We start from the raw sequence: 70,145 nt of genomic DNA on the forward strand, positions 1-70,145 counted from the left end.
TGATTCTGCAACTGGACCAGACGGCATCAGCCCACGATCCTAAAATCCTGCTCTGCCGCTCTATCTCACCCTCTCTCTGTTCTTTTCACCCTATCTTTTGCTCAAGGTCATCTGCCAGCATCCTGGAAATCAGCTAACATTACCGCTTTACACAAAAAAGGTGCAAAAACAGATCCTTGCAACTGCAGACCAATCAGCCTGCTCCCAATTATCAGCAAAGTCATGGAATCCATCATTGCTTCGGATATGAAATCTTTCCTCTTCTCCAATGGCTTGATCTCTGATCATCAATTTGGTTTCAGACCAGGTCACTCTACTCTGGACATGCTGCTTCTGCTGTCTCAACAATGGACGGAGGTCCTCAATGCCAAACAGGAAATCAGAGCTGTCTCCCTTGACATATCACGTGCCTTCGATACGGTCTGGCACCCAGCTCTGCTCACCAAACTCTCCTCCTATGGTATCCATGGAAATCTCCATGCATGGCTTGCGGACTTCCTCTCTGGTCGTAGTCAACGTGTGGCCCTGAATGGATTTCTCTCATCTCCCCTTCCTGTTCAGGCTGGAGTTCCCCAAGGCAGTGTGCTGGGCCCTGTGCTTTTTCTGGTCTTTATCAATGATCTCTCCGACTCTCTGGAAAATCCTCTCTATCTCTTTGCTGATGACTCCACTCTCTGCCGCTCCATTCCTCTTCCCTCAGATCGGCAGTCTGCAGCCTCCTCACTCTCTGAAGACCTGGACAAAATCACAGACTGGTCAAACAAGTGGAACATGTCTTTCAATCCTGACAAATCTCACTCTCTTACTATGTCTCTCCGAAAAGACCGACTGGACAACCCTCCCATCTACTTTCTCAACAATCCTCTCCAAGAAGTTCTGTCGCTCAAGCTTTTGGGTCTCACTATCTGCCATGATCTTTCTTGGGAAAACCACATTTCCAAGCTGGCCTCCAAAGCCAGTTGCCGACTGGGCATCCTCCGTCGTGCGAAGTCCTTCCTCGGCACACCTGAGCTCCTCACCACATACAAGGCTTTCATCCGCAGCTCAATGGAATACTGTTCTCCCCTATGGGCTGGTGCTCCTGCCTCACACCTGGCTCGGCTTCATGCTGTTGAATCCAAAGCTTTCAAAATCATTGGAATCTCCCGCGATGAAGCTATCTCTGAGCTATTTCACTCACTCACCGCAGGCAGGTAAGTGGTCTTTCTGTCTTCTACCGACTCCTCTCCGGCCTTGCTCCCCCAGCTCTCTCTGTGCTCTGTCCCCCAAATATTCCTACAGGTCGCACAAGATCTGCCAGCAACCCTCTGATGGTTAAACTGCCGAAATCTCGGCTCTCTGCTCACCTTCACTCTTTCATTCCTCTTTTCTCCCGCCTCTGGAACAAACTCCCACACTCCCTTCAATCCCACTCCTCCCTCCAGGTCTTTAAAACAGCTGTTCACCACCATCTCTTATCTTCCCCCATCCAAAACCTTGATCTTTTCTACCCCCACTAAATCACCCCAGATCCACCTTGTTTGAAATTCCAACTTCTTTCCTGGAAGTCCTGGCAGTGTCCATCTGTTTATACCTCTCCCACCCCCCCCCCTCCTTCACATGCCCCCCCCCCAAAGCCCTCTCCCTCCCACAGATCTCTCGATGTCTCCATGTCTCTCGGTCCCTGCTCTCAAATGTTGTGTTTGTGTCCTTCCCCCTCTCTCCCCATCTTGTCTACCGCTCCCGATGTTATTTGTTTTATGTGTCTGTTTGTCTTTCTGTGTGATTAATGTTCGCTCTTTCACGAGCCTCGATCTTGTATACAAAAAAAAAAAAAAAAAAAAAAAAGTGTGACGCTGGTTTGTGACTTCCTCCCTCCAACTCATCAAAGCTAAGTTTCCCAGATCCGTCATGTTTTATTGATAATACGAGTAAAAAGCCCGTAAAAAATGACGGGTTGGAACAGTTTATTTTATTTGACGGTGCAGCCTCGTGAACGTGCAATGTCTGAAGCCTCGGCCTAGCGTCAGGTGTGCTTCTATCTCCTTTAGTTATTAGACTTCATATGGATGTAAATGAACACTCGTTTTACTATGCGCGCTCATTGCACCTCACGTGCAACGAATTTCACCTCCCTGCGCCTTTTTTTTTTTTTTTTTTTTTTAAACGCTTTTCTCGACCGCATTTGAGGCTCGGTTTGCTCGTCACTGTCTACAATTCAAAAAGAAGAGACATAATTACTCTTTTATGGAAAATGTTTTTCGAGTTTGTTTTATCTTCAAAAATACATCGTGTAGTGAACACACATTCGTGTTTAAAGATTGGCCTTTAAACCCGACTCAAATTGTCGTCACGAAGGTGGATGGACATCTGTAGAAACACACAAACAGACAGTGTTTTATATGATTGTAGATGTAGATGTTTGTCTCTTTGTTACTGTTTGTGCTTTGGTCTAATATTCTGTACCAAACTGGACCCAGTTGTTAAATTGTCAAACTCGTGTCCCTGGTAAAATTGTCTTCGGTTCAGTTTGCTTCTTGTCTGTTTTAACTCTACGTTGTTCTTTTTCTCTACTTCTCTTCCACGTATTGTCATTTTTGATCCCTGATATTGATCCTTTCCCCTCCTCGCTCCAAAAAATACAAACTACAAAAAAACTCTTCACCTCACAAAAGGAATGTGATTTTTTTCCAGTGATTGTTTGCATGATCTGCAGACAAATACCTGTCTGCAAGGTACGAAACAGTTCTTACTATCGTTCTTTGAGGTATAGCACTGCACTTCCCCTCGTCGGCTTATCTGCAGTCATTTTAAGTAATGATCCCAATATAGTGGAGCAAGGGAGAATCTTGGAGCATGTCACACAACAGAGGGATCTGGCGATGGTAATTGATAAGGGGGTAAGCAAACATCTCCAGGTGTATTTTTTTTCCTTTCACCCAAACACATCCCTGAAAACACCAACAACAAAAAAACCGAACTCTATCTCCCATGTTACTGAACTCTTCCCCTTCATTCAAATTCTTTAAAAAAAACATTTATTTTCATTCATGCATTCATTCATTCATTATTAAATGTATTCATTATTAATTCATTATTTATTATTAATTATTAAATTATTAAATTCATTTCTTATTCATTAAACATTCTTCAAAAAACCGAACTCTTCCCCCTTCGTTCTCTATCCCTTCTCCTTTTGAGTAACCAGGAAATTGAATCTTAATTGAATAAAACGTTTCTTCCTTTAAAAGTTTTTAATAACAATGAAAAAGAAAATGCTTTAAAATGCATTTTAAAATGTCTTGTTCTCCTTCCGACTCATTCAAGGATAATCCATGCATTATTCTTCTTCTTCTTCGATTGTAATGCATGGGTCGTGGAAGTATGATGAAGGCGATTTGTTCCACAGTCTCAATAAGTATATATAATAATTCAATTCAAATAAAGGCTTAAAGAAGTTTGAAGGCATACAAATAAAAAAAATTCCGGGTTTTACAGTCATTTTCCCAGTCGCTATGACACCATCCTATGTCCCTCTCTAACACGGTACATTAGTTATTTGTACTGTCATATGTGTCTATTATGACGTCATTAAAAACAGGAAGTGTCCTGTTTGGAATGATTTTCAATTTGGTTTGAGTGACAGGAAGGCAGAGTAAATTATTTTTTTCTCGCTTCTCTGCGCATGCGCGATCGGGACGGATTCAAATCCCAAGTACGTTCAAACGAAAGACTGTGTGTGTATATAGAGGTAGAACACCTACCTTTAACCTGTCTAGCCAGGATTCGATTCCCGACCAGACTATAAACTGTCCGATTGGTTTTTCGCAGGGCGGGCGTTGCATCACAGATTATGACCCTCAGATGAATGTTAAGCTGGGTGTCCCATCTGGTAACATTATTTGTTTAGTTTGTGTCTTTATTGAAGAGTTGACGAAATAAGGTACAGGGTCAGGTACAGATACAGGAATTGGGTCAGGATCTTCTTCTTTCCTATGCAGTTGAAGGCCGGGGGCATTATCATTAGCTGGGGCTGCACCTGTGCCACCAATGCTGGGGCCGAATAAACATCCGAGGCTATTGAAGGAAATGATGAAGCAGACATGTATGATAGCTTCAGAGGGAGAGAGAGAGAGAGAGAAGGAAGGTTCCAGAACTAGAACGGCACTCAGTAGAGAACATACCTCCACCTGGTTGGCCATATCACTCAATGGTGAAGAATCACTTAAAAATTCGGCTCGGTTTTAGTGATGGAGGTTGATGTCATGTTACTCGTTAGTCCGGCCATGGACAATAATGTCATGAGCAATGCATGCTGCACCCTGGCAGTGCTCCAGTATCTCATCCATTTTATGTTGGAATGCGTCCTGGCTCATGTTGAGACCGAATGGCAGCCTGAGGAAGCGATAACGGCCGAAAGGGCTGTTGAAGCACGTGAGCATGCTGGATTCATCGTCCGACTCGATCGACCAGTATCCATGCCACATCCAACTTTGAGAATACAGATGAATTGTGGGAATTTGGTGTAATTCCCTCCAGCGTTGGGGTATTATAGTGGGGCCTTTTGGTGGCCTTGTTGAGGTCCTTCGGGTCTAAACATATTCGAAGCTGACCATTAGGTTTCCTTGTGTAGGTAGACTTGGCTAGATACCCAATTAGAAGGTTCAAACACTTTAGTGATGACGCCCAATGTTTTCCATCTCGTCAAGCTCGCGCTTCACTTCGTCCCGCATGTGTATGGGACAGCGGCTAGAGGAGGTACGGAATTATCAGTGGTGATGTGTTTTGTCTTTACCTAGCAATGTTTCTTGGACTTACTTGTGCCTGGTGCCGATGTATTAGCTGTTCAATTGGATTAGACAGTCTTCCAGCTCTTTCGTGGTGTCAAATCTGCACTTTTGAGCCTGTAGCCGTAATCTAGTCATGAATTCATCGATGGATTCAGCAGGTTCCTGTTTATACTTCTGTAGGTGGAAATTATTGAGTTGGAAATTGGTCCTCGGCTCCAGATGTGTTGTGAACTTCTCCCTTATTTTCTTGGGTTGTTGCGATCATCATCGGACAGGTCCCCCGAATTGTACATGTGGAGGCCTTGCTGTCCTACCCACAGTAGGATGTATGTTACTTGTTCTTCTGGGCTCATTCCAGCGAGAGATCCCCTGAGTACGAGTTCAGCATACTGCTTAAAAGCGGCGAATGCAGAGGGCAGGTCTGGGGCCCACCAGTCCATTCTAGGTGGTTCAATGGCGGCCGGACATGTTAGCCATGCTGGTCATGGGAGAATGTGCGTATGTCGGCAAAAAGAAATCGTTCGAAGAACGTGTCGGAAATGGCGTCTTCCCTGAAGCACGCGAGTCGCGAGGGTTAGGGCACCGTCAACGAAAATGTGCTCTTATCCTGTCGGGTTGGTTTAAAAGTTGAACACCACTGCCACCATGTGATAGATCGGGACCGAGCGAGGTGAAGTAATAACCACGGGAAGAGCACGTATACAAATAACCACGAGCCAGGTACAGTTGGTTGCAAGAGGAGCTGTATTGAACAGTGCACCGGAAGAGGAAGTACCCCAAAAATCATGCGTATAAGAAACTTAACAAAAGATCAGAATTATATGAGTAAATAATATACGAGTTATTGTTGCCCAGGATTATTGGTAATAGCAAACACCCATTAATAATTCAGTGCTTGCCAGACCACGTGAGCGATGGCATCACAAATTTATATTCTCCAATATAATTGTTGCATAGACCACGCTCAATAAATTTCAAACTGATCGATGAAGCATCATACATATCGATTGATGACGTCATAATGAAGGCACCCATGACATAATCATAAACATCTTATTCCCCATGCGGAGTACTTGACAATGCGCCATGTTTAAATTTTTTCCATGGAGTGGTTTCAGAGATATAGAGGTGCAAAGCTTTTCCAAAATGGCATCTGTACCACATGACATATGACGTCATAATTAACATTAGTATAATTATCCACAGGAGGAGGCACTCCTATGGTGAAAATTTAATGTCCATCAGACCAACAATTGCAGAGAAAAAGATTCGTACTGATCCGATAAAGCGTTATACTTGACGAATGATGACGTCATAATGAAGGCACTGATGACCATCATTAACATCTTATTGCACATGGGGCGTACTTCACAATGAGCCACGTTGCAATTTTTCCATTGAATTGTTTCGGAGATATGGAGGTGTAACGTTTTACCAAGATGGCGTCTGTACCACGTGACCTATGACGTCATAATTATGAATTAAAGAATTCTACAGAAGGAGGCGTTTCTATAGTAACATTTCGTGTGAATCGAACCAATAATTGCAGAGAAAATGAATTATATAAATGCAGACACGCCACACGTACGTGCGCAACCCAATGCCGAACCCAGGTTTCGCTTCGCGAGCGCTGGGTAAATTAATCGTGATTGTGATCATAATCACCAGCTTTATAAATCATAATTAAGGTAACAACGGACAGAACCGCACGGTTGGACGACGAAGAGGACGATCAAGAGGACGATCAAGGATGCCCAAAGCGGCTCGAACTTCAATGCCCTTGGGGATTTGGAACACGTGCGGTTGCCCACGTTTCCCTACACACGTCAACTTTCCGTCATCGCAATCCAACAACAGCGCAAACTGTTCGGAATCTTCCCACACACTCAGGTCTTCCTCTGTATTGCCGTCACGTGCGAAATATTTCCCTGTATTTCTTTTCTCGATACACCACGACTTGTCGTTTTCACCCAACCTTGGTTCATTTGTTTTGCTATCCCGTTTCATCGATTCTAAACAGATTCCGAATCTGCACGAAGCGTACGAACTCACATCGACCACCCAGTAGTGACTACCTGTGGAATACATTTCACGAGAGGCAACTTGAACCCAATCGGAAAACCGGCGGTCTTCCTGGGTCGCGTTTGGCGGATTCATTCGTGTCACCGTCAGCCCATCTCTGGAGATCTTCAGCAGTGGATGTGCGGTGTTGGGGTCCATTGTCGGGGGGGCTGCGCATGCGGACACGAACAGACGGCACCGTGGATTTTGTTAGACAAATGGACGGAAACGAACACAATCATCCCTTTGTAGAAACTTCATTAATCACATTTTACTACAAAACTATCGCTTAGATATCATATCTACACATCAAGTATTTATCAGGAAATTAAACGTGTAAATTATGTGAACATTTGCAAGTTTTAATAATCTTTACCCGAGCCACACCTTGATAACCGCGGCCTGGTTGGATCGTCTGGACTAGAGCAGGGGATAATTACCCACAACGGGTTAATTTTGGATATCAAGGGGTATTAATGGAAGCCCGACCAAAGTAAAATATAAGAACTAGAAAGCTTCTGAAAATGCAAAGCCCGTCCACGTCTGTCGGTATGGAGACGTCTTCTTCTTCTTCTCCAGTACGCTCAAAATAACGGAAACAGCTAAAAAAAAAATACAAAATGAAAATTGATTTATGTAGCATTGACCTTTGACCTTTTGATCTAAAAAAAAACAATCGTCTTGTAGCTTTTGATTAGTGAGCCAATTCAGTGACGTGCTATGCAAATTCTTTAAATTTCAGATCAATCATGTTGTAAAAACCAGAGTTACAACATTGTCTCAGATCGTGAGTTTAATTCTGAATCGATCTCTAGCAATACCTGTAAAGAAAACCAGCAAACATCATATCAATATTCAGCATTCATCGGAATCAGTAATGGGTTTGCAAACGAGCACAAGCAACCCTTGAACAAAGTGGTTATACGTACCATCTATTTATGCACCTACATAACATACAATAAATGTCACAGGAATGATCGTAGCGCTAAATGTCCGAGTTCTTATAACTGCCACGCAGTGGACAGAAGTCGCATGACACCTGGGTTCAGACTTAGACACAATTTCACGACAAATCAGATGAAAATTGGCAATTTCATGCAACCTTGACCTTTGACCAAATTATTAATTTGTCTTATCCATGTTCTCAAAATAAAGTTTTGTTAAAAAATCGATGACAAAAGCTCAAATGGTAAAAAGTTACAGCCCGGCTAAACACACACACGCACACACACACACACACACACACACACACACACACACACACACACACACACACACACACACACACACACACACACACACACACACACACACACACACACACACACACACACGATTGCAAAACCCCATCGGAGGCGCCACGGCAATGCCGCGCTGTAGGATATTTAATTATTTGGCAAGGGGCCGGTGTACTTTGAATGTATCTGTACTTGTTTGTTTGTTTTCTTGCTCTCTTGTTTTTTTGTTTGTCCGGGCGATATCTCAGCCATCCTTTGAGCAAGGAAGCTGAAATTTCGGCACAGTCGTGAGCAAGTCCTTTGTCAAAAACCCTATTTTTTGTTTTTTGAATAAGCAATTAATTAACGAGTTATTTAATAATTAGCGATTAATTAAGTACTTATTTAATTCATTAAATTTCATTTCTCTTCTGACCACAATTTTCATTTCAAACGTCGCCCGCATTTGAACATGACAGTGACCAAGTGATGTGGCTATCAAAGATATTTTTGATTTATTGATTAATCACTTCATCGATTCATTATTTATTGATTAATCGATGAATTATTTATTGATTAATCAATTAATTATTTAATTTTTTATTAACGACTTGTTTGATTAAATTTCTAAAAGATACATCTTCGGATGAAGCACTAGTGGTTTCGTTATGCTATTAGCCAATTGATTAAGAAAATATTTGGTGATAATCTTTTATTGATTTTAATTATACAATTAATCAATCAATTAGTGTACACCTCTCCCTCCGAATAGAGCCTCTATGAGCTGCACTGCGGTATTGCCGGGCGCCAGAGGCGTCCCGGCAATGCCGCGCTGTAGGATATTTAATTATTTGGCATGGGGGCGGTGTACTTTGAATGTATCTGTACTTTTTGTACACCGCAACTTTCCTATGCCATCTCCAGGCATTGCAAATCGTCATTACTGGGCACCGAAGGGGGCTCGGCAGTGACGCACGCTGAAAGGGAGTACTCAGTTTTCACTCTGTTGTACACCGCACCTTTCCTATGCCATCTCCAGGCATTGCAAATCGTCATTGCTGGGCACCGAAGGGGGCTCGGCAGTGACGCACGCTGAAAGGGAGTACTCAGTTTTCACTCTGGTTGTTGTACACCGCACCTTTCCTATGCCATCTCCAGGCATTGCAAATCGTCATTACTGGGCACCGAAGGGGGCTTGGCAGTGACGCACGCTGAAAGGGAGTACTCAGTTTTCACTCTGTTGTACACCGCACCTTTCCTATGCCATCTCCAGGCATTGCACATCGTCATTGCTGGGCACCGAAGGGGGCTCGGCAGTGATGCACGCTGAAAGGGAGTACTCAGTTTTCACTCTGTTGTACACCGCACCTTTCCTATGCCATCTCCAGGCATTGCAAATCGTCATTGCTGGGCACCGAAGGGGGCTCGGCAGTGACGCACGCTGAAAGGGAGTACTCAGTTTTCACTCTGTTGTACACCGCACCTTTCCTATGCCATCTCCAGGCATTGCAAATCGTCATTGCTGGGCACCGAAGGGGGCTCGGCAGTGACGTGCGCTGAAAGAGAGTACTCAGTTTTCACTCTGGTTGTTTGTTTGTTTGTTGTACACCGCTCCTTTCCTATGCCATCTCCAGGCATTGCAAATCGTCATTGCCAGGCACCAAAGGGGGCTCGGCAGTGACGCACGCTGAAAGAGAGTACTCAGTTTTCACTCTGGTTTCTTGTACACCGCTCCTTTCCTATGCCATCTCCAGGCATTGCAAATCGTCATTGCCGGGCTCCAAAGGGGGTTCGGCAGTGACGCACGCTGAAAGAGAGTACTCAGTTTTCACTCTGGTTTCTTTCTTTCTTGTTTGTTGTACACCGCTCCTTTCCTATGCCATCTCCAGGCATTGCAAATCGTCATTGCCGGGCACCAAAGGGGGCTCGGCAGTGACGCACACTGAAAGAGAGTACTCAGTTTTCACTCTGGTTTCTTGTTTGTTTGTTTGTTTGTTTTCTTTCTTGTTTGTTTGTTTGTTTGTTTTCTTTCTTGGTTGTCCGGACGATATCTCAGCCATCCTTTGAGCTAGGAAGCTGAAATTTCGGCACAGTAGTGAGCAAGTCCTTTGTCAAATACAGTATTTTTTGTTTTTTGAATAATCAATTAATTGAGGAGTTATTTAATTATTAGCGTTTAATTAAGTACTTATTTAATTAATTAAATTTCATTTCTCTTCTGACCATTATTAACTCAGGCACCTTTTGAGTTAGGAAGCTGATATTTGGACATGCCAATGACCAGGTGATTTGGCTGCAAAGGATATTTTTGATTTATTAATTAATCAATTAATCGATTAATTATTTAATTATTCGATTAATGACAAAAAATTTTTTTTTTTTTAAGTTACAGATTCTGATGAAATAGTGGTAGTTTATGTGTTCTCTGACCAAATTGATTAATAATTTAATTTTTTTATGATTATTGTACTCCGCTCCTTTCCTATGCCATCTCCAGGCATTGCAAATCGTCATTGCCGGGCACCAAAGGGGGCTCGGCAGTGACGCACGCTGAAAGAGAGTACTCAGTTTTCACTCTGGTTTCTTGTTTGTTGTACACCGCTCCTTTCCTATGCCACCTCCAGGCATTGCAAATCGTCATTGCCGGGCACCGAAGGGGGCTTGGCAGTGACGCACGCTGAAAGAGAGTACTCAGTTTTCACTCTGGTTTCTTGTTTGTTTGTTTTCTTGTTTCCTTGGTTGTCCGGACGATATCTCAGCCATCCTTTGAGCTAGGAAGCTGAAATTTCGGCACAATAGTGAGCAAGTCCTTTGTCAAAAACGGTATTTTTTGTTTTTTGATTAATCAATTAATTGAGGAGTTATTTAATTATTAGCGTTTAATTAAGTACTTATTTAATTAATTAAATTTCATTTCTCTTCTGACCATTATTAACTCAGGCACCTTTTGAGTTAGGAAGCTGATATTTGGACATGCCAATGACCAGGTGATTTGGCTGCAAAGGATATTTTTGATTTATTAATTAATCAATTAATCGATTAATTATTTAATTATTCGATTAATGACAAAAAATTTTTTTTTTTTAAAGTTACAGATTCTGATGAAATAGTGGTAGTTTATGTGTTCTCTGACCAAATTGATTACCAATTTAATTTTTTTATGATTATTATTTATTTATTTTCATTATTGTACACCGCTCCTTTCCTATGCCATCTCCAGGCATTGCAAATCGTCATTGCCGGGCACCAAAGGGGGCTCGGCAGTGACGCACGCTGAAAGAGAGTACTCAGTTTTCACTCTGGTTTCTTGCTTTCTTGCTTTCTTTCTTGTTTTCTTGGTTGTCCGGGCGATATCTCAGCCATCCTTTGAGCTAGGAAGCTGAAATTTCGGCACAGTAGTGAGCAAGTCCTTTGTCAAATACGGTATTTTTTGTTTTTTGAATAATCAATTAATTGAGGAGTTATTTAATTATTAGCGTTTAATTAAGTACTTATTTAATTAATTAAATTTCATTTATCTTCTGACCATTATTAACTCAGGCACCTTTTGAGTTAGGAAGCTGATATTTGGACATGCCAATGACCAGGTGATTTGGCTGCAAAGAATATTTTTGATTTATTAATTAATCAATTAATCGATTAATTATTTAATTATTCGATTAATGACAAAAAAAAAAATTTTTTTTTAAGTTACAGATTCTGATGAAATAGTGGTAGTTTATGTGTTCTCTGACCAAATTGATTAATAATTTAATTTTTTTATGATTATTATTTATTTATTTTCATTATTAATCATTTATTTATTTTCTTTCTCATTTGGCCAATATCTCAGGCACCTTTTGAGCTGGGAAGCTAATATTTGGACACGAGTGACCAAGTGATGTGGCTATCAAGGATATTTTTGGTTTATTGATTAATCATTTCATCTATTAATTATTTATTGATTAATCGATTAATTATTTATTGAGTAATCAATTAATTATTTAATTTTTTATAAATGACTTATTTAATTAAATTTCTAAAAGATACATCTTCGGATGAAGCACTACTGGTTTAGTTATGCGATTAGCCAATTGATTATGAAAATATTTTGTGATAATCTTTTATTGATTTTAATTATACAATTAATCAATCAATTAGTGTACACCTCTCCCTCCCAATGCAGCCTCAATGAGCTGCACTGCGGTATTGCCGGGCGCCAGAGGCGCCCCGGCAATGCCGCGCTGCAGCATATTTAATTATTTGGCATGGGGCGGTGTACTTTGAATGTATGTGTACTTGTTGTACACCGCTCCTTTCCTATGCCATCTCCAGGCATTGCAAATCGTCATTGCCGGGCACCAAAGGGGGCTCGGCAGTGACGCACGCTGAAAGAGAGTACTCAGTTTTCACTCTGGTTTCTTGTTGTACACCGCTCCTTTCCTATGCCATCTCCAGGCATTGCAAATCGTCATTGCTGGGCACCGAAGGGGGCTCGGCAGTGACGCATGCTGAAAGGGAGTACTCAGTTTTCACTCTGGTTTCTTGTTTGTTTGTTTTCTTGATTGTTTGTTTGTTTTCTTTCTTGGTTGTCCGGACGATATCTCAGCCATCCTTTGAGCTAGGAAGCTGAAATTTCGGCACAGTAGTGAGCAAGTCCTTTGTCAAATACGGTATTTTTTGTTTTTTGAATAATCAATTAATTGAGGAGTTATTTAATTATTAGCGTTTAATTAAGTACTTATTTAATTAATTAAATTTCATTTATCTTCTGACCATTATTAACTCAGGCACCTTTTGAGTTAGGAAGCTGATATTTGGACATGCCAATGACCAGGTGATTTGGCTGCAAAGGATATTTTTGATTTATTAATTAATCAATTAATCGATTAATTATTTAATTATTCGATTAATGACAAAAAAATTTTTTTTTTTAAAGTTACAGATTCTGATGAAATAGTGGTAGTTTATGTGTTCTCTGACCAAATTGATTAATAATTTAATTTTTTTATGATTATTATTTATTTATTTTCATTATTAATCATTTATTTATTTTCTTTCTCATTTGGCCAATATCTCAGGCACCTTTTGAGCTGGGAAGCTAATATTTGGACATGAGTGACCAAGTGATGTGGCTATCAAGGATATTTTTGATTTATTGATTAATCATTTCATCTATTAAGTATTTATTGATTAATCGATTAATTATTTATTGAGTAATCAATTAATTATTTAATTTTTTATAAATGACTTATTTAATTAAATTTCTAAAAGATACATCTTCGGATGAAGCACTACTGGTTTAGTTATGCGATTAGCCAATTGATTATGAAAATATTTTGTGATAATCTTTTATTGATTTTAATTATACAATTAATCAATCAATTAGTGTACACCTCTCCCTCCCAATGCAGCCTCAATGAGCTGCACTGCGGTATTGCCGGGCGCCGGAGGCGCCCCGGCAATGCCGCGCTGCAGCATATTTAATTATTTGGCATGGGGCGGTGTACTTTGAATGTATGTGTACTTGTTTGTTTTCTTTCTTGTTTGTTTGTTTTCTTTCTTGGTTGTCCGGACGATATCTCAGCCATCCTTTGAGCTAGGAAGCTGAAATTTCGGCACAGTCGTGAGCAAGTCCTTTGTCAAATACGGTATTTTTTGTTTTTTGAATAATCAATTAATTGAGGAGTTATTTAATTATTAGCGTTTAATTAAGTACTTATTTAATTAATTAAATTTCATTTATCTTCTGACCATTATTAACTCAGGCACCTTTTGAGTTAGGAAGCTGATATTTGGACATGCCAATGACCAGGTGATTTGGCTGCAAAGGATATTTTTGATTTATTAATTAATCAATTAATCGATTAATTATTTAATTATTCGATTAATGACAAAAAAAATTTTTTTTTTTAAGTTACAGATTCTGATGAAATAGTGGTAGTTTATGTGTTCTCTGACCAAATTGATTAATAATTTAATTTTTTTATGATTATTATTTATTTATTTTCATTATTAATCATTTATTTATTTTCTTTCTCATTTGGCCAATATCTCAGGCACCTTTTGAGCTGGGAAGCTAATATTTGGACATGAGTGACCAAGTGATGTGGCTATCAAGGATATTTTTGATTTATTGATTAATCATTTAATCGATTAATTATTTATTGATTAATCGATTAATTATTTATTGAGTAATCAATTAATTATTTAATTTTTTATTAATGACTTATTTAATTAAATTTCTGAAAGATACATCTTCGGATGAAGCACTAGTGGTTTAGTTATGCTATTAGCCAATTGATTATGAAAATATTTTGTGATAATCTTTTATTGATTTTAATTATACAATTAATCAATCAATTAGTGTACACCTCTCCCTCCCAATGCAGCCTCAATGAGCTGCACTGCGGTATTGCCGGGCGCCGGAGGCGCCCCGGCAATGCCGCTCTGTAGGATATTTAATTATTTGGCATGGGGGCGGTGTACGTTGAATGTATGTGTACTTGTTGTACACCGCTCCTTTCCTATGCCATCTCCAGGCATTGCAAATCGTCATTGCTGGGCACCGAAGGGGGCTCGGCAGTGACGCATGCTGAAAGGGAGTACTCAGTTTTCACTCTGGTTTCTTGTTTGTTTGTTTTCTTGATTGTTTGTTGTACACCGCACCTTTCCTATGCCATCTCCAGGCATTGCAAATCGTCATTGCTGGGCACCGAAGGGGGCTCGGCAGTGACGCACGCTGAAAGAGAGTACTCAGTTTTCACTCTGGTTGATTTCTTGTTTTCTTTCTTTCTTGGTTGTCCGGACGATATCTCAGCCATCCTTTGAGCTAGGAAGCTGAAATTTCGGCACAGTAGTGAGCAAGTCCTTTGTCAAATACGGTATTTTTTGTTTTTTGAATAATCAATTAATTGAGGAGTTATTTAATTATTAGCGTTTAATTAAGTACTTATTTAATTAATTAAATTTCATTTATCTTCTGACCATTATTAACTCAGGCACCTTTTGAGTTAGGAAGCTGATATTTGGACATGCCAATGACCAGGTGATTTGGCTGCAAAGGATATTTTTGATTTATTAATTAATCAATTAATCGATTAATTATTTAATTATTCGATTAATGACAAAAAATTTTTTTTTTTTTAAGTTACAGATTCTGATGAAATAGTGGTAGTTTATGTGTTCTCTGACCAAATTGATTAATAATTTAATTTTTTTATGATTATTATTTATTTATTTTCATTATTAATCATTTATTTATTTTCTTTCTCATTTGGCCAATATCTCAGGCACCTTTTGAGCTGGGAAGCTAATATTTGGACATGAGTGACCAAGTGATGTGGCTATCAAGGATATTTTTGATTTATTGATTAATCATTTCATCTATTAAGTATTTATTGATTAATCGATTAATTATTTATTGAGTAATCAATTAATTATTTAATTTTTTATAAATGACTTATTTAATTAAATTTCTAAAAGATACATCTTCGGATGAAGCACTACTGGTTTAGTTATGCGATTAGCCAATTGATTATGAAAATATTTTGTGATAATCTTTTATTGATTTTAATTATACAATTAATCAATCAATTAGTGTACACCTCTTTTTTTTTTTTTTTGTATACAATATCGAGGCTCGTGAAAGAGCGAACATTAATCACACAGAAAGACAAACCGACACATAAAACATATAACATAGGGAGCGGTAGACAAGATGGGGAGAGAGGGGGAAGGACACAAACACAACATTTGAGAGCAGGGACCGAGAGACATGGAGACATCGAGAGATCTGAGAGAGGGCGAGGGCTTTGGGGGGGGGGGGGGGGGCAGTGGGAGAGGTATAAAACATATGGACACTGCCAGGACTTCCAGGAAAGAAGTTGGAATTTCAAACAAGGTGGATCTGGGGTGAATTAGCGGGGGTAGAAAAGATCAAGGTTTTGGATGGGGGAAGATAAGAGATGGTGGTGAACGGCTGTTTTAAAGACCTGGAGGGAGGAGTGGGATTGAAGGGAGTGAGGGAGTTTGTTCCAGAGGCGGGAGAAAAGAGGAATGAAAGAGTGAAGGTGAGCGGAGAGCCGAGATTTCGGCAGTTTAACCATCAGAGGGTTGCTGGCAGATCTTGTGCGACCTGTAGGAATATTTGGGGGACAGAGCACAGAGAGAGCTGGGGGTGCAAGGCCGGAGAGGAGTCGGTAGAAGACAGAAAGACCACCTACCTGCCTGCGGTGAGTGAGTGAAAGGCCCTCAGAGATAGCTTCATCGCGGGAGATTCCAATAATTCTGAAAGCTTTGGTTTCAACAGCGTGAAGCCGAGCTAGGTGTGAGGCAGGAGCACCGGCCCATAGGGGAGAACAGTATTCCATTGAGCTGCGGATGAAAGCCTTGTATGTGGTGAGGAGCTCAGGTGTGCCGAGGAAGGACTTCGCACGACGGAGGATGCCCAGTCGGCGACTGGCTTTGGAGGCCAGCTTGGAAATGTGGTTTTCCCAAGAAAGATCATGGCAGATAGTGAGACCCAAAATCTTGAGCGACAGAACTTCTTGGAGAGGATTGTTGAGAAAGTAGATGGGAGGGTTGTCCAGTCGATCTTTTCGGAGAGACATAGTAAGAGTGTGAGATTTGTCAGGATTGAAAGACATGTTCCACTTGTTTGACCAGTCTGTGATTTTGTCCAGGTCTTCAGAGAGTGAGGAGGCAGCAGACTGCCGATCTGAGGGAAGAGGAATGGAGCGGCAGAGAGTGGAGTCATCAGCAAAGAGATAGAGAGGATTTTCGAGAGAGTCAGAGAGATCATTGATGAAGACCAGAAAAAGCACGGGGCCCAGAACACTGCCTTGGGGAACTCCAGCCTGAACAGGAAGAGGAGATGAGAGAAACCCATTCAGGGCCACACGTTGACGACGACTAGAGAGGAAGTCCGCCAGCCATGCGTGGAGATTTCCATGGATACCAAAGGAGGAGAGTTTGGTGAGCAGAGCGGGGTGCCAGACCGTGTCGAAGGCACGTGATATGTCGAGGGAGACAGCTCTAATTTCCTGTTTGGCATTGAGGACCTCCATCCATTGTTGAGACAGCAGAAGCAGCATGTCCAGAGTAGAGTGACCTGGTCTGAAACCAAATTGATGATCAGAGATCAAGCCATTGGAGAAGAGGAAAGATTTCATATCAGAAGCAATGATGGATTCCATGACTTTGCTGATAATTGGGAGAAGGCTGATTGGTCTGTAATTGCTAGGATCTGTTTTTACACCTTTTTTGTGCAAAGCGGTGATGTTGGCTGATTTCCAAGCAGATGGCAGTTGACCTTGAGCAAAAGAGAGGGTGAAGAGAACAGAGAGAGGGTGAGATAGAGCAGCAGAGCAGGATTTTAGGACCCGTGGGCTGATGCCGTCGGGTCCAGTTGCAGAATCAGAGTCGAGGGTTGACAGAAACTTTTCCACCTTGTCAGGAGGAAAGGACACGGAGTCCAGGAGCAGCAGGGTACGACTGGGTATGGTGGGTACAGAGAGGGATGGGTTTGGGACACAAGATTTAGAGGCAAACACAGAGTTGAGGCATTCAGCTTTTTCACGTGCGGAGTCAGCTGTGTAGCCGTTTGAGGTAAGGGAGGGGATGGAGGGGGAACAAACACCAGAAACGGATTTGACCAGACGCCACCAGGATTTGGAAGAGGGAGACAGATAAGAGAGTTCGGTCTTGAGAACGGAGAGATATTGTTTCCTGGCTCTCCTGAGGGTGGACACACACTTGTTTCGGGCTTTGTGAAAGGAAATGAGATTTCCTTCCGTTGGATTTGCTTTTCAGGAGACGAAGGCAAGTTGTTTCTGGGCAACAGCCTCACCACAAGATTCCGTGTACCATGGACGGGAGGAAGGGTATGACAACTGAAGACGAGATGGGATAAATCTGTGCATGAGAGAGAGCAATTTACTTTGGAAGAATTCCCAGGATGAGTTGATGTCAGAGGTGGTAGAGATGGGAGACCAGTCCAGATGATTGATGGCTGCTTGAAGACCGTGCCAGTTGGCCTGAGTGAAATGCCAGACTCGTCGACGCTGAGCAGGCTCCCTGAGGATGGTCAGAGAGATGTCCACTTTAACAAGGACATGATCAGATGATCCGATCGGAGCAGAAGAAGAGCAGCAGACATTTTCAGGGAAGTTAGTCATAACCAAGTCCAGAAGAGAAGATGTTCCGTTGACTGAGATCCGGGTCGGGAAATTGACAGATTGTGTCAGTCCCAGTGAGTCGCAGAAGTCCTTTGCTGAGGAGCCATGGCTGGTGAGAGAGGTACCCACACCCAGCCAACTGGCATGATGACAGTTGAAATCACCACATATGAGGAAGAGAGAGTTGGGATGAGTAGATAGAAGTTGGTCCATATCATCAGACAGCGAGATGTAGATGGAGTCATCACTGTTTGGTGGACGGTACAACACACATATGAACAAGAGGTGGGAGCGAAGGGGAAGCCGTAGCCAGAGGTATTCCTGGGGGTGAGGTGGAGAGAGTGCAGTGCAGGGCGAGTGAGGAAGAGAGTTTTTGATAAAGATAGCAACCCCGCCTCCATGACGAGGCTCAGGTCTATCATACCGGAGGAGGGAGTAGCCCGGGAGAGATACTATGGAATCAGAGACATCATAAAGGAGGAAAGTTTCTGTTAAGCAGATCACGTCTGGTTTGACAGAAGCAACCTGTATGGAGAGATCAGTTAAGTTTGAACGAAGGCCCCGGATGTTTGAGGTCCATACCGTTAATGAAGAGGAAGGGGGAGCATCAGATACAGAACAGGGGGGAGGAGGGGTAGGGTAAGATGTGGAAGAGGTGGAAGAGGTAGGGAGAGCTGTTGAAGGTGTGTCAGAGATTTCAGAATAGCTCGGAGAAAGGGAAGGATGGGGCGGACAAAAGGTTTGATGGTGATTGGGTGAGCCACAATGAGGTGTTATTTGAGGAGGGGGAAGAGCGAGGCAGAAGGTTGGGGGAGATGGAGGTGAGAGTTTGAAGGGGGAAGAAGCGGGGAGGACGCTTTGAGGAGGGGGAGTGAGCGGGGGGAAATTGAGAAGCAATGAGGGTGGGGAGATTTGAAGGGGAGGGGTGAGGGGGGAGTTTGGGAGGGAAGGGACAAGGGGAGGGATTTGAAAGGGATGGGATATGGGGGAGATTTGGAGGGGAGGGGTGAGGCAGGAGTCTAGGAGGGGAGGGGCGAGGGGGCGTCTTGGCGGGGAGGGGTGAGGGAGTAGTTTAGGAGGGAGGGGGCAAGGGGGGAGATTTGAAAGGGATGGGTGATGGGGAAGATTTGGAGGGGAGGGGTGATGGGGAAGATTTGGAGGGGAGGGGTTATGGGGAAGATTTGGAGGGGAGGGGTGAGATTGGATTTTTGAAAGTGTACGATTTATGGGAAACGAACATTTATTGCAAAATGAGTTTCTTGTGACCTTCGAGTTAAAAATACGTTTAAGGACGCTGGATGGAGGATGGAGTGCAGGAGAGTTTAGGGAATGTAGAACAAAGGCACTATAGGAGATGGATATTTTTTTTGGGATGAATTGATTTGGTGAGCAAGTCGAAAGCAGCCTTTTAAAGAAGAAGAAGAAAAAGGTGTTATAAAATATGACGGAATACATAACTTGAGGGGAAAGTGTAAACATTGAAGGTTAATGAGTGAAAACTATCTGGGGAAATGGGGGAGAAACACGTGGTCGAAGAACGAACGAACGAATAAGAATGAATAATCGAATGAGAACAGAGAAGGAATTGTTTTTTTGTTTTTTTTGAGTTGAGATTTACACAAGGAAGTAGGCTATGGATGAAAAGACTGGGAATACAGAGAACGAAAGTTATTGGATCACAAACGACGGACCACTGAGAGAAAAACAAAGCCTCAAGGTTGTACAGTGCACACTGTACAAGGCCTTGCTCGCGACACGGCAAACAGACGATCAATTTATGAAAGATAAACACCGAGAAACAACCAAAGTTGCACACAATAACTTCACACACCGAAAGATAAATACAGTTTCGACAAAATACAATTGTGAACAGACTTAACTTCGAAAAACGTGGAGACCGTGTGGGGCTTCGAAAATCCCTGCCGCCGTCTCCAAGATCTCGCGAGATGATCCCTCTCCCTCCCAATGCAGCCTCAATGAGCTGCACTGCGGTATTGCCGGGCGCCGGAGGCGCCCCGGCAATGCCGCGCTGCAGCATATTTAATTATTTGGCATGGGGCGGTGTACTTTGAATGTATGTGTACTTGTTTGTTTTCTTTCTTGGTTGTCCGGACGATATCTCAGGCATCCTTTGAGCTAGGAAGCTGAAATTTCGGCACAGTAGTGAGCAAGTCCTTTGTCAAATACGGTATTTTTTGTTTTTTGAATAATCAATTAATTGAGGAGTTATTTAATTATTAGCGTTTAATTAAGTACTTATTTAATTAATTAAATTTCATTTATCTTCTGACCATTATTAACTCAGGCACCTTTTGAGTTAGGAAGCTGATATTTGGACATGCCAATGACCAGGTGATTTGGCTGCAAAGGATATTTTTGATTTATTAATTAATCAATTAATCGATTAATTATTTAATTATTCGATTAATGACAAAAAATTTTTTTTTTTTTAAGTTACAGATTCTGATGAAATAGTGGTAGTTTATGTGTTCTCTGACCAAATTGATTAATAATTTAATTTTTTTATGATTATTATTTATTTATTTTCATTATTAATCATTTATTTATTTTCTTTCTCATTTGGCCAATATCTCAGGCACCTTTTGAGCTGGGAAGCTAATATTTGGACATGAGTGACCAAGTGATGTGGCTATCAAGGATATTTTTGATTTATTGATTAATCATTTCATCTATTAAGTATTTATTGATTAATCGATTAATTATTTATTGAGTAATCAATTAATTATTTAATTTTTTATAAATGACTTATTTAATTAAATTTCTAAAAGATACATCTTCGGATGAAGCACTACTGGTTTAGTTATGCGATTAGCCAATTGATTATGAAAATATTTTGTGATAATCTTTTATTGATTTTAATTATACAATTAATCAATCAATTAGTGTACACCTCTCCCTCCCAATGCAGCCTCAATGAGCTGCACTGCGGTATTGCCGGGCGCCGGAGGCGCCCCGGCAATGCCGCGCTGCAGCATATTTAATTATTTGGCATGGGGCGGTGTACTTTGAATGTATGTGTACTTGTTTGTTTTCTTGTTTCCTTGGTTGTCCGGACGATATCTCAGCCATCCTTTGAGCTAGGAAGCTGAAATTTCGGCACAATAGTGAGCAAGTCCTTTGTCAAAAACGGTATTTTTTGTTTTTTGATTAATCAATTAATTGAGGAGTTATTTAATTATTAGCGTTTAATTAAGTACTTATTTAATTAATTAAATTTCATTTCTCTTCTGACCATTATTAACTCAGGCACCTTTTGAGTTAGGAAGCTGATATTTGGACATGCCAATGACCAGGTGATTTGGCTGCAAAGGATATTTTTGATTTATTAATTAATCAATTAATCGATTAATTATTTAATTATTCGATTAATGACAAAAATTTTTTTTTTTTTAAAGTTACAGATTCTGATGAAATAGTGGTAGTTTATGTGTTCTCTGACCAAATTGATTACCAATTTAATTTTTTTATGATTATTATTTATTTATTTTCATTATTGTACACCGCTCCTTTCCTATGCCATCTCCAGGCATTGCAAATCGTCATTGCCGGGCACCAAAGGGGGCTCGGCAGTGACGCACGCTGAAAGAGAGTACTCAGTTTTCACTCTGGTTTCTTGCTTTCTTGCTTTCTTTCTTGTTTTCTTGGTTGTCCGGGCGATATCTCAGCCATCCTTTGAGCTAGGAAGCTGAAATTTCGGCACAGTAGTGAGCAAGTCCTTTGTCAAATACGGTATTTTTTGTTTTTTGAATAATCAATTAATTGAGGAGTTATTTAATTATTAGCGTTTAATTAAGTACTTATTTAATTAATTAAATTTCATTTCTCTTCTGACCATTATTAACTCAGGCACCTTTTGAGTTAGGAAGCTGATATTTGGACATGCCAATGACCAGGTGATTTGGCTGCAAAGAATATTTTTGATTTATTAATTAATCAATTAATCGATTAATTATTTAATTATTCGATTAATGACAAAAAAAAATTTTTTTTTTAAGTTACAGATTCTGATGAAATAGTGGTAGTTTATGTGTTCTCTGACCAAATTGATTAATAATTTAATTTTTTTATGATTATTATTTATTTATTTTCATTATTAATCATTTATTTATTTTCTTTCTCATTTGGCCAATATCTCAGGCACCTTTTGAGCTGGGAAGCTAATATTTGGACATAAGTGACCAAGTGATGTGGCTATCAAGGATATTTTTGGTTTATTGATTAATCATTTCATCTATTAATTATTTATTGATTAATCGATTAATTATTTATTGAGTAATCAATTAATTATTTAATTTTTTATAAATGACTTATTTAATTAAATTTCTAAAAGATACATCTTCGGATGAAGCACTACTGGTTTAGTTATGCGATTAGCCAATTGATTATGAAAATATTTTGTGATAATCTTTTATTGATTTTAATTATACAATTAATCAATCAATTAGTGTACACCTCTCCCTCCCAATGCAGCCTCAATGAGCTGCACTGCGGTATTGCCGGGCGCCAGAGGCGCCCCGGCAATGCCGCGCTGCAGCATATTTAATTATTTGGCATGGGGCGGTGTACTTTGAATGTATGTGTACTTGTTGTACACCGCTCCTTTCCTATGCCATCTCCAGGCATTGCAAATCGTCATTGCCGGGCACCAAAGGGGGCTCGGCAGTGACGCACGCTGAAAGAGAGTACTCAGTTTTCACTCTGGTTTCTTGTTTGTTTTCTTTCTTGTTTGTTTGTTTTCTTTCTTGGTTGTCCGGACGATATCTCAGCCATCCTTTGAGCTAGGAAGCTGAAATTTCGGCACAGTCGTGAGCAAGTCCTTTGTCAAATACGGTATTTTTTGTTTTTTGAATAATCAATTAATTGAGGAGTTATTTAATTATTAGCGTTTAATTAAGTACTTATTTAATTAATTAAATTTCATTTCTCTTCTGACCATTATTAACTCAGGCACCTTTTGAGTTAGGAAGCTGATATTTGGACATGCCAATGACCAGGTGATTTGGCTGCAAAGGATATTTTTGATTTATTAATTAATCAATTAATCGATTAATTATTTAATTATTCGATTAATGACCCAAAAAAATTTTTTTTTTAAGTTACAGATTCTGATGAAATAGTGGTAGTTTATGTGTTCTCTGACCAAATTGATTACCAATTTAATTTTTTTATGATTATTATTTATTTATTTTCATTATTAATCATTTATTTATTTTCTTTCTCATTTGGCCAATATCTCAGGCACCTTTTGAGCTGGGAAGCTAATATTTGGACATAAGTGACCAAGTGATGTGGCTATCAAGGATATTTTTGATTTATTGATTAATCATTTCATCTATTAATTATTTATTGATTAATCGATTAATTATTTATTGAGTAATCAATTAATTATTTAATTTTTTATAAATGACTTATTTAATTAAATTTCTAAAAGATACATCTTCGGATGAAGCACTAGTGGTTTAGTTATGCGATTAGCCAATTGATTATGAAAATATTTTGTGATAATCTTTTATTGATTTTAATTATACAATTAATCAATCAATTAGTGTACACCTCTCCCTCCCAATGCAGCCTTAATGAGCTGCACTGCGGTATTGCCGGGCGCCGGAGGCGCCCCGGCAATGCCGCGCTGCAGCATATTTAATTATTTGGCATGGGGCGGTGTACTTTGAATGTATGTGTACTTGTTGTACACCGCTCCTTTCCTATGCCATCTCCAGGCATTGCAAATCGTCATTGCCGGGCACCAAAGGGGGCTCGGCAGTGACGCACGCTGAAAGAGAGTACTCAGTTTTCACTCTGGTTTCTTGTTTGTTTGTTTTCTTTCTTGTTTGTTTTCTTTCTTGGTTGTCCGGACGATATCTCAGCCATCCTTTGAGCTAGGAAGCTGAAATTTCGGCACAGTCGTGAGCAAGTCCTTTGTCAAATACGGTATTTTTTGTTTTTTGAATAATCAATTAATTGAGGAGTTATTTAATTATTAGCGTTTAATTAAGTACTTATTTAATTAATTAAATTTCATTTCTCTTCTGACCATTATTAACTCAGGCACCTTTTGAGTTAGGAAGCTGATATTTGGACATGCCAATGACCAGGTGATTTGGCTGCAAAGGATATTTTTGATTTATTAATTAATCAATTAATCGATTAATTATTTAATTATTCGATTAATGACCCAAAAAAATTTTTTTTTTAAGTTACAGATTCTGATGAAATAGTGGTAGTTTATGTGTTCTCTGACCAAATTGATTAATAATTTAATTTTTTTATGATTATTATTTATTTATTTTCATTATTAATCATTTATTTATTTTCTTTCTCATTTGGCCAATATATCAGGCACCTTTTGAGCTGGGAAGCTAATATTTGGACATAAGTGACCAAGTGATGTGGCTATCAAGGATATTTTTGATTTATTGATTAATCATTTCATCTATTAATTATTTATTGATTAATCGATTAATTATTTATTGAGTAATCAATTAATTATTTAATTTTTTATAAATGACTTATTTAATTAAATTTCTAAAAGATACATCTTCGGATGAAGCACTAGTGGTTTAGTTATGCGATTAGCCAATTGATTATGAAAATATTTTGTGATAATCTTTTATTGATTTTAATTATACAATTAATCAATCAATTAGTGTACACCTCTCCCTCCCAATGCAGCCTTAATGAGCTGCACTGCGGTATTGCCGGGCGCCGGAGGCGCCCCGGCAATGCCGCGCTGCAGCATATTTAATTATTTGGCATGGGGCGGTGTACTTTGAATGTATGTGTACTTGTTTTCTTGTTTGTTTGTTTTCTTTCTTGGTTGTCCGGACGATATCTCAGCCATCCTTTGAGCTAGGAAGCTGAAATTTCGGCACAGTAGTGAGCAAGTCCTTTGTCAAATACGGTATTTTTTGTTTTTTGAATAATCAATTAATTGAGGAGTTATTTAATTATTAGCGTTTAATTAAGTACTTATTTAATTAATTAAATTTCATTTCTCTTCTGACCATTATTAACTCAGGCACCTTTTGAGTTAGGAAGCTGATATTTGGACATGCCAATGACCAGGTGATTTGGCTGCAAAGGATATTTTTGATTTATTAATTAATCAATTAATCGATTAATTATTTAATTATTCGATTAATGACAAAAAATTTTTTTTTTTTAAAGTTACAGATTCTGATGAAATAGTGGTAGTTTATGTGTTCTCTGACCAAATTGATTAATAATTTAATTTTTTTATGATTATTATCTTTTATTGATTTTAATTATACAATTAATCAATCAATTAGTGCACACCTCTCCCTCCCAATGCAGCCTCTATGAGCTCCACTGCGGTATTGCCGGGCGCCAGAGGCGCCCCGGCAATGCCGCGCTGTCGAATATTTAATTATTTGGCACCGGGGCGGTGTACTTTGAATGTATGTGTACTTGTTTGTTTTCTTTCTTGGTTGTCCGGGCGATATCTCAGCCATCCTTTGAGCTAGGAAGCTGAAATTTTGGCACAATAGTGAGAAAGTGCTTTGTCAAAAACGGTATTTTTTTTTTTTGATTAATCAATAAATTGGGGAGTTATTTAATTATTAGCGATTAATTAAGTACTTATTTAATTAATTAAATTTCCTTTCTCTTCTGACCATTAACTCAGGCACCTTTTGAGTTAGGAAGCTGATATTTGGACATGCCAATGGCCAGGTGATTTGGCTGCAAAGGGATATTTTTGATTTATTAATTAATCAATTAATCGATTAATTATTTAATTATTCGATTAATGACAAAAAAAAAATTTTTTTTTAAGTTACAGATTCTGATGAAATAGTGGTAGTTTATGTGTTCTCTGACCAAATTGATTAATAATTTAATTTTTTTATGATTATTATTTATTTATTTTCATTATTAATCATTTATTTATTTTCTTTCTCATTTGGCCAATATCTCAGGCACCTTTTGAGCTGGGAAGCTAATATTTGGACATGAGTGACCAAGTGATGTGGCTATCAAGGATATTTTTGATTTATTGATTAATCATTTCATCTATTAATTATTTATTGATTAATCGATTAATTATTTATTGAGTAATCAATTAATTATTTAATTTTTTATGAATGACTTATTTAATTAAATTTCTAAAAGATACATCTTCTGATGAAGCACTAGTGGTTTAGTTATGCGATTAGCCAATTGATTATGAAAATATTTTGTGATAATCTTTTATTGATTTTAATTATACAATTAATCAATCAATTAGTGTACACCTCTCCCTCCCAATGCAGCCTCAATGAGCTGCACTGCGGTATTGCCGGGCACCGGAGGCGCCCTGGCAATGCCGCGCTGCAGCATATTTAATTATTTGGCATGGGGCGGTGTACTTTGAATGTATGTGTACTTGTTGTACACCGCTCCTTTCCTATGCCACCTCCAGGCATTGCAAATCGTCATTGCCGGGCACCGAAGGGGGCTCGGCAGTGACGCACGCTGAAAGAGAGTACTCAGTTTTCACTCTGGTTTCTTGTTTGTTTTCTTGGTTGTCCGGACGATATCTCAGCCATCCTTTGAGCTAGGAAGCTGAAATTTCGGCACAGTAGTGAGCAAGTCCTTTGTCAAATACGGTATTTTTTGTTTTTTGAATAATCAATTAATTGAGGAGTTATTTAATTATTAGCGTTTAATTAAGTACTTATTTAATTAATTAAATTTCATTTCTCTTCTGACCATTATTAACTCAGGCACCTTTTGAGTTAGGAAGCTGATATTTGGACATGCCAATGACCAGGTGATTTGGCTGCAAAGGATATTTTTGATTTATTAATTAATCAATTAATCGATTAATTATTTAATTATTCGATTAATGACAAAAAAATTTTTTTTTTTAAAGTTACAGATTCTGATGAAATAGTGGTAGTTTATGTGTTCTCTGACCAAATTGATTAATAATTTAATTTTTTATGATTATTATTTATTTATTTTCATTATTAATCATTTATTTATTTTCTTTCTCATTTGGCCAATATCTCAGGCACCTTTTGAGCTGGAAAGCTAATATTTGGACATGAGTGACCAAGTGATGTGGCTATCAAGGATATTTTTGATTTATTGATTAATCATTTCATCTATTAATTATTTATTGATTAATCGATTAATTATTTATTGAGTAATCAATTAATTATTTAATTTTTTATAAATGACTTATTTAATTAAATTTCTAAAAGATACATCTTCGGATGAAGCACTAGTGGTTTAGTTATGCGATTAGCCAATTGATTATGAAAATATTTTGTGATAATCTTTTATTGATTTTAATTATACAATTAATCAATCAATTAGTGTACACCCCTCCCTCCCAATGCAGCCTTAATGAGCTGCACTGCGGTATTGCCGGGCGCCAGAGGCGCCCCGGCAATGCCGCGCTGCAGCATATTTAATTATTTGGCATGGGGCGGTGTACTTTGAATGTATGTGTACTTGTTGTACACCGCTCCTTTCCTATGCCACCTCCAGGCATTGCAAATCGTCATTGCCGGGCACCGAAGGGGGCTTGGCAGTGACGCACGCTGAAAGAGAGTACTCAGTTTTCACTCTGGTTTCTTGTTTGTTTGTTTTCTTGTTTCCTTGGTTGTCCGGACGATATCTCAGCCATCCTTTGAGCTAGGAAGCTGAAATTTCGGCACAATAGTGAGCAAGTCCTTTGTCAAAAACGGTATTTTTTGTTTTTTGATTAATCAATTAATTGAGGAGTTATTTAATTATTAGCGTTTAATTAAGTACTTATTTAATTAATTAAATTTCATTTCTCTTCTGACCATTATTAACTCAGGCACCTTTTGAGTTAGGAAGCTGATATTTGGACATGCCAATGACCAGGTGATTTGGCTGCAAAGGATATTTTTGATTTATTAATTAATCAATTAATCGATTAATTATTTAATTATTCGATTAATGACAAAAAATTTTTTTTTTTTAAAGTTACAGATTCTGATGAAATAGTGGTAGTTTATGTGTTCTCTGACCAAATTGATTACCAATTTAATTTTTTTATGATTATTATTTATTTATTTTCATTATTGTACACCGCTCCTTTCCTATGCCATCTCCAGGCATTGCAAATCGTCATTGCCGGGCACCAAAGGGGGCTCGGCAGTGACGCACGCTGAAAGAGAGTACTCAGTTTTCACTCTGGTTTCTTGCTTTCTTGCTTTCTTTCTTGTTTTCTTGGTTGTCCGGGCGATATCTCAGCCATCCTTTGAGCTAGGAAGCTGAAATTTCGGCACAGTAGTGAGCAAGTCCTTTGTCAAATACGGTATTTTTTGTTTTTTGAATAATCAATTAATTGAGGAGTTATTTAATTATTAGCGTTTAATTAAGTACTTATTTAATTAATTAAATTTCATTTCTCTTCTGACCATTATTAACTCAGGCACCTTTTGAGTTAGGAAGCTGATATTTGGACATGCCAATGACCAGGTGATTTGGCTGCAAAGAATATTTTTGATTTATTAATTAATCAATTAATCGATTAATTATTTAATTATTCGATTAATGACAAAAAAAAAAATTTTTTTTTAAGTTACAGATTCTGATGAAATAGTGGTAGTTTATGTGTTCTCTGACCAAATTGATTAATAATTTAATTTTTTTATGATTATTATTTATTTATTTTCATTATTAATCATTTATTTATTTTCTTTCTCATTTGGCCAATATCTCAGGCACCTTTTGAGCTGGGAAGCTAATATTTGGACACGAGTGACCAAGTGATGTGGCTATCAAGGATATTTTTGGTTTATTGATTAATCATTTCATCTATTAATTATTTATTGATTAATCGATTAATTATTTATTGAGTAATCAATTAATTATTTAATTTTTTATAAATGACTTATTTAATTAAATTTCTAAAAGATACATCTTCGGATGAAGCACTACTGGTTTAGTTATGCGATTAGCCAATTGATTATGAAAATATTTTGTGATAATCTTTTATTGATTTTAATTATACAATTAATCAATCAATTAGTGTACACCTCTCCCTCCCAATGCAGCCTCAATGAGCTGCACTGCGGTATTGCCGGGCGCCAGAGGCGCCCCGGCAATGCCGCGCTGCAGCATATTTAATTATTTGGCATGGGGCGGTGTACTTTGAATGTATGTGTACTTGTTTCTTGTTTGTTTTCTTTCTTGTTTGTTTGTCCGGACGATATCTCAGCCATCCTTTGAGCTAGGAAGCTGAAATTTCGGCATAATAGTGAGCAAGTCCTTTTTCAAAAACGGTATTTTTTGTTTTTTGATTAATCAATTAATTGAGGAGTTATTTAATTATTAGCACTTAATTAAGTACTTTTTTAATTAATCAAATTTCCTTTCTCTTCTGACCATTAACTCAGGCACCTTTTGAGTTAGGAAGCTGATATTTGGACATGCCAATGACCAGGTGATTTGGCTGCAAACGCTATTTTTGATTTATTAATTAATCAATTAATCGATTAATTATTTAATTATTCGATTAATGACAAAAAATTTTTTTTTTTAAAGTTACAGATTCTGATGAAATGGTGGTGGTTTATGTGTTCTCTGACCGAATTGATTAATAATTTTATTTTTTAATGATTATTATTTATTTATTTTCATTATTAATCATTTATTTATTTTCTTTCTCATTTGGCCAATATCTCAGGCACCTTTTGAGCTGGGAAGCTAATATTTGGACATGACAGTGACCAAGTGATGTGGCTATCAAGGATATTTTTGATTTATTGATAAATCATTTAATCGATTAATTATTTATTGATTAATCGATTAATTATTTATTGATTAATCAATTGATTATTTCATTTTTTATTAATGAGTTATTTAATTAAATTTCTAAAAGATACATCTTCGGATGAAGCACTAGGGGTTTAGTTATGCTATTAGCCAATTGATTAAGAAAATATTTTGTGATAAGCTTTTATGGATTTTAATTATACAATGAATCAATCAATTTGTGTACACCTCTACCTCCCAATGCAGCCTCAATGAGCTGCACTGCAGTATTGCCGGGCGCCGGAGGCGTCCCGGCAATGCCGCGCTGTAGGATATTTAATAATTTGGCATTGGGGCGGTGTACTTTAAATGTATGTGTCCTTGTTTTTGATTTATTGATTAATAATTTAATCGATTAATTATTTATTTAATTTTTTATTAATGGCTTATTTCATTAAATTTCTAAAAGATACATCTTCGGATGAAGCACGAGTGGTTTAGTTATGCTATTAGCCAATTGATTAAGAAAATAATTTGTGATAATTGCACACCGCTCCTTTCCTATGCCATCTCCAGGCATTGCAAATCGTCATTGCCGGGCACCGAAGGGGGCTCGGCAGTGACGCACGCTGAAAGAGAGTACTCAGTTTTCACTCTGGTTGTTTGTTTTCTTGGTTGTTTGTCCGGGCGATATCTCAGCCATCCTTTGAGCTAGGAAGCTGAAATTTCGGCACAATAGTGAGCAAGTCCTTTGTCAAAAACGGTAATTTTTGTTTTTTGATTAAGCAATTAATTGATGAGTTATTTAATTATTAGCGATTAATTAAGTACTTATTTAATTAATTAAATTTCATTTCTCTTCTGACCATTAACTCAGGCACCTTTTGAGTTAGGAAGCTGATATTTGGACATGCCAATGACCAGGTGATTTGGCTGCAAAGGCTATTTTTGATTTATTAATTAATTAATTAATCAATTAATCGATTAATTATTTAATTATTTGATTAATGACAAAAAAAAAATTTTTTTTAACTTGCAGATTCTGGTGAAATGGTGGTGGTTTATGTGTTCTCTGACCGAATTGATTAATAATTTAATTTTTTTATGATTATTATTTATTTATTTTCATTATTAATCATTTATTTGTCTTCTTTCTCATTTGGCCAATATCTCAGGCACCTTTTGAGCTCAGAAGCTAATATTTGGACATGAGTGACCAAGTGATGTGGCTATCAAGGATATTCTTGATTTATTGATTAATCAATTAATCAATGTATCGATTAATTATTTAATTATTCGATTAATTACTAAAAAAAAAAAAAAAAAATCAGTTACAGATTCTGATGAAATGGTGGTGGTTTATGTGTTCTCTGACCGAATTGATAAATAATTAAATGTTTTAATGATTATTATTTATTTATTTTTATTATTAATTCTTTATTTATTTTCTTTCTTATTTGGCCAATATCTCAGGCACCTTTTGAGCTGGGAAGCTAATATTTGGACATGACAGTTTGTTTTTTTTTTTTTTGTTTTTTTTTGTATACAAGATCGAGGCTCGTGAAAGAGCTAACATTAATCACACAAAAAGACAAACCGACACACAAAACACAAAAAACAAGGGGAGCGGTAGACAAGATGGGGAGAGAGGGGGACAGTGACCAAGTGATGTCACTATCAAGGATATTTTTGATTTATTGATTAATCATTTAATCGATTAATTATTTATTGATTAATCAATTAATTATTTAATTTTTTATTAATGATTTATTTAATTAAATTTTTAAAAGATACATCTTCGGATGAAGCACCAGTGGTTTAGTTATGCTATTAGCCAATTGATTATGAAAATATTTTGTGGTAATCTTTTATTGATTTTAATTATACAATTAATCAATCAATTCGTGTACACCTCTCCCTCCCAATGCAGCCTCAATGAGCTGCACTGCGGTATTGCCGGGCGCCAGAGGCGCCCCGGCAATGCCGCGCTGTAGGATATTTAATTATTCGGCATGTGGGTGGTGTACTTTTAATGTATCTGTACTTGTTGTACACCGCACCTTTCCTATGCCATCTCCAGGCATTGCAAATCGTCATTGCTGGGCACCGAAGGGGGCTTGGCAGTGACGCACGCTGAAAGGGAGTACTCAGTTTTCACTCTGGTTGTTTGTTTTCTTGTTTTCTTTCTTGTTTGTTTGTTTGTCCGGGCGATATCTCAGCCATCCTTTGAGCTAGGAAGCTGAAATTTCGGCACAATAGTGAGCAAGTCCTTTTTCAAAAACGGTATTTTTATCTTGCCAAAACGAAGTTTTTGCAAGATGTATTAGTCAGCTTGTATGTTTGTTTGTTTGTTTGTTTTTTTGTTTGTGGTTAATCATTTTTTTTCACGTTTAGATCACTCTGTAGACCACAGTTATTATTGGAAACTCCTGTAACTTCGCATATCAGAGTCCTATAGAGATACCCTTCAGCACACAAAATTTTGAAGGTCAAGGTCAAAGGTCAAGGTCACTTTGTGGTCAATCATGGAGGTCGACGAAACACTAATTTTTTGAGTAACTTTGATCGGATCGTCTCCAAACTTCATGGGAATCTAGTATATGGTCCGGCGCTCAGCTGATTAGTTTTTGGTGGCGATCGGCCTTGACCTTCATGGTTAGCGCTGGAGGTCGAAAATTATTGACCCCAAGGTCAAATGTTGAAATCGTAGGTACCATATCGAGTAATACCTCATATGAATGCCCTTGATGAGTGCTTCCCAGATCTGTAAACAGTTTGACGCTATGACGTCATTTGATGACGTCATGACGAAAAAACGGAATTTTCATGAAAAAATTATTTCCTCAGTTCTCATCAAAATCTTTCAATATTTCATGTGCGTTGGTCATGAAGACATACTATTCACCATACGAAATTATTAAGGTCAAGGTCAAAGGTCAAGGTCACTTTGCGCTTCTAGTGGATAGCAGTTCTGTTCACCTCAGTGTGACCTGAAGCAAGTCACTCATGTTCACATTTTGGCAAGATACGGTTCACCCTGTGGGTGACATATGTTCATTTGTTTTTTGATTAATCAATTAATTGAGGAGTTATTTAATTATTAGCGATTAATTAAGTACATGTTTGACCCTGGTGTTGGGCTAGCGGCTAGGGTGTCAGCTTAGGATCCTAGGATCCTGGGTTCAAATCCCGGTCGATCGCTGATTTAACGCCAGGGGGGTTGACTCAGCCTGTCATCCTTCCGAGGTCAGCTAATTGAGGACCAGTTCACTGGTAATTCCCTGTTTGTCGTTAAAGGTGGCAAAAAGGGTTGGCGTCAGGAAGGGCATCCGGCCGTAAAATATTGCTTCAAAAAGGGGACCGATAAACAACAACAACCACGGTTCCCGAAAAAGGCCAACCCCCGCTTGCGGGGAAAAATGGCCTCTAAAGGTGGTTATTTTTTAAATTTATTTAATTTAGTACATGTTCAATTAATCAAATTTCCTTTCTCTTCTGACCAATATCTCAGGCACCTTTTGAGCTCAGAAGCTAATATTTGGACATGAGTGACCAAGTGATGTGGCTATCAAGGATATTTTTGATTTATTGATTAATCAATGTATCGATTAATTATTTAATTATTCGATTAAGTACTAAAAATTTTTTTTTTTTAAAGTTACACATTCTGATGAAATGATGGTGGATTGTGTGTTCTGTGACCGAATTGATGAGTAATTTAATTTCTTAATGATTATTATTTATTTATTTTCATTATTAATCATTTATTTATTTTCTTTCTCATTCGGCCAATATCTCAGGCACCTTTTGAGCTGGGAAGCTAATATTTGGACATGACAGTGACCAAGTGATGTGGCGATCAAGGATATTTTTGGTTTATTGATTAATCATTTAATCAATTAATCGATTAATTATTTAAATATTGGATTAATTACTAAAAAACAAAAAAAACAAATCAGTTACAGATTCTGATGAAATGGTGGTGGTTTATGTGTTCTGTGACCGAATTGATTAATAATTGAATTTTTTAATGATCATTATTTATTATTTTCATTATTAATCATTTATTTATTTTCTTTCTCATTTGGCCAATATCTCAGGCACCTTTTGAGCTGGGAAGCTAATATTTGGACATGACAGTGACCAAGTGATGTGGCGATCAAGGATATTTTTGGTTTATTGATTAATCATTTAATCGATTAATTATTTATTGATTAATCGATTAATTATTTATTGAGTAATCAATTAATTAATTATTTTTTTATTAATGACTTGTTTAATTAAATTTCTAAAAGCTACATCTTCGGATGAAGCACTAGTGGTTTAGTTATGCTATTAGCCAATTGATTAAGAAAATATTTTGTGATAATCTTTTATTGATTTTAATTATACAATTAATCAATCAATTAGCGTACACCTCTCCCACCCAATGCAGCCTCAATGAGCTGCACTGCGGTATTGCCGGGCGCCGGAGGCGTCCCGGCAATGCCGCGCTGTGGGATATTTAATTATTTGGCATGGGGGCGGTGTACTTTGAATGTATGTGTACTTGTTTGTTTTGCTTTCTTGTTTGTTTTCTTGTTTGTTTGTTTGTTTGTCCGGACGATATCTCAGCCATCCTTTGAGCTAGGAAGCTGAAATTTCGGCACACTAGTGAGCAAGTCCTTTTTCAAAAAAGTATTTTTTGTTTTTTGAATAATCAAATAATTACGGAGTTATTTAATTATTAGCGATTAATTAAGTACTTATTTAATTAATCAAATTTCCTTTCTCTTCTGACCATTAACTCAGGCACCTTTTGAGTTAGGAAGCTGATATTTGGACATGCCAATGACCAGGTGATTTGGCTGCAAAGGCTATGTTTGATTTATTAATTAATCAATTAATCAATTAATCGATTAATGATTTAATTATTCGATTAATGACTAAAACTTTTTTTTTTAAAGTTACAGATTCTGATGAAATGGTGGAGGTTTATGTGTTCTATGACCGAATTGATTAATAATTTAATTTTTTTAATGATTATTATTTATTTATTTTCATTATTAATTGTACACCGCACCTTTCCTATGCCATCTCCAGGCATTGCGAAACGTCCTTGCCGGGCACCGAAGGGGGCTCGGCAGTGACGCACGCTGAAAGGGAGTACTCAGTTTTCACTTTCGTTGTTGTACACCGCACCTTTCCTATGCCATCTCCAGGCATTGCAAATCGTCATTGCTGGGCACCGAAGGAGGCTCGACAGTGACGCACGCTGAAAGGGAGTACTCAGTTTTCACTCTGTTTGTTTGTTTGTTTTCTTGTTTGTTTGTTTTTCCGGGCGATATCTCAGCCATCCTTTGAGCTGGGAAGCTGAAATTTCGGCACAATAGTGAGCAAGTCCTTTCTCAAAAACCGTATTTTTTGTTTTTTGATTGATCAATTAATTGAGGACTTATTTAATTATTAGCGATTAATTAAGTGCTTATTTAATTAATTAAATTTCCTTTCTATTCTGACCATTAACTCAGGAACCTTTTGAGTTAGGAAGCTGATATTTGGACATGCCAATAACCAGGTGATTTGGCTGCAAAGGATATTTGTGATTTATTCATTAATCAATTAATCAATTAATTATTTAATTATTCGATTAATGACGGTATCCTCAATGCCAAACAGGAAATTAGAGCTGTCTCCCTCGACATATCACGTGCCTTCGATACAGTCTGGCACCCCGCTCTGCTCACCAAACTCTCCTCCTTTGGTATCCATGGAAATCTCCACGCATGGCTGGCGGACTTCCTCTCTAGTCGTCGTCAACGTGTGGCCCTGAATGGGTTTCTCTCATCTCCTCTTCCTGTTCAGGCTGGAGTTCCCCAAGGCAGTGTTCTGGGCCCTGGGCTTTTTCTGGTCTTCATCAATGATCTCTCTGACTCTCTTGAAAATCCTCTCTATCTCTTTGCTGATGACTCCACTCTCTGCCGCTCCATTACTCATCCCTCAGATCGGCAGTCTGCAGCCTCCTCACTCTCTGCAGACCTGGACAAAATCACAGACTGGGCAAACAAGTGGAACATGTCTTTCAATCCTGACAAATCTCACACTCTGATGATGTCTCTCCGAAAAGTCCGACTGGACAACCCTCCCATCTACTTTCTGAATAATCCTCTCCAAGAAGTTCTGTCACTCAAGTTTTTGGGTCTCACTATCTGCCATGATCTTTCCTGGGAAAACCACATTTCCAAGCTGGCCTCCAAAGCCAGTCGCCGACTGGGCATCCTCCGTCGTGCGAAGTCCTTCCTTGGCACACCTGAGCTCCTCACCACATACAAGGCTTTCATCCGCAGCTCAATGGAGTACTGCTCTCCCCTCTGGGCTGGTGCTCCTGCCTCACACCTAGCTCGTCTTCATGCTGTTGAAACCAAAGCAGTCAGAATCATTGGAATCTCCCGCGATGACGCTATCTCCGAGGGCCTTTCACTTCATCACCGCAGGCAGGTTGGTGGTCTTTCCGTCTTCTACCGACTCCTCTCCGGCCTTGCTCCCCCAGCTCTCTCTGGGCTCTGTCCCCCAAATATTCCTGCAGGTCGCAGAGGATCTGCCTGCAACCCTCTTATGGTTAAACTGCCAAAATCAAGACTCTCTGCTCACCTTCACTCCTTCATTCCTCTTTTCTCCCGCCTCTGGAACAAACTCCCTCACTCTCTTCAATCCAACTCCTCCCTCCAGGTCTTTAAAACGGCTGTTCACCACCATCTATTATCTTCCCCAATCCAAAACCTTGATCTTTTCTACCCCCGCTAATTTCACCCAAAAGCCACTTTTTTGAGGTGACTTTTGACTTCTTTCCTGGAAGTCCTTGGTGTCCTTGCGTTTTATACCTATCCTGCCTCCCCCCAGGCCCTCTCCCTCCAAAAACATCTCCTGATGTCCCTGCTCTCAAATGTTGTGTTTGTGTGCTTCCTCACCTTCTCTCCTCATCTTGTCGACCACTCCCCTTTTTATATACTTTGTTTGCTTGTTTGTTTGATTTGTTTGTTTGATAAATGTTAGCTCTTTCACGAGCCTCGACTCTGTACACAAAAAAAAGAAAAAAAGAAAGAAAAAAAAGAGACTAAATTTTTTTTTTTTTAAAGTTACAGATTCTGATGAAATGGTGGTGGTTTATGTGTTCTCTGACCGAATTGATTAATAATTTAATTTTTTAATGATTATTATTTATTTATTTTCATTATTAATCATTTATTTATTTTCTTTCTCATTTGACCAATATCTCAGGCACCTTTTGAGCTCGGAAGCTAATATTTGGACATGAGTGACCAAGTGATGTGGCTATCAAGGATATTTTTGATTTATTGATTTATCAATTAATCAATTCATCGATTAATTATTTAATTATTCGATGAATTACTAAAAAAAATAAAAAAAATTCAATTACAGATTCTGATGAAATGGTGGTGATTTATGTGTTCTGTGACCGAATTGATTAATAATTTAATTTTTTCATGATTATTATTTATTTATTTTCATTATTAATCATTTATTTATTTTCTTTCTCATTTGGCCAATATCTCAGGCACCTTTTGAGCTGGGAAGCTAATATTTGGACATGACAGTGTGATTCGGCACAATTATGATTGAGGACATCATCACATGATAGTGATGTGGCTGTCAAGGATATTTTTGATTTATTGATTAATCATTTAATCGATTAATTATTTATTGATTAATCGATTAATTATTTATTGATTAATCAATTAATTATTTAATTCTTTATTAATGAGTTATTTAATTAAATTTCTAAAAGATACATCTTCGGATGAAGCACGAGTGGTTTAGTTGTGCCATTAGCCAATTGATTAAGAAAATATTTTGTGATAATCTTTTATTGATTTTAATTATACAATTAATCATTCAATTCGTGTGCACCTCTCCTTCCCAATGCAGCCTCTATGAACTACGCTGCGGTATTGCCCCGCTGTAGGATATTTAATTATTTGGCATGGGGGCAGTGTGCTTTGAATGTATCTGTACTTGTTGTTTATCATTTTGTGGAGTTTTCCCTGTTGCTTGAACATCCTTGATATAACTCACAGACCGGTGTTTTTGTTTGTGTGTTTGTTTGTTTGTCATGCTACTCCTGCAGTTCTGTCTCGATTACATCCAGACTATCTACATAGTAGGATCAGCATGTCCCAATTAGTGCATAGTAGTGTTTTTATCTTTGCCAGTGGTCTTGGGGGCGGGCGAGGGGTGCGCCAATTCTCAATGCAAATGTGTATTATGTAGCGCCGCCTCCAGGTGGGAGAGGTTATTACAAGCCCACGCCCTTTCCAGTATATGCAGTACTCCTGCCCCCAAGTTTTTTTTTGTTTTTGTTTTTTTCAGTGTTAGTTTTGTTCAGTTGTAAGTTTTCAGTGTTTCAGTGTAAATGTAAGTTTTCAGTGTAAGTTCTCCAGTGTAAGTGAGGTGTTTTGAATTGTAAACAGTAGCCATGTTTTTGCTTCATGCACACAACCCGGGTTATTTTGTTTTTATTTTCAGAAGCGATTGAGGCAGCTGTTAGTTGCCTATACACCACCCAAATAAAGGTATGTGTCATAAGAGCGTGTTGCATGCTTCGAACAAGGTCGCCCATAGGGTGGGTACTCTGATAGTGAAAGAGAATTTTCCAAATGAACATCGAGATGAGGAACTCGTGCTTGAGTTGTTTTGTGTTCTTTTGATTCATAATTAAATAAGGTTCATGCGAAAAGCAAACCACCATTCTGGTGCTTCTCAAGCATGGGCTGTATCACAAGGATTTTGTGACTGTAATATTGAGATGTGAGATCTAATATCGATTTCATCATCACCTGAGGTGTTAGCTAACTAGTGAGGGAACCCACGTGGAACAGAGCGATGATGTTAACATGATATGGGACAAGAGATTAATGAATGGAATAAAAATGAAAAACATGAGGTGCGCATGGAAAAGCAGAGTATTTGGAAATATCACGATAATCAAAGACAGACATGAAGACGAGTATTATTTAATCAATCCTCATTTCCACAATCATTACAACACTCAACGATCCCACCCTCATCACTTACCGTTCGCATCGTCGAGGGCCAGGTCATTCATTCTAGCAGCCGCTCCTGTGCAAATTCGGGAACAAACAAATCATCAAATAATTCATTTTAATGATTTTATCCTTGTTAAACGAATTAACTTTGTGTTGATAAACAATTTATAATTCGCCATCAATATAATTTATTATATAAGAAGTGAGCTCCATTCTCTAGTTGTGCATTGTGAAGATTTGTTATGAAATGACCTGCTTGGTGACCTTGTCTGAGGATAGGTATTGCATCCTGTGTGCTGACATTAGTTGTTGGACGTCAAAGAATCGGTAAGCTATCGCCGGCACCATGGCCAGGTCCAAATTCCTGCCCTAACCAGGAGATGCCATTGTATCAGGGGCACAGCAGCACCCTCAGCCAATGATGCCACTCCGTAGCCTTTAGCGATCTTCAGCTCATGAGATATAAAGCATGGAGAAGGCAGAGGGCGCAAGAGCAGAAACGAGGTGGAAGAAGACAGAGAGAGGGGGTTGGCTGATCAGGTCTCGTTGTTGGGGTGTTTTTGTGTTGAAGAATTCCACGGACTGAAAGAATAACACGTGTTTTTCTTGCCTCCATGCGACTTAAATTTTTTATCTCGAACACCACATTTCAAAACTGTCAATCTTCCTCCTTTCTTTTTCACTGTACATGACTCACATTGACGCATTCAATTTTGAAATATTACACCAGAGCATTTCATTTAGACCTTTCATTTCGTAAATAATGCGCAAACTCCACCCAACCTGGGGAGTGGGTAAACTGCTACTAAATAAATATATTATTACCCTGCGCTCGCGAAGCGAAAAGCGGAGTTAAGCATTCAGTTGCGTACGTGTGCCGTGTGCCATACGTGTGTCGTGTGCCGTGTGCCGTACGTGTCTGCATTTTAAAAAATCATTTTCTCGGCAATCGTTGGTCCGATTGGCATGAAATTTTCACCATATGAGCGCCTCCTCCTGTAGAATATTTCAATGATTATTATGACGTCATCGGTCACGTGGTGCAGGCGCCATCTTGGAAAAACGTTACACCTCTATCTCTGAAACCACTCCATGGAAAAATTGAGACCTGGCTCATTGTCAAGTACTCCCCATGGGGAATCAGATATGTCAATGATGTCATCGGTCATCATGATGTCATCGGTGCCTTCGTTATGACGTCATAATTCGACAAATACAACACTTATCCATCCAATCATTATTCATTTTTTTTCAGCAACTGTTGGTCGGATGGACGTGAAATTTTCACCAGAGGAGCCCCTCCTCCTTTAGAATATTTTAATGATAATCATAATCATTACGTCATCGGTCATGTGGTACAGGCGTCATCTTGGAAAAACCGAAAAATGTTGCACCTCTATATCTCCAAAACCGCTGCATGGAAAAATTGAAACATGACTCATTGTGAAGAACTCCATCTGTGGAATAGGTGTTGTTAACGATGACGTCATTGTTGCCATAATTATGACGCCATAATTCGACAGGGACAACGCTTAGTCTGATCAGTTTGAAATGTATTGAGCATGATCTATGCAACAATTATATTAGAGAATATAAATTTATGATGTCATTGCTCACGTGGTCTGGCAGCTATATTGGATCAAAGAAAAAAAAAAGTTCAAAAACAGAAGAGTTGGCTCACACCACATTGGATTGCGCAGGGTAAGTATTCCATGAATACCCTCTAGTTACCCTGCGCTCGCGAAGCAAAAAGCAGGGTTTGGCATTCGGGTGCGTCCGTACGTGCGGCGTATGTGTCTGCATTTTTAAAATTCATTTCTCGGAAACTGTTGGCCTGATTGATGCGAAATTTTACCATAGGAGTGCCTCCGCCTGCATAATTTTTTATACATAATTATGACGTCATAGGTCACGTGGTATGGACGCCATCTTGGAAAAATTTTACACCTCTATATCTCCCAAACCGCTCAATGGAAAGAATTGAAACATGGCTCATTGTCAAGTACTTTCCATGTTAGATAAGATATGTTGATGATGATGTCAATGGTACCTTCATTATGACGTCATAATTCGACAAGTACAAGCCCTTGATCCAAACGGTATGAAAAAAAAGTCCTCTGCAACTCTTAGTCCGATGGACAGAAAATTTTCAGAATATGAGCGGCTCCTCCTGTATCATTGTTTTTAATGATAATTATGACGTTATACGTCACGTGGTACAGGCGCCATCTTGGAAAACCCTAAAAACGTTGCACCTCTATATCTACAAAACCGCTTCATGGAAAAAATTGAAAGCTGGCTCATAGTAAAGAACTGCATATGGGGAATAGGTGTTGTTAACGATGATGTCATTGGTGTCGTAATTATGACGTCATAATTCGACGATTTTTTTTAGTTTGTGATGAGTTTAAAGAAAATCAAAAGATTTTTGTGGATTCCGATATTTTCTTTACATATATGCCAAATTTGAATTGGTGAGATATTTTATCTAAACGTTGGATTAGTACTTAGTGTGCGAGGGGGGCGTCTTGGAATCTCCTGGGGTTTGGGGTCTAAGAAACTCTGTGGTACCATTAAAAATTGGGGCACTAATTGCAGAAACAAAACCTACAACAGCAATAAACCTTCCCCTATCCCATAGAAGGGGTGTTTAAAATGTAAAGAATATTGTGTTTTACAACTCCTTTGATTTTAGCAAATGAAAGACCAAGAACCATGGAATGGGAGTTACTCGTTTGAACTCCGCAGAATGTCTGGAGAAATCTGGAGCTCCAGCTATTTAGACTTATTGATCTGGATATATGCTGAAGGAATTATTGATCTTCATCTGGAGATCTTGTAAATGAGTAAATAAAATAAATGTTGGCTTACACATGCAAGCATGGAAACGGCTGCCGATAACAACGATGACCTCGGCCAAAGATATTGTAGGGTTTTAAAAAATTGCAAACAGATGACAAAAGTGAGATCGTTTTTACCATCTACATCGGCGGCGGCCATTTCTTCAGGAACAGAGATGTGGAACCTGCTGGTCAGGAAGACAGGAGAGAAGCAATTACTATCTTTACTTGGAAAAAAACAAAACAACCTAAAAAAAATATGGAAAACAAAACAAATACCATACCTTGCAATACCATTTCAAAACTTCTCATGAAATATGATGAAATTGTCATTATTTTTCCAACACATCTCATGGGGCAGATTTTTGTTCATTTATCTTGTCTTTATTTATTTTGTGTCTGAGTACATTGTTTTTAAATATATAAATCGCAAGTTAAATTCCATGTTAATTGTACATTGTCTCTTTGTACAAAGGAAGTACAAGGAACTTCGACACAGGAGACCAGTTAATCCACCATGCCTGGGGTTCATCCACACCCGATCAATTCAAATTATCAGTTTATTCATTCTCCTTGATATTAACCCCATGTTACCTTTTAATCAATTTCATATAAATGGGGGAAGAGGATGGGGGTGGGAGAGCTGTACACTGGGGGCAGGCACAGGGACATCACTATGTTGTTTATTTATTTCTCTTTCAGGATGAGTATTTGAGGGTGAGGAACTAAAATGTACAGAATTTTTACTTATTGAAGAGATGAATTCACAGACATCACAATCACGACACAACATGCCATTGTTTTACCGGTAAATGTTTCCCTCATGTTTAAACCAGATTTATGTTAAACCTGCTCGATGATCTATGGATACGAAGGAAACTACTTTTCTATATCCACAATCATTTCCAACAAATGTATCGTTTAAACTGAACCATCACTTATCCAGCATTTATCCTTCTATACAAACCCACAGATATTGATGAACCCTTGTTGGTCGAAAACAAGTTGATTCCAAAATCGAGCAACAGAACCCACAATTAACTCTTGTGATGAAGATTTTCACTCGAAGATCGCAACGTTCCTGAAAACGAGGCAGGTCGTTCAGTTTCGTGACGTCAGCACAGGAATGCAAACACGTCATCTGTGAACAGTTTAACTTGTTGTCAAAGCCAATGATAACCTTTTGCTATGACATTTACTTGTTTTATTTTGAAACTTGTTGCTCGGATTAGGGTTTGTCAGACCGGTTGGTTTGTTTGAACGTGGGTGGATAACGATGGAACGAACACGATTTGAATCAATGTAAATATTGAAATGAGGTTTAAATTTTTTGGTGAAACCAGATCTCTTTTTGGATTGCATTCCACTAAAGGATAATAACAAGTTGCCAAATTTCACTTGTTACAGTCAAATCTAAACAGTCCTGTTGCGAGATTAGCATTCAGTTTTTCATTTTTAATCATTTTGTAAAAAAAAATCCAAAAAAAAAATTGCACTTTGACATTATGGCCCATTATGGGAAGATGAGATACAAAAAAATGTCAATTTAATCCATTTTAAATTCAGGCTGAACAACAAAATGTGAAAAAGGTCAAGGGGTGTGAATACTTTCTGAAGGTACTGTAAATATACACATAAACGATACGTGTACATACATACATACATACATACGTACATACATTTGGTGTATTTCGTACTATTGTTACGTGGCTAAAGGTTAAGACCGACCATTGTTCAAGCTACACCCTCACTTGGAGGGCAGAATGACAACATGCCCCAAAGTGCAAACCACACCTGGATAACAGTGCCAGTATTAAATAAAAAAATTGGGCGCAGAGAAGAAAGTGTCAATTTACATCTATATTATGTCTCATAAATAAAGAAGATGTAAGCACACCTGACACGAGGCCGAGGCTTCAGACTTTGCACACTCACGAGACTGTACCCTCGAATAAACTTTTCCAACCCGTCATCTTTGACGAGCTTTTTACTGGTCGGCCAAGAATATAAAAATAGGGGAAATACCCCTGGTGCTCACCTGGTAGAATAAACAGTATACTGCACTGACTAAAGGTATTTTAAACCAATTTCAATGCTTGCTAGAAGACAGGGCAGCGTGTAGAATCATGTTTAATGTATACCAGGGCAGCATGTATACCAGATACTAACATAATCATAAGACTTTAAACAAATAAACAATAGAATACCTATTTTGGGGGGCAATCCCTTCCCCTTCCCAACCCCGTATACCTACTCAGACCTCAATTTTTATAATACCTTGAACAAACTTTGGTACATTACAGGTAGTGGAGGTTGAGCTGATGTTTCATCGAAATAGTGTGTGTAGTTTCAGAGAAGAAAGCAAATACATATTTTGGGGTTTATACCTGAATCCACTTTGACCACGATTTTTTTTAATGCCGAGAACAAACTTCAGACACAACAGAAGAAATATCATTTGTTTCGAGGAAGAAGTTTCAAGCGTTGACGGACGGACGGACGGACAACGCGCCATCGCATAAGCTCCCCTGAACGTCGTTCCAGGTGTGCTAATAACAGTAATTGCACCACACAGCATTTACATAGTGTCATGAGATCTGCCAATTAATGCATTGATGGTTCGAACCAGCAACCTCCCAAACTCAGAAAGGACACTCCGACCCTTCCACCCAGTTTCCACACATACTAAACCAAATACACCATGTACAACATGTAAACATACATTACTCACAACATACTTAAAGTACACACGTCATGCATGGTATTCAAGGAGGAAATTCATCACAATACAAACTGCAAAACCGAATTTGACGCGAATGCCACAATGGATTTGTATCCGCCCGAGTTACAGGTCAACCCACTGTTCCACTAAAGGTCACGTGACAGAGAGCGCGAGATCGGAAAAAGAGATAAGGAGAAGAGAGAAAACAACAAATGATTCTAACTGGACTTATGATCCGGAAACTGGTTTTCAAAAGACCCGTGACCTCTAACCTGTTGAACTGAAAATGTAATCGGTTCATCTTTGTATCGCAGGCCACACCTGCACCAAGTTTGGCTGAAATCCCTTCTGTGGTTCACAAGTTATTGGAGTAAAAAGATTTCAATGAAACCCCGGTCAAAAATCCTAAACAAACAAATATAAACCAGTATGACATTTCTGTGGGTTCTGTCAGTTTCTACAGGAACCAGATTCGGTTAAAACCAACAGGAACCATGAGATGCAAACTGGTCTGGAACCCATATAAACCAATGGGAACCAGGAGATGCAGCTCGTCTGAAACCCCTATAAACCAATAGGAACCATGAGATGTAGCTGGTCTGAAAGTCTGAAACCCATATAAACCAATAGGAACCATGAGATGCAGCTGGTCTGAAACCCCTATAAACCTAGTCTGAAACCCATATAAACCAATAGGAACCATGAGATGCAGCTGGTCTGAAACCCATATGAACCCATATAAACCAATAGGAACCATGAGATGCAGCTGGTCTGAAACCCATATGAACCCATATAAACCAATAGGAACCATGAGAGGCAATTGGTCTGAAAACCATATAAACCAATATAAACCATTGGAGTTAACTGGTCTGAAAACCCATGGACTAACCAAAATACTTTCATTATATTTTATTAAAAAGAAGCACCAACACACAGTTCCATATTGAATTGCGTTATCGCCATGTTCGTCATAACAGGGTTTCCCTGTGGAGTCTTTGTTGTTTATGTGAATGCAAGTTTTGTGCTGATGATGTCCAAGTGTTGGTGCTGATGATGTTCAAGTTGTGGTGCTGATGATGTACAAGTTTTGGTGCTGATGATGTACAAGTTGTGGTGCTGATGATGTACAAGTTTTGGTGCTGATGATGCACAAGTTGTGGTGCTGATGATGTACAAGTTTTGGTGCTGATGATGTTCAAGTTGTGGTGCTGATGATGTACAAGTTTTGGTGCTGATGATGTACAAGTTTTGGTGCTGATGCCGTACAAGTTTTGGTGCTGATGCCGTACAAGTTTTGGTGCTGATGATGCACAAGTTTTGGTGCTGATGATGTACAAGTTTTAGTGCTGATGATGTACAAGTTTTGGTACTGATGATGTACAAGTTTTGGTGCTGATGATGTTCAAGTTGTGGTGCTGATGATGTACAAGTTTTGGTGCTGATGATGTACAAGTTTTGGTGCTGATGATGTACAAGTTTTGGTGCTGATGATGTACTAGTTTTGGTGCTGATGATGTACAAGTTTTGGTGCTGATGATGTACAGATTTTGGTGCTGATGATGTTCAAGTTGTGGTGCTGATGATGTACAAGTTTTGGTGCTGATGATGTACAGGTTTTGGTGCTGATGATGTTTAAGTTTTTGTGCTGCTGATGTGCACGTTTTTTGCAAAATGGCACAACATTTATGGCAATCGATTAACGGGTCCCATTGACCTATTTGGATTCTGAATCAACAAATGTTCTCTCGGATAGATCAGATGGCAGAACACTGGTTCGGTTCCCCAGAGGACCTGGGTTTGTATTCCTGGTCTGGGTGTGTAATTGTCCCACATATGTCGATTTATTAATTACAATTTTGTTCATTTATATATTGGTATTCTATTCGTCTCCTTCTCGTCCCATTGACCGATGGGTATTCGACTAGTTCCAGTTTCCCTTTCTGGTCACATGGAGGAACTGTTTTTTATTGGTATTTCTCCTGGTCCAGTATTTCATTTTCCGTTTTGAAACCAGTGGATCCCACTGGTCCAATTTCCTATGGGATTTCGCCTTTTGGTTTTCGATGAAATTTTTGACCTGGGAAGGTCACATGACAACAGAACTTATGAACCCAAAATCTCATCACTTTATTTTTGCATCACAGCGAATACTTTTACAAAACCTGTTCAAAATCCCTTCAGCGGTTCACAAGTTATATCGGAAATGATCACACACACACACACACACACACACACACACACACACACACACACACACACACACACACACACACACACACACACACACAAACACACACACAAACACACACAAACACACACAGCCTTGAGTCTGGTTCGTTGCCAGCCCTGGCGGTTTCGTCCCTCCTCAAGCGACCTGGAGAGCACCAGACAACCCCCGACTCCCCATGCCGATGCCGAGCTCGGTGTGGACGCCCGATCGGCACAGCGCAGAGGACCCGTCCTCAAGCGATCCCTCAACCCAAGCCTCGAAGACGCCCGGCGGACAATCGATCGCGCATGCTCTCACGTGATCGTTTTAACGCCAGGTCCCGTGCTTTGAAATCATATCTCGCACTGTGCGGTGCGTTTCCTGCCTCACGCGTGAATTCCTCGTCTCTGGGGATCCACACACCCTAAATTTTGGGGATTTTTTTTGGGGGGAGGGGTAGGAATCATACTACATCCTGTCCTTCATTTCCTACCTGGGGATTCCAATCCTGTATTCCAGGAGGATCCACTTCTCTCGAGATTATTTGTCACTTCACTGCTTCGTATCCTGTGCTTTATCTCAATGGAGTTTAAGCACTCTCCTTACCCTGGCCTCTAACTGACTTGACCTTGTAGTTTCCACTACCCTACCAAGCCTACCTGGTAGCTGCGCTTCATCCTTCCTCCTGGCCATTTCCCTCAGGTTCTTCGGTAGCTCAGACCATGCTTTCCCTGGTCTTGCAACGGCATCCCCATCCTGTCTTTCTAGGCTGTCCTTGCTGGGATGATCCTGGCCTACAGGCGTTGCCCTGCATCCGCCTGGCCTCCATTGCTAACCATCCCTACTTTCTACTCAACTGGTGCGAGCTTCATCTCGCCACCAGGAGTTTCTGCCTTCCGGCCATTTCCTTCAGGGTATTTTGTCAGTTCGCCTTTACAAATTTCATAACTTTCGTTCGAGTCGGAGCACAGACAACTACAGATGGACACCTCTAAACTCGACGGATGAGGCAGGCAGAATTTAGTACAATTTCAAACTCAAAAAGGCTCACCTTTAGTCAAATGGGTGCCCGGCCGTGGCTTCGCCCGCTTCAGGTCCATCGAGGATGCATCCCGCTGAGGCTTCTGCGTCCTATTCTGTCCACGACGCCAAATGCTGGATCCGAACGGCCAACTTCCCGCGCCGGAGATGAAGACCAAGGTCCAGTCGTTTCAGTTCAAAGAATAAGTGGTTTATTATAAGCCAACCGAACACGGCCGTGGAGATGTCAGAGAAAGGTCAGAGCTCATTAGAGCTGAGAGAATCCCAAGACACTCTAAGTAACTAAGCAAAAGGCAAGTCTTATATGCAGTCAAGGCAAGATGTTTATCATAACCATTCCCAGCAAGCTCAGACAATATATGAGAAAGGGGGAAGTTGAACAACTGCCCCCTCCTTTATCCTATCCTGTCAAATTGTTGAAGCAAGGAAAAGAGGAAGACAAAACGCACATGTTGTTATTGCAACATTCTCTGAGTTCTTATCTCCTTCTGGCAGATTTATGCCAGACCCAAGGTTATGGCAACTTGTTATTCTCTCAATTTCAGCTGAACGATGCATGACCTGTCTTAAAGTAATTCCTCTTTCTACAAAATGGAACCAACAGCATTTCAAGCACAAATGAATAAATGTTAAACCAAATATTAATTAAAAGTCAAAAGAGCATAATTAAATGCATGATCCCCACATATATACACATACATATGCATATATACATATACATCTATGTACACACATATACACACATACATATACATCGATGTGCATACATATACACACACATACAGTCATGTGAAAAAGTAAGTACACCCCATGTAAAGTTTTGACTTTTTCAACATATTTCAACATACAGCTATTTGAACTTCATTTCAACAATATTGATAGATAAAGGTGATATAATATAACAAATATCATGAAACATTTACATTTTGTAGTCCATTGTATAATTTAAATGAACATAGATGCAAATCTCACATGTGGAAAAAGTGAGTACACCCCTACATTTATCACTACTTCAAACACCTAAAATTAGAATCAGGTGCACCAGCTCAGGTGCAAATGATTAGAACATCGTTAGAGAGGATATTGGAGGAACCTGACTTATTTAAACCTCAGACATTTAGTTTGGTTTGCTCTTTGTTGTAGAAGTGTGCGGCGTCACCATGCCTAGATCAAAAGAGCTCTCTGATGCCTTCAGAAGGAAGGCTATAGATGCCTACGAGTCTGGGAAGGGATTTAAAAAGATCTCCAAACAATTTGAAATCAATCATTCGACTCTCGGGAAGATCATCTACAATTGGAGAAGATTCCAAACAACTGCCAACTTGTTCAGGCCAGGCCGCCCCAGCAAGTTCAGCCCGAGAGCAGACCGCAGGATGCTGAAAGAAGTCTCTAAGAACCCTAGAATGTCATCATGGGACCAACAGGTAGCTCTTGCCACTGTTGATGTCAAAGTGCACAAGTCTACCATTAGAAAGCGGCTGCACAAATTTGATCTACATGGGAGGTGTGCCAGGAGGAAGCCTTTGCTGTCCAGAAAGAACATCAGGGCAAGACTAAAGTTTGCCAATGAACACCGAGGCAAAGACCAGCACTTCTGGAACAATGTGCTCTGGACAGATGAGTCAAAGGTAGAGCTGTATGGCCATTGGCCACAGTACCAGAAGACATGTTTGGCGAAAACCAAAGACAGCATTTGACCACAAGAACCTGATACCAACTGCAAAGCATGGTGGTGGAAATATAATGGTTTGGGGCAGCTTTGCTCCATCAGGGCCTGGGCAGCTCACCATCATAGAATCCACTATGAATTCTTCATTGTACAAAGGGTGCTTGAGGATAATGTGAGGCCATCTGTCGGAAAGTTGAAGCTCAACCGAAGGTGGACCATGCAACATGACAATGACCCTAAACATACCAGTAAATCCACCAAGGAATGAGTGAAAAGAAAGAAATGGAGGGGTCTGGAATGGCCAAGTCAAAGCCCGGATCTAAATCCCATCGAGATGTTGTGGGGGGATTTGAAATGAGCTGTGCATGCAAGAAACCCCTCAAACATTGCACAGCTGAAATAATTCTGCATGGAGGAGTGGGCAAAAATTTCTCCCAGTCGATGTCAGAGACTGGTAGATAGTTATAAGAAACGCCTACTTGAGGTTGTTTCTACCAAAGGGGGCAATACCACCAATTCGAGCCAAGGGTGTACTTACTTTTTCCACATGCGAAATTTGCATTTATGTTTATTTAAATTATACAATGGTCTACTAAATGTAAATGTTTCATGATATTTGTTATATTATATCACCTTTACCTATCAATATTGTTGAAATGACGATCAAATAGCTGTATGTTGAAATATGTTGAAAAAGTCAAAACTTTACATGGGGTGTACTTACCTTTTTCACGTGACTGTATATACAGACTTGGTATTTAATATGGAATCTTTTTTTGTGGGGGCGAACTTACTTTTCAAGATGTCTTAGAACCAAAAGTTCATTGGAATTATGCTGAAATTATTCTAGATTTTGTTAAAGTGACCTTTAAAGGAAACAAAAACCACATTTGACATTTCGAAACAAATAAATTGATCCTTGAAAGTGATGTAAACTGATATCGAACTCAATTCATGGACAGTACTGTGTTAAACTTCTGTACGTTTTCCAGAAGTATCTCTTTATTTTGCACATGAGCCAAAACATTTTTTAACAAAAACAAAAGTTAAATTACGACTGGGATTACGGACAGTAAAATTACAGTTCAGTACTTCGTGTAACCCCCACGAGCATTCAGGAGAGCACGTACACGTTGAGGCATGCTGTTCACGAGATTTGCCAAGGTTTGGACAGGAATCGCTGACCAGGCAGTGACAATAGCCTGTTGCAATTCACACACAGAGGTCGGCTGCTGGTCCCAGTGGTCGATTTGACGCGTTAATTCTGCCCACAAGTTCTCTATCGGATTCATATCCGGGGACATTGCAGACCACTCCATATGCTCTACACCACGGTCAGTAAGAAAGTGTTGGATCATGCGAGCATGATGAGGGCGTGCATTGTCATCATGGAAGACAAAGTTTCCTCGAAAGGCTGCACGAGCAAATGGAAGCAATGTTTCTTCCAGAATGGCCCTGTGCTTGAACTGGTTCAGGTTCCCATTCAGAACAACCAGGTCGGTTTTGCCCCCTGCATGAAAAGCAGCCCAAACGGTCACCCCACCACCTCCAGCTTGGACTCTTGGCACTATATAATCTTTGTTGTAGGCTTCATGCACTTGTCTGTGCACTCGGACGTGGCCATCTTGACGATAGACCAGAAATCTAGACTCGTCACTGAAGATCATGTGATTCCAGTGTCCTGGCTGCCATTGACGGTGCTCTCTGGCCCACTGCAATCGGCGCTGGTGGTGTTGTCTGATCAGGCATGGCTTTCTCAGGGGACGCCTGGCACGATAGCCTGCTTGAACCAGTCGTTGGTTGACGAGCCTTCTGGATACAGGCACATTTGCCAGTTGCTGCCACTCAGCCCTAAGCCGATTAGCTGACTTGGTACGGCCATTGCGGACTAACCGGTGCAGCTGGCGATCATCCCTCCTTGTGGTTCTGCGGGGACGTCCTGGCCTCGGTGTTGGAGCAGGGACACCCCTCTGAGCATTTCGTTTCAGGATCTTTGACACCTGACCTTGAGTGATGCCATACTGCCGAGCAATAGCACGCTGTTTCATGCCGTAATGTCGTAAAGCCACCACTCCATGACAAACAGCATTGTCGAGTTGACGGACCATCTCCAGAGGAAGCGGTAATAACTTTAGGAGACGTGCAGCAGTTGTTTTCCACTAATACAGAATGTAACAACCTTTGTATACCCGACTGTGAAGCCAATCATCAAATGCACCTGTCCGTACATTTCGCCACACCACCTGTGATATAATCCTGTTGTTGACTTCTTGCTGCGACAATCAGTGACACGGTTCTTTAAACAAAGAAATCACCAAAGTGTAAAAGAAACTCACTAGATTGATATACTGAGTTAAGAAAGTAAACCCTTCAAGAAAAAAAAATATTCCATATTAAATGCCAAGTCTGTGTATATATATATATATATATATATATAATTATGTATGTATGTAAATATATATATATTGTTGTGGATATGAGGATTGTGTTTTTTTTGTTTTTTTTATTGCTTTATTCTGGACCCTCCTGCATCCAGTCTGTGTATAAAAGTCAAAGGGCGTTCCCGTAATTAATTCCATAAAACATACACGAAGGACACCATATATCCCTGTTCAGTAGTTATATCCTTATTATGTGTATTAGTGTAAGGCTGTGTCTTCCATTAAATTAAATACTCCATTGCACCAAGTGAAATAAGAGTAGATTCCCTTCACATTCCCCTTCCAACAATTGCCAACTGTTCCCTCCGCGACTCCATTCGCCACGAGGTCGGCTCGGAGAAGAAGGGGGAGGAGCTGCCGACTCCTGGGCGTGCCCGACCATCGTCATCAAGGGCGGAGCCAGAGGGCCGTGCCGACCAATCAGGGCCGAGGCGAGCTCACCGATGGGCGTGTCCTGGACACCAGTGGCTTGATCGCCTGAGGCGCTAAAAAGGGCGCACGCGAAAGCCTGGAAGTTGTTGGACTGGGTTGGACTGGGTTAGACTAAGAAAGAGAGAGGAGAGAAGGGGCGAAGCGAAACAAAGAGAGAAAGAGTCCTGGAGTTTGTGAGAGAGGGAGAGAGAACCCGTCACGCCAGACCCCCCACCAGCAGCGTTGGCTCCACCAAGCAGCTCCGACCCGTTACCCCACGCACACGACAGGATCAAGCTCCAGCCAGCTCCGTGCCTTCCTCCCCCTCCAGCCACCCACCTCCTTCCAGCCAATCCACTCTGCAATTCCCCGTGTGAGTCCGTCTTTGTTTTGTTCTGTCCAGGGTATTAATTAAGCCTGTTTAGATAAGCTAGCGATTTTCACTGTGTCTCTTTGATTTCTTCTGTAAATTATTTTATTATCCTTCCTTCTCCTTGGTTACTTTTGGTTGTAAATAGCAAATAAATTATATCCGTATTCCATACTTCTGTCTTCTTCTTCTTCACTTCCTTCGCTTTAGTCTTTTCCCCATTGAATATCTGTGGCGCGATTCGGTCAACGTTCAGGAATCGGGTTAGTCGGGGTAACTGTTCGGGCGCGGCGGCCATCCGCTCGGCAAACAACATCCTAGCCGCGTCCGTAACAATATATATATATATATATATATATATATATATATATATATATATATATATATATATATATATATATATATATATATACACACACAGTCATACCCCGTTTTACGGCATTTCGACCTCCGTCAAATCCGACTTTACGCCACTCTTCTAGAGTAAATTTCAGTTCAGCGAACGTCATTGTGTGCGACTTTACGTCACTCCTACGGACGTGAAAAAAAAAATTTCCCCTTAAAAATATATTTAAAATAAATAAAATAGTACATAAATTAACAATAAAAGAAGCTAAAAAACAATTTAAAATACAATAAAAAGCACATTAAAAATATATTAAAATGTATGTACAGTATACTGTACGTACGCGCAACTGCTGGTTCTCATTCAAAACAGAGGCGACGTACAGTAATCCTTTTCTGTGTCTGTGTTAGCCATGGGTCCTAAGAAGGATAATGCTCGTGTTTCCAAGCGTAATGTGGTTACGATGGAAGATAAGTTAAATCTAATTAAAAGGTATGAAAAAGGTGAAAAAGTGTCGGTGATAGCGCATAGACCTTACCGCGAATCGGAACCGCAATGCGTCATGGGATCGGAAAGGGGCAATAGCGCTGCTGGCGGTCGCTGTCACTTTGACAGACTGCTTGTTTACATTGACACACTATGTGATCCTTACCACTTTAAATGGGAACGGACATGAGTATAGACATCAAATGTTTTAGATTAATTAATTGTAGCAACAAAAAAGATGAAGTTTGGCGCAAAAATGTTGCTCTAGCATGCGCGAATCGTGAGATATCCGAGTTTTAAAATGCCAATAGCAGACGATTTCTCTCGCGCCGGCCAGCAACTCACGATAATCTGCCCTCCACGATGTGACGTCATCGGAGGAAGCTGATGTGACTGCGCAATAGTAAACAATGGCAGACACGACTCCGCTTGTTGCGTAAGTCTGGATATCAGCGATATTTCTGACCAATCTGATGCGGAAAATGAAGAGAAAGTTAATAATCTTGGGGAATCACATTCGATTCTCCCATACAGATTCGAACCATACCGTCCAGAGAGTGAAGAAGAGAAATAGTCGGACACAGACACAATGGCGATCGATTTTGATCTCGGGCGCCTCCAAAATACTGAATGGTATTCATTTTTACATCTCTTTTTTCATTGAAAAAGTTTCTTTTTCTGGTCAATGGAATACACAACTAATATTTAATGAATGTTCGGTGCCGTGAGGCAAGAAATGGATAGAAACACAGAAACGAAATACGACTTTATTGACTTAGTGCAGCACTGCAGGTGTATCAGTTGTAGTGTTCATATACAGCCTTTAGTAAGAACAGACATACATATGCAAATACTTATTGTTTCTGGACAGGTGCAGTTGTGGTAATTGTGAGGCCATGCCACAGGTAAATGAGTGCAAGTGCTGCAGGGAGATACTGAAAGTTAGAGAGGAAATGGAAAACGCTGGAGTACTTTCATGCATTATCAACCACCCTGGTTATTATCAACCATTATCAACACACATATCCACACACACACACACACACACACACACACACACACACACACACACACACACACACACACACACACACACACACACACACACACACACACAAAAACACCCCCACACCCCTCCCCCCACATGCACACACATATCCAGACAAACGCACATTCCCCACCCCTCCACCCCCAAGACATCCCCCCACACACATTCCCCCACCGCCCCCCCCCCCCACACACACACATCCCCACACACACACACATTCCCCCTACCCCCCACCCACATACACACACAAACACATGCACACATCCCGCCACTCCCCCCCCCCCCCACATACACACACACACACAAACACATGCACACATCACCCCCCCCACCCTCCACATACACACATATCCACCCCCTGCATAATCAACATTATCAACCAACTGGGCATGATTCCAACTGATTGTAACGAAAACAAAGCGATGTTCTGATCGTCACGAAGCCAACAAGGCTTTAAGAACGAAAAACTGGGTTACTTCGCAAACGTCATTTCCGGTTTGCGGTTTTGACAAAACTGTTTTTGCTTCTTCGGCGGTATTTGGACAAATTCTAATAAAACCGCGAAGATATTTGTGAAATGAACTCAATAGAAGTGTTTAAGATATGTTTATGTTTCGAAATCTGCAAAGTTGTTTTGGTCGTGTCCGTTCTCCTCTAAGCTACTTTTAGGACTTTTTTACTGTGACAAATTAACTGTGAACTGTGATCAGCTCATGAGCCAGTATTGCAAGCCAAGGACACCGTCGCAAAACTGAAAGCCGCCATTGCAGTATGTAACAGGAAGCTTACTGTTTCGGACATAGCAAACTGTGATGAACTTGTGGAACTTTATACAGGTTTACCTAGTTATGACCTGTTTAAGTGGTTATTAGCAGAAGTATCCCCTTGAAGCGAGCGCGGTGCTACACACGCTACTTGCTACCAAGGAGGAAGCGGCCAACGCGGTGAGTTTAAATGGTCTTTATTATCAGAGTTCACTGTAGCACTGCCGTGCTCGGGGCTGTGAGCCCCGTGTATATCCCGAGGCCACGCCTACTCCTCGGGCGTGGCCGACGCCCTCTTGGTGTGCGGAATGATGTCATCGTGCCAGCGCCATCGTGTCCGCCACACGCGCCCCCCCAGAATTCCCGTGCACCTGAAGGGTCAGTTTGCGGGGTAAACGGATGACCCAGCCGAAGCGCCCTCTGGCGGCTGGCGCTGTCGGGGATGCCGGGATGTCATCTGGGATGCCTCCGGCGGCACCTGGGATGTGGTGCAGGACCGGGGGGGGGGGGCGTGCCGGTGGGGCCAGGCGGTGCCGGAGGTCCACCCACCGGGGGGCAGCCCCGCCGTGGGGGCCGAGCCTCTGGCGGGGGTTGGTCCACATCGAGGTGGGCCGGCTTGAGGTGGTCCACGGAAACGTGGTCAGGAGTACCGCCGATGTCGAGGGTGAAGTGTTTCACCCCGGTCTCCAGCACACGGAAAGGCCCGTCGTACGGGGGCCGCAGTGGTGTCCGGTGGGCGTCGTGCCGGACGAAGACGTACTCTGCGGTGCGAAGCTCCGGGGCGACCTGAGTAGGTGGGTGCCCGTGGTGTGCCGTCGGCACCGGGGCGAACCTACGGGCGGTCTCCTGCAGCGCGGAGCGCTCCTGCGCCACGGACCATGGCGCTGTGGGGTCGGGGAGGAACTCGCCCAGCACCCGCAGCGGTTGTCCAAAAACCAACTCCGCCGCAGAGGCGCACAGGTCGTCCTTGGGCGCCATCCGGAGGCCCAGCAGGACCCAAGGGAGCCTGTCGACCCAACCGCCGTCGCGGAGGGTGGCCCGGAGCGCGGCCTTCAAGGAGCAGTGGAAGCGCTCGCACAGGCCGTTGGCCTGGGGGTGGCAGGCCGTGTTTCGGTGCAGCTGGACCCCGAGCCCCCGCGCGACCGCCCCCCAGAGCTCCGAGGTGAACTGGGGCTGCTGCCGGACGAGATGTCCGAGGGGGCGCCGAACCGGGCGACCCAGGTGGCGATGAACGCCTGCGTGACGTCCGCCGCCGTCGTCGCCGCCAAAGGCACGGCCTCCGGCCACCGGGTGGTGCGGTCCACCATGGTTAGGACATGGGTGAAACCCTGCGAGGGGGGGAGAGGTCCCACCGGGTCCACGTGAACGTGGTCAAACCTACGTTCCGGCACCGTAAACGGGGCCAATGGGGCCTGGGTGTGTCGGTGCACCTTCGCACGCTGGCACGCGAGGCACGTCCTGGTCCAGCCGCGGACGGCCTTCCGGAGGCCAAGCCAGACAAACTTGTCGGCGACCAACCTATGGGAGGCCCTCGTGCCCGGGTGGGACAGGCCGTGGGTGGTGTCAAAAACCTGGCGCTGCCAGCCCGCGGGCACGATGGGGCGAGGCCGCCCGAGGGAGACGTCGCACATGAGGGCCATGCCCACGCCGTAAAATGGCACCTCGGTGACGCGGAGGCCCGTGACGGTGGTCCGCAGGGCCTGGACCCCGAGGTCGGCGGCCTGGTCTGCCGCCATCTGGGCATAGTCGATGCCAAGGTGGACTGCGTGGGTGACGGACCGGGAAAGGCAATCCGCCACTGGGTTGTCCTTCCCCGCGACATGCCGGATGTCCGTCGTGTATTCGGACACGGCCGAGAGGTGACGCTGCTGCCAGGCCGACCACGGCTCGGCGACCTTGCCCGTCGCGAAAACCAGCAGCTTGTGGTCGACGAAGGCTGTGAACGCACGGCCCTCGAGCAGATGGCGGAAGTGCCTGACCGCCAGGTGAAGCCCGAGCAACTCGCGGTCGAAGGTACTGTAACGGCGTTCGGGCGGGCGAAGCTGCCGGCTGAAGAACGCCAGCGGTTGCCAGGCACCACGCACCCATTGCGCGTGCACCGCACCCATCGCGTAGTCCGAGGCGTCGGTGGTGAGGGCGATCGGTGCATCGGGCGCCGGGTGTGCGAGCATGGTGGCGTTAGCCAAGGCGAGCTTCGTGCCCGCGAACGCCGCATCCATCTGTTCGGTCCAGGTAATGTCACCTTTGCCCGGCTTCCCTCGAAGGGCCTTGTGCAGGGGGCACAGGAGCTGGGCGATGCGGGGCAGGAACCGATGGTAAAAGTTTACCATTCCCAGGAATTCCTGGAGCCCCTTGATCGTGCGGGGGCGCGGAAACCCCTTCACCGCCTCCACCTTGGCCGGTAGGGGGACGGCCCCGTGCCTGGTGACATGGTTCCCCAAAAAGTCGATGCCGGTGACGCCGAACCGGCACTTGGCGGGGTTCACAATAAGGCCATGCTGGCCCAGGCATTCGAAGAGCATGCGGAGATGGTGAAGGTGCTCTTCGCGGACGTGCTGGCGACGAGGATGTCGTCCAGGTAGACGTACAAAAAATCCAAGTCACGCAAGACGCTGTCCATTAGGCGCTGGAATGCCTGAGCAGCATTTTTCAAACCGAAGGGCATCCGAAGAAATTTGAAAAGCCCGAAAGGCGTGATGACCGCTGTCTTCGGGATGTCCTCCGGCCTGACGGGGACCTGATGGTAGCCGCGTATGAGGTCCACCTTCGAAAAGAAGGACATGCCCGCCAACTGGGCGGAGAAGTCCTGGATGTGGGGGACGGGGTAGCGGTCGGGGGTGGCGGCGTCGTTGAGGCGCCGGTAGTCCCCGCACAGTCGCCATCCCCCACCGGGCTTGGGCACGATGTGGAGCAGTGACGCCCACGCACTCTCGGAGCTCCGCACGATGCAGAGCCGCTCCAGTGTAGCGAACTCCGCTTTCACTACCGCGAGCTTCGTCGGCTCGAGGCGGCATGCCCGGGCGTAGACCGGTGGCCCGGCGGTAGGAATGTGGTGTTCCACCCCGTGCTTGATGGCCCCCGCCGAGAAGGTGGGCCGCGTGAGGGCCGGGAAACCGGCGAGGAGGCGGGTGAATTCGTCCGCTGCCGGAAGCGTACAGATGAACCTGGCCGGAACCGAACCGCTCAGCAAGCCGCTCGGTGAGCCGCTCGACGAGCCGCTCCGTGAGCCGCTCAACGAGCCGGGCAGCACGCACGCGAGCAAGCTGAACGTCTCAGCCTGGACAAGCCCTCTGCGCTTTACGTCCACCAATAAACCATTAGCACATAAGAAGTCCGCGCTGAGCAGTGCCATGGGTACATCGGCTGTGACGAACGACCAACGGAAAAGCTGCCCTCGGAACCGCAAAGAGAGACAGCATTTTCCGTACGTGCGTATGGACGTACCATTGGCCGCAAGCAGCGCGGGACCTCGGCCCGCGGTTTGCTTGTCGGACGTACCAGCAGGAACGACACTCACCTGCGCTCCCGTATCGCACAGGTAACGGCGCCCGGACAGGGTGTCCGTGATGTATAGGAGGCTGTTTGAATTGCCAAAGCTCACAGCTGCCACCGAGCGCTGGCTCAATCGTTTCCCGACCTGCCGAATGAGCAAGGCGGCCGACACTGCCGAGCCTTGTGGCCGAACTGCGTGTGGAAGTAACAGCAGGTGGGCGGCGGATTCGGTGGAGGGCGCGGCTTTCTCCGCGGTGGCGGTGGTCGTGGTGGCGGTGGTGGGCGAGGCATGATGGCAGACACGAAGTGCGCACCAGCCCCGAGATCCACGAGGTGTGGTGCATCGGCATCAGGGACAGCCCCGGGAGTCGCGACGGCGGCGCCAAAACTCGCCTGCATGTCCAACGCTGCGAAGTACCTGTCGGCCTCGGCAGCGAGAGCTCGGGGTTCCATCGTCACAGAACCGGCCAAGGCGAGGCGAACGCGTGCCGGCAGCTGGCATCGAAATAACGCCCGGAATAGAGCGTTCGGGGTTTCGTCGCCCATCAACGACAGCATATGGTCCATGCAGACCGACGGACACGTGTCACCGAGCTCGGGGAGGTCCAGGAGGTGGTCGGCCCATGCGTCCACCGTAAGGCCGAACGTGGCGAGGAGGAGACGCTTGATCGTCTCGTACCTGTCGTCGGCCGGTGGGTTCCTCAGGACCGACACGACGCGAGCGGCCATGCTGGGCCCGAGGGAGGCGACCACGTGGGAGTACATGGTCTTGTCCACCGTGATGCCTCGAAGTCGCAACTGGGCTTCCGCCTGCAGTGACCAGACTTCAGCTTGTGACTCCCAGAACTCGGGGTGTTTGATGGATACCACGTTGGTTGCCATGGCTGTGGCAGATTCGGGTGGTCAGCGACGGCTGACTAGAATGTCGGAGGTCACCAATGAAGTGAGCGTGGTGCTACGCGTGCTACTTGCTACCAAGGAGGAAGCGGACAACGCGGTAAGTTTAAATGGTCTTTCTTATCAGAGTTCACTGTAGCACTGCCGTGCTCGGGGCTGTGAGCTCCATGTATATCCCGAGGCCACGCCTACTCCTCGGGCGTGGCCGACGCCCTCTTGGTGCGCGGAATGATGTCATCGCGCCAGCGCCATCGTGTCCACCACACCCTCATGCACAGAACCTTCATTATTATAAGGGGAAATTATCAATGGAAGACAAGACCTGGCAAATAAACAATACTACAAAACTCGGAGTTAAGCTATCTCAATCTTTAGAGGATCAACTACTCATGACACTCATGAAGCTTCGGCTTAATCTTCGTGACGAGGACCTCGCATTTCGCTTTGGATTAGGAGAAAGCACCGTCTCCCAAGTTTTGTTCGCAAGTGTACAGCCAATATAAGTCAAGGCCTACTCTCAAGTGCCTGGTTGGTATTACACCTAGCGGAACAATTTCATACATTTCCAAACCTACAGGAGGAAACACGTCGGACAAAAACATTGCAAAGATAACGAACATTGTGGACAAGTTCCAGCCCGGCTATATTTGTATGGCCGATCGAGGTTTCAACATTCAGGAACTGTTCTTGCATAAGCAGGTTGTTTCTCTTCTCCAATGGGAACCCCCCTTTCCCTCAAATATTTCTTTAAATCGCTGGATTTTAATGCCAAAAAACGCGGAATTTCTTTCACATTAGCCATCTTCCTTTCCGTAAACACAGCGTCGATCATAGACAGACGCTTCCTCTTCTGGGTTCGTGTTTACCTTTGCCCCCATTTCGATCCCATCATGCTTTGCGGTGGAGCGCCCTCTGTTGATATTTACCGATTCGCGATGAGGTCTATGCCTTAGGGCTGCCACGGTCGACGGTATCGACCATCATTCATGATAGGGAACGTATTCTCGCATACGTCACTGAAAAAGCGCCGCCGGCTAAGACTGCTAAAATGTGTGTTTGTGTTCTGAAGAGACGCCATGTTTAAGGTGAATAACATAATCTTATTAATTTTATTTATTATTCTTCACAAATTCATCTATTAATTGTGTTCATTACTCATAAAAAAATATGACTAAAATGTGTTTGTAGTGTTCTTTAAGATTTAGCGATAGTTATATACTTTCGTGAGTTATTTACTCCAGTGTTACGGTGTTTGTCTTCATTTTAAGGCTTTCAAATCTGGCCTCCAAAGCCAGTCACCAACTGGGCATCCTGCGTCTTGCAAAGCCCTTCCTTGGCACACCTGAGCTCCTCACCACATACAAGGCTTTCATCCGCATCTCTATCGAATACTGTTCTCCCCTCTGGGTCGGTGCTCCTGCCTCACACCTAGCTCGGCTTCACGCTGTTGAAACCAAAGCTTTCAGAATCATTGGAATCGCCCGCGATGAAGCTAACTCCGCAGGCCTTTCACTTACTCACCGCAGGCAGGTTGGTGGTCTTTCTGTCTTCTACCGACTCCTCTCCGGTCTTGCTCCCCCAGCTCTCTCTGGGCTCTGTTCCCCAAATATTCCTACAGGTCGCACAAGATATGCCTGCAACCCTCTTATGGTTAAACTGCCAAAATCAAGACTCTCTGCTCACCTCCACTCCTTCATTCCTCTTTTCTCCCACCTCTGGAACAAACTCCCTCAATCTCTTCAATCCCACTCCTCCCTCCAGGTCTATAAAACAGCTGTTCACCACCATCTCTTATCTTTCACCATCCAAAACCTTGATCTTTTCTAACCCTGCTAATTTCACCCCAAATCCACTTTTTTGAAATAACAACTTCTTTCCTGGAAGTCCTTGCAGTGTCCTTGTGTATTATACTTCTTCCACCCTCCTCGTATCCCCTTCCCACGCCTCCTCCCCCCAACCCCTCCCACAGATCTCCCGATGTCCCTGCTCTCAAATTTTGTGTTTGTGTGCTTCCCCTTCTCTCCCCATCTTGTCTACAGCTCCCCTTATTTTATACTTTGTGTGTCTGTTTGATTTTTATGTGATAAATGTTAGCTCTTTCACGATCCTGTATACAAAAACAAAAACAAACAAATATATATATATATATATATATATATATATATATATATATATATATATATATATATATACATATATATATACAGTGCGTATAAACAAAAGGTAATCCGAATTCAAGGGGTTAATATGCAAAGGTTATTCAGTTTGACAATTTATATGTGGTTTACCAATTATGAGGAGATCCTCTGCTTTCCATTGATGCCTTTCTTGCATCATTGCTGTCACACATGACCGAGTACATGTTCATTGAAAATGACAAGTTCAAATCGCATTTTTCAAGTTTGGCTAATAGGTGCAAGACAATTTTAAATGGACGCATTACTTGTCGACTGCGAAGTTGATTATGTAAAATTGTTAAGCTGGTCTGGTAATCGTCGGTTGCGTCATCCTTTGTTTAAGATGGGTATTTAAGATGGGCCGACAGTGTATGGGTTTAGAGACAGTCTGAGTCATTGAAAAGATGGTTCAACTTACGACTGAATAGCGGACCTTCGTGGTTACAACCTTTCACCAAACTGGAAGTTTGCAGCGAACTCGTGATGCGTTCAGGGAACGTTTCCCAGAACAGGAGTCTCCAGCAGCAAAAACCATCTGGGCGAATGTTAGAAAATACCAAGCGCATGGCACTAGCCTCAACTGCAACAAGGGGAATTCTGGTAGGAGGCGCACTGGGCGATTGGAAATGAACATTGCAGCAGTAAGGCAGTAAGTTTTGGAGCATCATAGGGATACCAGCGCAAGACGAAATGGGACGGGATTGCCTTAGGCAACATTCAACCGAATCACAAGACTGGACAAAAGTGGATTGTTTGGTTGGGACTTTGTGGAAGTGGTCAGGTGATCGGACCATTTTTCTTTCAAAGGAATGTCAATGGTAACAGGTGTCTGCAGATGATCAATGATGATGTTTTACCGCAGCTGGCGGGGAACTTTGAGCGACAGGTTTGTGGTGTCTTCAGATAATTCTGGTGGGCCCAAGACGGCGCCCCAGCACATCGTCTTGTCGCTGTCCGAGATCGATTGAGGGAACTCTTTGGAGACCGAGTCATCGCCCTCAACCATGCAGTGTAATGGCCGCCAAGATCACCTGAACTCACACCATGTGATTATTTCCTTTGGGGACATTTAAAGAACAAGGTTTTCGTAACTCCTCCACGTGATCTTGATGAATTGCAGGGCCGTATTTGACATGAAGTGGATGCTTTGCGCAATGACCCGGCCATGGTGCGACGAGCAGTTCAGGGCATGCATGCTCCGCCGCTGTGAGCTTTGTGTTGAAAGGGGAGGTGGACATGTTGAAGGTGTGGGTGCATAAAGGCCAATCATTCCTGAGAAAAGTTCACATCTGACGTTCATTTTGCACCAATTATCCTGACTTGCATGGATTAGCCAAACTTGTAAAAATGCGATTTGAACTTGTCATTTTCAATGAACATGTACTCGGTCATGTGTGACAGCAATGATGCATGGAAGGTATCAATGGAAAGCTGCCGATCTCCTCTTATTTACTAAACCACATTAAAATTGTCAAAATAAATAACCTTTGCATATTAACCCCTTGAATTCGGATTACCTTTTTTTTTTATACGCTCTGTTTAGGCCAAGGCTAGATTTCTAAAATCTTCCATTTTCATCTGATGAATTTGAAATTTGAAGAGGATTTGCATATCTGATCACTAAATTTAACCACCAAGTATTATTGAGGTCAACATTGGCCAAAAGGTCAACATAGGCCAAGGCGAGATTTCTAAAATCCTTAATTTTCATCCGATTTGTTTGAAATTTGAAGAGGATTTGCATACCAGATCACTGAATTCAACCACAAAGTATATTTGAAGTAATCATAGGCCAACAAGTTATTTTAGGGATTTCGCAAGTATCGTGCTCGGCACCACATATTTCTTGATTGTCTGTCTGTGAACAAGGCATCTCAAAAAGTTGTGGACGGATTAGGACGAAATTTGGCAGAGAGGTAGTGTGTGTGACAAGGGTGAAATGATTAGATTTTGGGGAAGATCCGGATTCGGATCCGACTACGAGGATTATTTCACCATTTGGAGATAGAGCCAAACACGATACCCAGCAGAATATCTCAAAAAGTTGTGGACGGATTTGGACGAAACTTGGTGGACCGGTTGTGTGTGTGACAAGGAAAGATTCGATTCGTTTTTGGGAAAGATCTGAATATGGAATCGGACACGAGGATTATTTAATTATCAAGTGATTCTTCACAATTGAGAGATAGGGCTAAAACCGACATAGAGCAGGATATCTCAAAAAGTTATGGACGTAATTGAACGAAACTTGGTCGACGAGTTGGTTATGTGACAAGAATAAGCCGAATAGATTTTGCTTCAGGTCCGAATCCAGATCCGGCCTATCAGTGGGATACAAAACATAAACTGTTCATCCCGGCGGAAGTATGCGCTCTACCAAGTGCCGTTCTAGTTCTCCATGTAAATGTGTACCATGTAGCACCACCTGGAGGTGGTGGCAGACTGTATTACAATTTCCTCATTTACCTGGGCAACACTGAGGTTAAAGCACTCTTTGCACGGGTGAATTTGTCCTTCTCCCCTCCCCCTCCTTCATCCTACAGCTATCCTCACCTCCCCTTCCACTCCTGGTCACCCCCATCCCCTCCCCTGCCCCCACCCTCCCGGGCAATGCCGGATATTTCAGCAAGTAAAACAATAGTTTGCTGTCACTGCAAGTCCTCTTACATGGCAGTGGTGAGAGCGGAGGTGGGACGAGGATCATCCTGCTGCAAAATGAGGGCAGAGTAAACAGCTCTGATTGGCTCAGAGCATATGAAACAGTACAAACAATGGTTGTGGGTGCATTTTCTTGGTGAGTGTTGTGTTTTGTGGATTTTCTTCAATTTATTTTTGTAAAAAATTTCTCCAGGACAAAAAGCTCTACAACGAATCAGCGTTAAGGAAGGTAGAAGAAGTACACATTCTATTTTGGCATACTAGAGGTAATTCGTACTGACACAAAAGAAACTACACAGAACGTAATTTGCAATAATTATACTTTAAATAAAGTTAATATAATCAAGCAATACTGCAAAGAATTACCAAATTTACGGATGCATGAAGTAGATTTAATGGAGTCCGTGAGGTTCCCTCTGAATACGTGCAGAACCTGCGAGTTACTGAAACACTTCAATTCGCCTTCTTCGCAATCGAGGAAGAACCTCGACTCACATCGACATCCCAGTGGTGACGGCCCAAAGGAGAAACTCTCAGCACAAAGAACTTGTGGATGAAAATCAAACCGATGTTTAAGATGACAATTTTGGGTTTCTGTTCTTGTCGCTGTCCTCAGGTTCTGGGTGATCATGATTTGTCGATGTGCAGTGGTTGCGTCCAGAGTTAGGGTTCGTCCATCTGTGGACACGAAAACACATCTGCTTTGAATACAAATTCCACAATCAAAGTGAAGTAAAGTTTATAATTCAAATAAAAAATGAACTTGCTGGGATATCTTCAGAAAATTTTGTTTTTCAGTGTTGAACGATGAAATCACCGACTTATTACTTGCAAAATCGAAGATTTTTCAAGTATATTGGTCGGTTGCGTTTGATATTCTGTCTGTCTTTCTGTTTGTCTGTCTGTCTGTCTTTGTCTGTTTTTCACTCACCTGCAGGTGACAATTCTAAACCGATTGTCATGAAACTAAACCAAGTTGCAGAGGTCGTCACAATTGAGAAGCCTATTGATTTTGAGGTCAAAGGTCATCTGGAGGTCGAATTTGTAAAATCTCCATTTTTCGTCCAATTGACTTGAAAATTGAACAGCATTTGTGCATTGAGTCACTAAGTAGGGAAACCAACTATTTTCGAAGTCAAAAGGTCAAATGTCAACTCAAGGTCAAACTTCCAAAAGCATCAATTTTCATCCAATTGACTTGAAAATTGAACAGCATTTGCACATTGAGTCACTAAATTGATAAACCAACTATTTTTGAGGTCAAAAGGTCAAAGGTCACCTCAAGGTCAAACTTCCAAAATCATCAATTTTCATCCGATTGACTTGAAAATTTAACAGCAATTGCATAGCGCATCACCGAATTGGGAAACAAACTATTTTTGAGGTCAAAAGGTCAAAGGTCAACTTAAGGTCAAACTTCTAAAGTAATCCATTTTCATCTGAAAAATCGTCACTTTTCATTGTATTGACCTTTGATCAAATCATCAATTTTAATCTTGATACAATGGACAATTTAATGGATCAATGGCAACCTTTGGGGGGGGGGGGAGGGGTGGATTCTGCAAGTATCGTGCTCTGCATGACGTCTTCTTGTTTATTAATTCATTGTCATGATTGTTATTATTCTGTCCATCAAGTGGAAAATACATTATAAACATAAATTGGTTCAATAGTGGAGGAATTTGGGATTTGGTCATGTTGCCGGCGATAGCTTGCCTACTCTTCACAAAAGACACCATGGGAACTTTACCATCCAACAACCGATACGGTAAAATGACACGAGTTAAATTTCTTCTAAACTGTTGTGTAAAAATTCACCAAACTCTGCAGCTATGATCAACCACGTGGCAAGAAGGAATGATCAGTGTAATTTTGGCCCTGCCCCCTGGGGTGGGGTCACGAGATCCATTTCCAAAAGTTGCAATTACGGGCACATTTAAAAACATTTTAGATGAAAATTTGTACACGCAATCAACTTTGGGGGACGCATGAAATATGCAACGATTTTTGGATTTGATCCCTGGATCATGTCCCCAAGGAGTGGAGACTTAAGTTACAGGGGTCAAAACATAAGATTTTATCAACTCAAGATTTGATATTGGATCATTCCTGGTGGAACTTTTTGCCATCATACTAAAATATGCCATTTGGTGTCTGTCTGTCTGTCTGATGAATTTTTACCCCCGATACATTCTGTCATTACTTATCCAATCTCAACCAAACTTGACAGGATGACGAAGGGTTACATAATGAAGGTTGTAGCGCATTCATTAGATCCCCTCCCCAAGGGGGTTTTCTCCCCCGAGTGGGTTTTCCCCGCCATTGCCATCAATGGGGTTGCATGCTGAGGTGCATATCAATGTTAAATTAGCTTTATCGTGGCGTTTTACCAAAGAAGCAGATTTATCGTGGCGTTTTTCCAAAGACACTTTCAATAACAAAATTAATGATAATCGCATATTAGCCGGTGAAGACGGTGTTGTCAATAAACACGTACGTATTATGTCGAAAACCAGATTATGCCTTGGCTTGAGAATTCCGAAGCGCAATGGAGGCCGCCATCTTGCGGATGCGGAAGTATGCATAACAAATTGAAAACGTTCAATAGGAGTTTCTTTCACCCGTCTTTGTTTGATTCACATTCTTATGCACCTCTAATTTATTATTAAAATACTATAAGACCAACCTCGGCCCGCACGGGCCTGGTTATCTTCAACGAAAAGCGTCACCAAACACCGGAACCAATGAGATTCGAGCATTTGAAAAAATATTTCGAAAACCAAATCACGCAATGGAGGCCGCCATCGACCGGATGCGGAAGTTTGCATAAAACAATTGCAAAAAAGTTCAATAGGAGTTTATTTCACCCGTCGTTCTTTGATTCACAATCTAATGAACCTCTAATTTGTAATTAAAATAGGTTAAGACCAACCTCGTTATCTTCAACGAAAATCGTCACAAAACACCGGAACCAATGAGATTCGAGCATTTCCTAAATTATTTCAAAAAAGCTTATTACGCATTTCGGAGGGTGAAAACGGCATCAAATATTCTAAAATTGACGAAGAATTATTTTTTAGAAATATCGCGGCCATCGGGGATAGTTTTTCACGGCCGGAAATATCCGAAATTGAGACGGAATTCACCGAATTAATCAAGAAGAAAATTTAATAAATTTTAATCTCATCCAGAATGCAAATGGTGTCATTTTGAACTCGGTACGGTACCTACTACACCAACCTACTACCAACTACCTAACCTACTGATGCCAGAGTGATGGGTAAAATAGTGGCAAGAGGCTTTGGCTTCGCCGGCTCATTGCGGCTTTGCAGTCGGGTACTCGTATTAATGTTATTGCAAAACAATATTAATACTAATAATGTCCAACTTCCTCAAGGTGTTTTTCCTGCAGTGATAACATGCATAAATAGCTTATAGTTATAATGGCGTTTCCGCAGGAGCAACGGCTTCCACGGGAAGTAAAAATATTATAAACCACAAACACGTATGATTAGCTTTTTAAACAATCGCTAATGCTCTTTATAACACTAAATGAAGAAATTTGGAGGAATCCCGACATCCGTGAAGTAAGGTTTACTTACAGAACTGAGCGAAGATCTACTGTACTCTATATACTCCACAAGTGTTGGGTTAATAATATGGCCCTTCTGCTGCTACCGTGGCATTTTTTTGTAGCAAACTTTTGAAACTCGCTCCTGCTGTTTAATACGAAACTGAAAGGGAGGAAGACCGGGGTGTTCTCATTTACCAAGCAGCGAGATAGTGCTTGTCAATCCAGTCGTTCCTTAACGGTTTTGAATGGAGTGCTTTCTCGAATGCTAAAACCACTTGGCGATCTTTCCACAAGAAACTTGAGAAATGAACACACACACAGTTATTCAGACCCGACCATAGATCGACTCGAATCTATATACCCCAAAGAGGAATGACCCTTCCTGCTGCTCCTGTAGTGTGCAGGTGTACTTGTCTTTCAAATTTTGCTTTAGGTGGGGTGGGAAGTATGGGGATTTGCGATGGTGCACCATCAACTTTGCGCTAGTTTTTATGTTATTACCCTAGCCAGAGGAGAAGGTATTGCATTTGAGTCCATTTGTTTGTTTGCCTGTCTGTCTGTCTGTCTCTTTGTCCGCACAGAATAAATATGATTTGCTCTGCAACCGTTGGTTCGATTGACAGGAAATGTTCACCATCGGTGCACCTCCTCCTGTATAATTTTAAAATGATAATTATGACATCATAGGTCACCTGGTACAGGCGCCATCCTGGAAAAAAAAACTTTGCACCTCCATATCTCCAAAAGCACCACAAAGAAAATTCTTGAAATTGAGACATGGCCCAATGCAAAATACTCTTCATGGGGAATAACATATGTTAATGATTATGTCTTAGGTTCCTCCATTATAACGTCATAATTTGACAAGTACAAAACTTCATGCGATCAAGATGAAATTTATTGAGCTTCATATAGGGATAAATTGGTGTAGAAAAATGAAATGATGACGTCTCGGTCATGTGGTAGGCGAATGTCAGGCCTCATCAGGTTCGTGAAGAGTTGGGCCAACCTTACCTCAGCCGACCCCACGGAGTTGGATAATAGTGGCCGTTAAAGAAGAAGAAGTCTCAAACCTGTCCACAAGGTTGGCTGGAGTGACATCCACATCGAGTACAGTGTCCAGTGTCCAAATATCATGGGTCTGCTGGCCCACTCAGTAGAATGTGAAAGATGGTTCAGTGTCATGAAGATAATTAAGATAGACTGGATGATCAATACGAACACTGATACAGGTACTCTCACCTGCTTACTGAGGATTGTTACAATCTCTAGACCCAGTTCCTGCCATACATCACTGGAACCATGTGGCACAGAAGAAGGTGCCCCATATGGATTGGATGATCAAAACAACGATGACAGTAAAGAAGAACCAGGTGTCACGTTTGTTGATGACGAAGAAGATGAACTTAGTGGATTGAAAGAGGACGCACTTTAGTGGGAATGCAACATTCACTCGCACCATCTGTGGGATCCCAAACAAATTTTGTTCTGCATACCAGTATCGCTATAGCATTTTTTGGGAATATTGTAGATCTTGCACTGGAACCCATTGGGAAATCAGGACAACCAAAATTTGAAGAGGACAGCCTCAATAAAATCCTTCATTTTAAGAATGGTTCGTCTGTACCTGTTTGTTTTTGCGTTTACTATTCATTTGATTTTCTTGGTCTTTGAATTAAATTTCATTTGTATTTTATATTTTTATATTTCTTTATTAAATTATGCCTTTTATATTATCTGATTAACATACCAATCCAATCTTATTTTCCGATTGATTCCCCCACTCACTCCCCTCCTTCCCTCACCCCCTCCTCAAACTTACATTTTCCTCTCAAATGTGTTCATCTCCTCACTTGTGTTCACCAACCTTTGTGCCCCCCTGTGCTCATGGGGCATGCAGTCATTGCTGAAAACACAAGGAGGTTGGGGGGGCAGCGGGGGGTAAAAGAGTTTACAAAATGGCGAAAGATGCACTTTCAGCTCAAATATTGAGGT

At 41.4% G+C, this 70,145-nt stretch overlaps 1 long non-coding RNA gene across 4 annotated transcripts; it reads right to left on the reverse strand.

Moving 5' to 3' along the window:
• Positions 1–5,495: 5,495 nt before the first annotated feature.
• On the reverse strand, positions 5,496–48,173 carry LOC144889563 (uncharacterized). Of its 4 annotated transcripts, none has more exons than XR_013621871.1 (5): positions 47,828–48,173; positions 42,817–42,926; positions 41,984–42,030; positions 39,034–39,078; positions 5,496–7,000 (listed from the first exon to the last, which is right to left on the reverse strand). It is a non-coding gene; the product is annotated as an uncharacterized LOC144889563 (long non-coding RNA). The 4 variants fall into 4 exon arrangements; XR_013621872.1 differs by having other exon boundaries at positions 5,496–7,432; XR_013621874.1 differs by lacking the exon at positions 5,496–7,000 and adding an exon at positions 7,440–7,651.
• Positions 48,174–70,145: the final 21,972 nt, after the last annotated feature.

This window comes from Myxine glutinosa, chromosome 1 (genome assembly GCF_964187855.1).
Source record: "Myxine glutinosa chromosome 1, kmMyxGlut1.1, whole genome shotgun sequence".
Lineage (NCBI taxonomy): Eukaryota > Metazoa > Chordata > Myxini > Myxiniformes > Myxinidae > Myxine > Myxine glutinosa.